Raw genomic sequence first — 72,089 nt, 5'->3', positions numbered from 1 at the left:
ACCTCATCCTCTAGAAATCCAGAGTGGTGCTCAACAACACCCTAAGTGAACTAGCGATTCCTTGGGGAGACTATTTGGTCAGCCGCAAAGAATCCAGTGGCAAAGGATAGAATTGCAGGGATTATGACTTTATTTTTTTCACTCTGGTAAAGGTGGTGGTAGAGTCTGCTGTTGGAAACAGCAGAGGCACATATTAGAAGAGAGCCCCCAGTACCAATTGGACAGAGAGGCCTACAGTCCACAGGACACAGCACTTTGGTAGGGCCTTGGAAATTCACCACAGGCCACCCAATCATGGTGACTGGGGAGAAGTTAGGCCAAATGCTATCCCTGTCTGTGTTCTCCTACATACACAGTGGTTCTGATACTAGCAGCACCTGCCATCTATGTAGGTGAGAAAAGATATGGATTCAGGGTTTGTTGGAAACATAGAGTCTTATGTTTATAGTGGATCTGGCTCCAGTAATATCTGGCACCTGCATAGACAGAGAGAAATTCAGGGACAGGCTCTGTGAAAGCTCAGAGACCCAGGCTTGCAGCAGAAGACACAACAATGGCACTTGGTGCCTGCACAGAGAAAGAAACCAGATTAGGGCCCCAATTATTGAAGATGATCAAAAAATGAGTCTACTACTGGGTGTGGTAGTGCACGCTTGTAATCCCCACGCTTGGGAGGTGGGGACAGGAATATCATGCAGGCTCGAAGCCAGCCGCGCTGGCTTAAGAGACCCTCTTTCCACATTAAAAAAAAAAAAGTAAAGTATAAAATAGGTCTGGGAGTATAGCCCAGAAGTAGAAGGGCTTCCAGGAACCCCAGTACCAAAAAAAAAAAAGAAAGAAAGAAACAGAGTGAATCTACAAACTGATATCATTGCTACAGTTTACAGAGCAAATAAGAACACTTAGAGCACTGCAAGTGCCAAGTCTGATATGAACTCATGTATTTTAGAGGTTTTATTATTTAATTATTGTTGTTTTGTTTTTGTGTGTGTGCTTGTATGCTTGTTCTCTTCCCTACCCTTTTTACAAGCTTCTTTCTTATCTACTTTCTTTTTTCCAGTTTTTTTCTTTTCTTTGTCTTGTATTATATCTACTTTGTATTACTTTAGCTAAATTCTCTACACTGGTTACTAGAATCTTTCTACATATTTACTATTTATAATCTCTACCATATATTCCCTTACTACACTCGAACTCCCATTCTACTTGATCTTATCTGACATTTTATATTACATTGCTTCCACTGGTCCAGTTCCTTCCTCCTTATTCAATCTGCACCTTTTATACAACACAATTTGCCCTTGTATGTAGCAGTTGACACCTACAGAATGAGAGGAAACTATCAAAATCAACAAACATATAAATGTAAGAAGTGTAAAATCATAAGAATAAAGAATAGAAGAAAGCAATGATCATCCACAACCCCACAATAACTGAATTCTCCAACACAAAATTACAGATAGCCAGAAAGACAATTCAGAATAATAGCAGAAATAACGTACATTTTTCAAAATAAAATTAGAGATCCTGAAAGAAATAAAGGAAGAAATAAATAATCAGATCCTGAACAGTAACCATAAAGAAATTCTGAAAGAAGTGAAGGATGCAATAATTGAAGTAAAGGCATCAATATAAACTATAAACAGTAGGCTAGACCACAAGGAAAATAGAATCTTACTCTTAGAAGATGACTTCTCCAAAAATAAGCATAGATTATATAATCTAGAAAAGCATCCTAACAGCATGAATTGGACATTGAAGAGATATGGGCCAACTTTAAAAAAGCTAGTCTAAGAAGAATAGACATAGAAAGAGGAATAAAAGATGAAGCTAAAATAATAATATTTTCAGAAAAATAATATCAGAAAATTTTCCAAAAATGGAAAAAGTGGTTGACACACAGGTAGAATAAACATATAGAACCCAAAATAGGCAAGATAATAAAAAGGTTCATTATGCTGCATAATCAAATTGACATAGAGGCCAAGGAGAGAATCTTAAAGTTAATAAAAGTAAAAGATCAAATGAAATTAAGAGGCAAATCAATAAGAATCACTCGAGACTTACCAAATCAAGTCAAGAAAGCCAGGATTGCTTAGAGTGGCATATTTCAAACTCTGAAAGAAAGTACCTCCAGCAAAGACCATAACACCCAACATAAAAGATGATAAATTAAGAAATTTCTAGAAACAAAGACACAACATATCAAAATTTCTGAGAAACCTTGAAGAAAATTTGTAGTATTGAGTTCTTCCATAAGAATAGAAAATCATCAAATAAATAACTAAATGACATATCTCAAAGTTCTTAAAAAACAGAAACAGTTTAACCCTGAAGCCAGTAGGAGACAGAAAACAATTAAAATCAAAGCAAAAATCAATGAAGTAGAGAATAAAAGATACAAATATTTAACAAATTTTTTAAAAAAAATAAACAAGATAGATAAACCACTAGCCAACCTAACCAAAGAAGTAGAGAATAAACCCAAATTACTAAAATAAGCATTTCTACCAATAAAGTTATTATCACCAACATCAAACAAATCCAGATGATTATAAAAAATGAAAAGTTTAGAAAATATTGACATAATTTTAAATACATATTGGCTTTATAAATTTGAACCAAGAAGATATAGAAATATTAAATTGACCAATATTAATCAAAGAGATTGAAGTAGCAATAAAGACCCTACCATTAAAGAATATCCCAGGACCAGATGATTTCCCAGGTCAATTTTATAAAACCTCAATAGAAGAACTAATATCAATAATCCACAATTTATCCATAAAAAGAGAGAAGTGGCACTCTTCCAAATACATTTTTTTGAAATAAACATCACATTAATATCAAAACCAAATAAAGACAGCTCAATAAAACTATACCATTAATGAACTTAGATGTAAGATTGTTTTTTGTTTTTTGTTCTTTTTTTTTTTTTTGACAGGTCTGGGGATGGAACCCAGGAGCATTTGACCTCTGAACTATACCCCCTGCCCTAGTTTTTATTCTTTATTTTAAAACTGGGTCTCACTGTGTTGCAGAGGGCCTCACTAAGTAGCTGAGGCTGTCCGTGAACCACGATCCTTCGGTCTCAGCCTCCCAAATGCTGGAATTACAAGCGTGTGCCACCATGCCTGGCTAAAGATGTAAAATTGTTAAACAAAATAGTAGTAATGTATATTCAAAAAACACATCTAGAAATTATACACTATGACCAAATTGTGTTCATCTAAGGGATGCAAAATTTGTTCAACACACAACAAACAATCCATGTAATTCATCATATAAACAGAATTGAAGACAAAAATCACATGATCATTTCAGTAGACACTGAAGAAACATTTAATAAAATTCAACATCTATTTATTTTTATTGCATTGCAGAGAATCAGAGGAGTAGAAACATATGTTAACATCATAGAGGCAATATATAATAGGTCCATAGCCAACATCATAGCAAATGAGAAAAAACTGTATTTCCTCTATAAATAGGAACAAGACAAAGATGTACACTATTGCCACTTTTTCTTAATATAGTACTTAACACTACAGCCAGAGTAATAAGGTAAGAGAAGAAAATAGAGTACAAATAGGAAAAGAACAACTAAAACTAGGTATATTTGCAGATGACATATTATATTTAGAAAAACCAATAAACTCAACAAAAAGTGCCATAAAACTGATGAACAAAGTCATGGACACTAATAATTTTAGGCTATGTGTCTCTCATTGTTCTACTTTATTTGATATATTAATACATTTGACTTTATTACAAAAAACTTAAAGAAAAATATTTTTATATTATACATATCTAGGCTGTCTATAAAGTAGAAGTCATATGAACATTTCAAATGCAAAAGACATCGAAGCATACTTCATTATTAGAAAGAAATGAGACACTTAGTAAAATGAGTGTATAAAAAGATTATATGGGTTATATATGCAAGGGCAAACTATGTAAAAGTTAAGCTTAACAATTTCTAGAATGATGTTAAAGAGTGTTAGGATTATAAGAATTCTACACCAAACTGAAGAAGCAGCTATCTATTTATCTCAAAGTTTCCAGAAATGTCTTAAAGATGATAAAACTGGCCATTTTTGATGATTTTGAATGTGCCTTATACATACACTGAACTCCTGGGATGTAATTTGTAATTATTTGTGCAAGTAAAGAAATATTCAACTGCAACAGATGCCTCTTAAGTGAACAGTCATATATAGATTCAGAAAGAAAGCAAATCTTCTGAGTTGTCCTAAATGTAATAAAAATGATGGTAAGGTAGGAATAGTGGAGTAATAGTTGCAAGAAAAGCCAAAAACAAACAAACAAACAAAAAAAATGCTTATTATGATGTAAAATTAACTCCCATCACAGCCCAGAGTCAGAGGCAGAGCCATCTTGCCCTGTTTTTATATAAATCTTTCACACTGGTCAATCCCATCAAATCCAGAAACAGTGGTTGCTTCTCCTTAAGGACTAATCTCTCCCAGCTTTCTCAGCTCCACCTCATCTTGCTTCTCATGTGTTTAGACAACATAGGTTTCAGTGATTTTATTTCACAAATCTGATAAAAACAAATTTCCCTAGCTCTGGTCCAGTAAATATTTTCTAACTGCTACACAGTCCTCCCGCTAACAGTCTCAGAAACTTTTTCCAGGAGTTAGTCCTTTCATTTTCTGGCTAGCATCTGTTATAACAGAATAAAGTTTTGTATTTCATAGATATATTGTCCTCTAAATTTTGACTGAATGCAGAGAATATTTTTGTGGTCACAATTTATAAGTACTTTTGTGGAAATAAATGAGAAGAAACTCATTTTGCAATGATCACTTTAAAACAGGAGTGGTAAGAAACTCATCATCTCCTAAAGTATAAAATGAAGGAAAATGATAATCATATGACCCTAAAATAAATAGCAAAAGAAAAAATTTTAAAATTATTCCAAGTTGCCTCTAGAGAACAGAGAATTATGGGAGATTTCTGTTACTCATATCTTTGTGGAATTTCTTTGATTCTTTAAATCTTGTGCATTTATAGACTACTGTAAATTTTTAAAGAAAATTTTGAGTAAAGAAAACAGGACACAGAGATCCTCGAAGGAACTTGAGAAGCCTACTGTGGCTTGGTAGACACAGGGCTTACTAGTAGAATCATGAAAGAAAAACCTAAGAAAACAATTAGGGCCTCTTTGTGAAATATGTGTGGATGCTAGCAAATTTTGTTTAAAATTCCACAGGCAGTAGGTAATGCAGAGTCCATTCATACAGAAAGTAATTTAACTTCCCAAGCCTCCTTTTCTGTGCTCCATGAAGAAAAGCACACTGATCTCTGAATATGACAACTATTTACTGAGCAAGCTTAATTTTTCATTTGTGTCAAGATTTTCTTTATGTTTGCTAATAATATTGTGAGATGAGGGACAGAGGAAGTAAAAATAAAATTATAAATGAATAGTACAAGGACCAGCTAATTAAAGATTTTAAAAATTATCTTGGGAAGACCCCACATGGTGCCTTGATTCAATTCTCTAGTCTTTGATTATGCAAGTGCTTAAAGTACTGTAAGTACAGAATCAATTATACATCTTTCTTAACTCAAATGTGCTCTGCAAATTACAGCTGACTGCTTAAGTTAAACCCCCACTCTGTAGCTAAAAAAAAAAAAATGGTTGAATGATATCCCTGAATATTCTCTTTAACTAGAGGTTCTCAAATATTAAAGTGCATAAGAATCAATTGAGAATCTTATTTAAAATGTAAATTGCAGAATTGCAGAACCCAATCTCCTGAGGTTCTGATTCACTAATTCTACTCTGATACTCTAGAATCAATGAGTCTCCCCTCCTTCCTCTTTCTCTCTCTTTAGCTCTGCAAGCCACTAAGCTTTTCAAATGAACTGAGAAAATTATTTTGGAAATTAAAAAATATTCAGATCTTTGTTATGTGTTTATAATACCTATGGCAGGAAAAATCTGTCAAATTCTTGCTCTTCAATGTCATCAGCATTATTTTATAAATAGACTATATAAAATTTTAAAGACAACTAGATACCCTATTGGGCACAATCACTGACAAAATAATCTTCACTTGGTATTTAATTTAACAAGATCCTGAAAAAAAGCAGTAATAAGTAAATCATATAGATTAAATCCTCTTTTCTCAATATTTTCTAGGTAATAACATATCATTATCATACTTTTGTATATGTATTTTAAAAATGAATGCAGAATATTTTAAGGAGACATAGATTATGTGGTACTTTACAAGTGTATTCCTATATTTAAAATATTTGCAGTCTTATTCAATTAGAAAAATAATATTTAATAAGTTACTCATATAGTTTTAAAATATCAATAATCCTACAGCTCTCAAAATTAGCATAAGCATATTAATCCTTAAGCAAAATTACTAATGACTGTAAAGAAAAGACTATAATATTTTTTAATATTTTAGTATAAAATTAAACTTGAGAAAAAATTAAGAGAATCTAAAGAAATAAATCCACAGGTAGATGACAGCTGAGGAAAGCAGCACCCTTTAGTCCTCCTGACACTCAATATATATCACCATAAAAAGATCTTCTGGACAGGAGATAAAATAGCATAAAACTGAACAGAGCATCAATAATTAAAAGGCAGTAGAAACAGAGCTAAAAGGCAGAACAGAAGGCAAAAAAGTATGCTGCTAGTCTCCAACAGTTGCATCTGTCATGACTGTTGTGGCACTCTCTTGCCTCACTGCGACAGGACTGCTGATACTACAGCCTTCAGACACCCCAACAAAAAAGCCAATGACTTGAAGCAAAGCAGCTGCAGCTCATTGGAATGGTCACCAGTCAGCTCCTTGCCTCACACTCCACAGAAATACTACTGTCAGGACCCCAGATAGATCTGCAGCTGCAGCAGCAGCCAAGCTCATGCATCCTTCAGAGATCCAGTGTGGAACTTAACAATATAAGTGAACCAGCTGTCCCCACAGGAGACTGCCCAGTGGAGTCACAGTGACATGTTCAGCAAACAATAGACTCACATAGTCTGAGACTTTGCTGTTTATCTTGGTGAGCATACCATTGGAGTCTGCTGACAAACACAGAGAGGCATCAGTTGGCAGACATCCTCCAGGGCCAACTGGACAAACAGATCTATATTTCATAGGGCGCAGAGCCTTCGTAGGGAATCTGGAGATGGACAGGAACCACCCAATCATGCTTTTCTTGGAGAAATAAGACCAACCTAGCCCTATCAGTGGAAGATTTGAACTCCTATTTATATACTAGGTCTGGTCTCAGTGGCATACGCTGACTAGGTATGAAGATGCACAAGCTTAAGGTCTGTGGATAGCACTGAGACCTTTGCTTACACTACATCAAGCCCCAGTGTTACTGGTTACCTGTGTAGACTGAGACAGGCCCTTTTTGAGAACTCAGAGACCCAGGCTTGCAGCAGGAGAGGCATGGCTGGTATTCAGCACCTGCAAAGACAGAGAACCACAGGGCAGGTTTCCAAACACTGAAGAAAACAAAAAAAGTGGGGTTACAAACTGACATCATTACTAAGATTTTAGAGCAAATGAGAGTGTCTGAAACATGCTGAAGAATCTAATATAGAAAGTAAATTTTAAATGGCTTAATGAATTCACACAAACTTAACAGGACTGCATCGGCTAATTCTTCTAATTTTTCATATATTAGTAGGATTGTTTTATTTTGTTGTTTTTGTTTTGTTTTTGTATTTGTACTTGTTTGTTTACTCTCTTCATCACCTCTTTTTAAAATATAATTTTCTCTTTTCTTTTTTTTTCTTGTATTAAATCCACTTTCTATTACTATACCTAAATACTCTACATTGGTTATTAGACTCCTCTATATATAGATTATCTATTATCTCAACTATATATTACCTGACCATAGCCAAACTCTCATTTTACTTGATTCTATCTGCTGTGCAACATTATTGCATTTACTACTTCAATACCTTCTTTTTCAATATTCACCATAGAATGCAATACAACTTTCCCTAGCAGCTGGCACATATAGACTGAGAGGAAGCTATCAAAACAAAAGAGATAAAAACTCAAGAAAAGTGAAACCAAGAGAAGGAGTTACAAAAAAAAACAACAACAACAAAAAAAAACAATGAGGTTCCACAACTCAACAATAACAAAACTCACCAACACAGAATTTCAGAGATCACCAAAAGAAAAAAATCAAAAATTTAATAGTAGAAATAATACAGGATCTTTGAAAATAACTTAGAGAGCATCTGAATGAAATAAAAGAACAAATAAAGAATTTGACACTCTGAACAGGAGTCAGGAAGAAGCTCTGAAGGAGCTGAGACAGGAAGATCAGAGTATATGGGCAGCCTCAGCTACTTAGTGAGACCTTTGGCAAATTACTGAGACCTTGTGTCAAAATAAAGAATGAAAAGTAGGGCTGAATTGTAGCTTGGAGGTATAATGCCCCTGGGTTTCATCCCCAGTCCTGCCACCAAAAAAAAAAAAAAAAAAAAGAAAAGAAAAAAAAGAAAAACAATTTTTTTTTGCCAAAAATTCTCTACTCAGCAAAATCATATCTCAAATTGGGCAGGGAGCTGAGTGTGGTGATGCACCCTTGTAATTCCTGCATTCCGGAGACTGAGACAGGAGAATCATGGTTCAAGGCCAGCCTCAGCTACTTAGTGAGGCCCTTTGCAACTAAGGGAGATCCTGTTTCAAAATAAAGAATAAAATTTGGCTGGGGGTGCAGCTCAAAGGTGGAATGTCCTTGGGTTCCATCTTCAGTACTACAAAAAAAATTGGACAGGGAAGCAAAATATTTTTATTATAGAGATTTTAAGAAAATCAGCACTAAGAAAACAAATTAATCAAAAAATGGGCAAGTGAACTAAATAGACACCTCACAAAACAAGAAATTCAAATGGCAAATAAATCTATGAAAAATGCTTAACATCATTATCAACTCAAAAATACCCTGAAATTTCACCTAACTCCATCTAGAATGGCAATAATTCAAAACACAAAAAACTCCAAATGATTGTGAGTATGTGAAGAAGTAGGAATTTTAATACATTTTTTGTGGGATTGCAAATTAATCCAACCATTTTGGAAAAACAGTATGGAGAATCTTTGGGTAGATACCCAGAAGAGGCATTGCTGGGTCATATGGTAAGTTTGTTCCCATTCTTTTTATTATCCTACCTATAGTTTTTCAGAGTAGTTTCACTAATTTGCAATTCCACCAGCAATACATTAGAGTTACTATTTCTCCACAATTCCACCTGCATTTATAAAGAGATACATAGCAAATGAATTATTTCCAAATAATTAACATATACCTCACCTCACACAGTTTTCATTCATTCATTGATACATTTATTTGTGCCAAGGATACTTAATACCTACCCTTTTAGAGACCTTCAAATACATAATATTGTTAACTGCAGTCAACGAGGCTGTGCATATTTGAAAACTTATAGTAGTGGGTTCATGTCAGAAATGGGCCAACTTTGCATTATAATCTGAAATGTTATGAACAACACCTTTAGTCATTTCTCTTCATTCTTTTTATCCTATCAGCCCTGACAGAGAGGTTTTAAAATCCAGCAGCTGCCATTAAAAAATGTAGGCAGCAGTAGAAGTCTTTCCATGGCTCTGCCCTCCCTCCACCGGTGCAGGGTTCCTGTTCTTCTCTCCTTCTCCTTTGAGGGAGGACTTCATCTTTGTTTGTGCCTTTGGAGGTGATGGCTCTGCCTCGGCTGCTGATCTCAGAGTGATTCTTTGTTCCAGATGTTCTGCAGCAAGTTCTTATAGTATTCTCAACTAGAGAAATTGGATTAACTTTGTTATTTTCATGTTAACTCAAATAAAAAGACAAAAAATATGAACTATTCTTAATCATAATTGGAACAAGTTGATATTAAGTTTCCATATCCCTATGTGTCAAATCTATGAGTTTATTGGGCTTAACTTAATTGACAGAAAATCTGAAATTCCTAGCAGCGAGGATAAGAAACATGAAAGACTGAAATATTTTTCCCCCTTGGAAAATAAAGGTTTTCAAAGTATATTAATAATGTAAAAGTTTTTCAGAGATAATTACAAGCCTTTTTCACTTGATCATTAAAGCAGTTTCCCTCTGGTAGGAAATATTTGGTTAACCTAGTTTAATCATAGCATGCAGTAATAAAACTGAGTTTTTAAAAAAATACGGCCCATAATTCTGTCACCATGTTTCTGCTCACAATGAACTTAGTTAGAATTACAAAAAAAAAAAAATAAGTCCTTTAAAAATTGCTTTAGCTTTTGCAAGGTATTATTTCTTTTAAATGAATTCTTTAAAAATAATTCAGAATAAAATTACAGATAGTAAGTTTTATTGAATATTTAAGCAAAATTTGAGTATCTTGACCCAGTCATATATAAAAATTAGAAAAATCATGACTTAAGATATATGGCCTGAATAATTAATATTTTAAAATATTTTACCATTATAGATGACATACATTTAATTTGGGCTATCATGCATTTAGTGTATTTTTTTCTGGTGTAATACACACCAATATGTAATCTAAACCACATACATAAAATATGAAATCACATTTAAATACAGACAATATTTTTCTGTTATTATAATTGCAAATCCTAGAATAATTTTGGCACCACAAAGAGAGTCTCTGCAATCTCCACAAACTACTCTGAATATAGGGGTAGGATAATGGAAACTCACAGAGAAGATTGCTGGCATGTCTTAAGGTGGGCTGGTCATTTAGCAGTGAATTCTGGCCCAGAGCTGAAGAAAATGATAAATCAGGTGGCATATGAAAGGGAACCTGCCACTGGGCTTGTCCCAATGTCTGGTGTATGGTGTTATTGGAACCATGAAATCCTGTAGAAATAATATTGTGAAACCTGATAGCAAGAGGTGCAAGTTCTCTTTGTGGTGGCAGTGTGGTTCTGGGGCTCAGAGCCTTTAGAGTTTCAAATGTCTCCATTACCAAGCTAGAGAGCCCATCAACAGTTAATTTCAAGACCTAGCCAGCTACAGAGAGAAATATTTATTGGACCCCACTCTAATTATGTTGTCTGCTGACCACAACCTACTTACTTAATTTTCCCTTAAAGCTCCTACTATCCTTGTTTATCCTTCCCTGTAGTAGACTGAATTCACATCTTACCAACATCTGTAGTTGTCCATATTTGATGGTTTCAGTGATGGATCTGCCTCATCTTCCCTCTGTCCCATGCTTTTCTTGTATCCCTTGACTTTTGTTATATTCGATAGCTGATAGTTTAGATTTTGATGACTTGTCAAAAGTCCATAAAATAAAATCATTAAATTTAATAAAATTAATTTAATAAATTAACAAAGCATGGTCATCAACTGTGGTACTATTGGGAAATGGTGGAACTTTTAGAGGTCTGGCCTCCAGGGAAGAAGGTAGGTCACTGGAGACATATCCTTGAAAGAGATATTGGAACCACTGACCTCTCTTCTCTCTCTGTTCACATTCTGGCTGCCATGAGGTGAAAAGACCTGCTCTACTGTGCACTCCTGCTATGATGCACTGCACATGACAGATCCATAAAGCAATGTGGTCAAGTGGCCATGGCTTGCCACTTCTGAAACTATGAGTCAACATCCATCTTTCATGTTTTTAAGTTATTATCTCAGATATTTTGTCACTGTAATAAATAGCTTGTCAACACAACAGGTATCTGTCAAATCAAGAAATCAGATTCTTACTTTGAAGTCTGACTTGTAATCACACATTCTTTTTGTATATTGTGTGTGTTTGTGTGTGTGCATGACGCACATGCGTGTGTGTGTGTGTGTGTGTGTGTGTGTGTGTTTTACTGGGAATAGAACCCAGGAACATTTTACCTCTGAGCTATACCCCCAGTCCTATTCTATTCATTTTTTAAATTTTAAAACAGTCTCACTAAGTTGAGAGAGGCCTTACTTAGTTCCTGAGGCTGGCTGCAAGTCTGTGACCTTCCTGTCTCAGGCTCTCAGGTACTAAGATTATAAGCATGTGCCACCATGCCTGGCATTATTGCTCATGTGATTAGAAGATATTTTCAACTATTTTTGTACAAAAGCATATTTATGCCTATGTAAGGTTATTCTCACATTAAATATAAATTAAGATTTCCATGTCTCTTCCTTCCTAGCATTCCTAAGGTCCTAGTTGATGTCTGCTCATCAGAACATATTCAGAACATATTATGTTGTAGTTTCTCATTAGGATTTGCTTAATACATTACAAAATAAATGAAGTAATGAATAGCCCAGATCCTTCATTCACCAGGAACTCACATGCTTCATTAACCAATGCACAGCACAAATTATATAAAGGGAACTGGTGCCTCAATGACAAAAGAATGTTCCTAATCTAGTTCACAGTTTATGGAGCTAGAGCAGCAACACTGTTTTAAAATAGATCCTGTAATGTGATTCAGCTGATGACATTAAATGGTCACTGCCTCGGTTAAGTGTAATGGCTTAGAGACTCAGCAGAGTTTCAATTCTGCAGGCCAGGCTGGTGACAGCAAATGAGCAAGTAAAAGGAAGCACAGACACAGAAAGTGATTTATGCTTCCTTTAATAAGGTGTTTAACATTGCATTTCATGATCTCTTCACAAACGTGATTGCCATTTTGTCTATTACGAATCCATACTTGTTTCTTTAAATTTCCTGTTTTTGTCTTTGTAGTTTTCTATCTACTTCAGAATATTTCAAAAACTTCTAAAAAGTTCAGGCTTTTCTAGATAGAATGCTCAGATTGTGCCTTTTTTCTTCTTTGTAAATTAGCAAAGATCTAGTATTTGTTAAGAAGCATTTTCTTTGTTGAATAAAAACGTATAGAGCTTAATGAACTTCACCTCCAAAGACACTGCTATTATTATAATATCAAAATAATTCAGATTGCAAAGCTGGATAGTGATAAGATTAGTAACAGGTTTTGGATGAGTTCTTTAAGCTAATTAAAGTGGAGCACCTGTTTTTTGAAGTTCATTTTACTTTAATATGCATTTCATTCTACTTAGTTAGATAACAATTGGCTAGTTTAATTAATTATACCAGTTTCTATATCTGAAATGGACAAATAGGATATGCCTTCAGAAAGACAAAGTTCTCAAAATGTTTGTTTATTCCACTTAATGTTCAGTATTATTGAAGATAATATATGGGATGTATTAGTATAATTATCATTGAAAGCTTTCTTAGATATATGGTCATTATTATAGTTAATGAACTGTCCTATATCATAATGAAAGTCACATTAAAATATTATAATAAAATACAAACTGGAGATCAATGATGAGAGTCTAAAATAGAGTGATTTTATGATAGATTTTTGAATATTGAGTTATAGGTTAAATTGTTTAAAGCATTATTTATTTCAAGATTTTTTTGCTGTCATGTTTTATTGTTATTGTTACTGTTCCCATGGGACAGAAAAATCTTGCAATGTAGTGATTGTTATAGTTTACTGTTTTTTTTAAAGAATATGACATAGATCTACTATAGTTTATCATGGTATAAACACTTGTTATTGGGACCATTAGCTTTTGTTCTCCTCTCTTACCATAGAAGATTTTATTTTAAAAAGTTGTAAAAGATTCCCACATAGCATTTGCTTTCTTCTTTTAAACATACTTTCAGGTCTAAAATAGTGTATGAGTGTAGCAGGTAAATAAATGTAAGCAATTGTGCCCAATTTGCACCTTACTTTGTGTCTGTCTGTCAATCAAAGCAAGTATTTCAGCTTGGTCCTGGGCAATGTAAGAGAGAGTGTTAAGGGAAAGTCTTAAGGGAAAGAATAGAGATACTGCTAAGAAAAGGTCAGGAGTACTTAGCATGCTTGTCACTCTTTTGCTCTTTACTCTACAAGAACAAAACTGAACAATTATTTAATCTATATATTTTATTCATGTACTTAAACAGTAAGCTTTGATTGCCAATTAAGATAAAGTATTGGTCTATGCACTGGGACACTATCAAAGGAATTTTTTTAAGTAAAAAAAATAATTCATGCCTTCATGAAGATTGAATATTTTTCTGTATGGAGGAGGCAGCACAACTGGCAATTGCTAATAGCGCTTCCCCTGGTCCAGCTCTGAAGTTTTCCTCTGAAGAGGAATGAAGGTGCCAGGCATGGCGGCACGCTTATAATCACAGAATTTGGGAAGCTGAGACAAGAGGATGGCAGTTTGTGGACAGCCTCAGCTACTTAGCAAGGCCTTTTGCAACTCAGTGAGACCCTCTTTCAAAATAAAGAATAAAAATAGGGCTAGGAGTGTAACTCAGAGGTAAAATGTTCCTGTGTATCCCTAGTACTGCTAGAAAAAAAAAAGGAAGGATGATTACATAGCTTCACATCAAGTACCTTTATAAGTTTGCCTTATGGCTGTGTATTATAAATGAAGTTAACCCATTGTCTGTTATCATATTTCATTTATATTTAACACAATATGAACATTTAGGCTATGTATTCTCTTAATAATCCCAAATTATAAATCCTAAAATGATATGATTTTTAGTTCTACTTCTGATAGTTATTTATACAGTACTTGACTTAATTGCCCTTTAGCTTCTGTATCTTCAAAATGAAATAAGAATACAGCAAAATTGATTTTTTACACAGTACGTCAGGATGAATTTTATTCTATAAAAATGGATTGTCTCTGAAGGTAGAAATACATATGGGACTTTTCACTGAAGAACTATACAGAGTGTGTGGCGAGGCTGGTTCTTTAATAATGAAGAGAATAATATATACCTATATTTCAAATTTTATTTTGCATTTTAAAATATTTTTTTCAAAACAACTCAATTAAAACAAGCAAATTATCCAAGCATGATGGCACATGCTTGTAATCCCAGTACTTGGGAGGCAGAGACAGGTAGATTGTGGTCTGATAATAGCCTCAGCTACTTAGTGAGACCTTGTTTCAAAATAAAAAAGCTAAAAAAAAAAATAAGATTGGAGATGTAGCTTGTAGGTAGAATGCCCCTGGGTTCAATCCCCTGTACTAAAAAAAAAAAAAAAAAAAAAAAAAACCGCAAATTAAAGGTTCAAAATATTTATTTATTCATTTATTTATTTACTTATTTATTTATTTATTTGTGTGGTACTGGGTGTCAACCCAGGGGCTTTCTACCTCTGGGCTATACTCCCAGACCTATTTTATACTTTATTTGTAAACATGATCTCACTAAGTTGCTGAGAGCCTCACTAGGTAGCTGAGGCTGGCTTAGAATCTGTGTGATCCTTCTGTCTCAGCCTTTACCACGCATGGCTCAAAAATTTTTAAAGCATTTAATGTAAAGGTCAAAAATAGAAGGATAAATAGACTAGATTGCCACAAAGGATTATATTTTGGAATATAAGAAACAGTAACACACACACACACACACACACACACACACACACACACACACAGAATGCCAGTGGAAATTAAGTGGATGGTAAAAATGGGGCATCATATTCTAAACATGTTGGTGAATCATCATACTCGTGATTGTCCAGAGTAAAGAAAAAATATGATAAAATAACTGGAAATTCAGAAAAAATGCAAGTATGGTATTTTTTTCTGTATGGTATTTTTTTCTGTAATTGCTATGCAAAAAACTAGAAAATTAGGAAGGTGTAAGGAAATATTTACCTTAACACTTATTCTAAGAAAGCCAAGAGTCACTGAACATACCAAAGGTTAGAAACACAATATCTTTATTATTTCTTGTGATGATAAAGTTGGCTTAATAAATATTTTTATATAGATAAGTGACATGGAAATTGAGAGATTTTCATTATTTGTCCGAGTTGTTTTCTCAAATATACTATCTAAATATGGACCTGGATTATACTAAGCAAGATTAGCCTGTCTCAGGAAAATGAAGTTTCATACATTATTTTTCACATGTAGAAGCTACAGGAAAAAGTGGGAAACGAAAGATGCTTCAGATAAATTAGAAAATATACCAAGAAAATAGTGAAAAGTGATATAGGAAGGGAGTTGGTGTTGGGAGAGAAGAGGCTTAAAGAATCATCTCAAATAATCCTGAAACTTTCAATATCAATTTCAATACTATGAATTGGGAAAGGAAGGAAGAAGGACGGAATCATTAGAAAATGTGACAAGTGCTATGTATATGTATGTTTTTACCACACTAAACCTTAATATGTATGGCTAAAATGTACCAATAAAAATATATTATAATTAAATGTTAAGTATATTAAGTATATTACCAATATTAATATTAAGTGTATTAAATATTAAGTATATTATAAATAAATATGGGATATGTAGACACAATAAAATGTAATTAGAAGATTCTGTTGACATGATGGCCTTGAAAAGGTAAAACATTACAACTTGTAATATCAAAATTAATTTGATTGCATATGTGAGTAAAATTAGTGTTAAATAAGAACCCTGTTAGACAGGCATGTTGGCACAGGCTTGTAATCCCAGTACTTGGAAGGCTGAGACAGGAAGATCACAAGTTCACAGCCAGCTGCAGCAGAATGAGGCCTTGTTTCAAAATAAAAAATAAAAAATAGGGCTGAGGGTGTAGCTCAGAGATAAAATGTCCCTAGGTTCAATACCCAGTACATTAAAAGAAAAAAACCAAAAACTTTATTCATCACTGATAATATTCTAGATGCTGTTTCTAATGATATATTGGGTATTTTTTCATAAAGTATAAAGCAATAAATATTATTATATAGTTATAATATAAAAATTTTACTATTTAATATCCTACTGCCTTAACTGTTGTTCTCAGTAATGAAATACTTCACACAAATGTATATGTGAATGTGTGGATATGCATAAGTACACAGATATAATACACATAATGTTACTGTTTGTCATGGTTCCTTCACTAAACGGAAAGAATCTAAAGGAATGTACTCCAACATACTCCTTTTTAAAACTTCATTGAAATTCTAGTGTTTCCTATTACTCTCATTTCTCTCTGCCAAAGAACATTTTTAATTAAGGTTATATGCATCCAGGGTCATTAATAATCTGCAGATTAATTGCTTCCACATGATTGTAAGATGACTACTTTGGAAAGGTTATAAATTATGTTTAAGCTCTAAATGTTAGCCATTCTTATTAAATTAAAAAAACAGTAGGGGCTGATTAAATGTAAAAATGGAGGAAAATTGAAGACAAGAAATTAAGTAGTTAAAAATAATGCCACTGAAAGCATATGAGGCCATTTTATTTTATTTTATTTTACCTGTTGTAGTAAACTTATGCTACTGAGAAAATTAGTCAGTACAAAATAATGAGTCAACTAATATAATTTAAAAAATATATATGTGTGTATATAGAGGCACTATTTTGTATTTAATTCTATATTTTTATAAAGTTGATAGACATTTATATTTTCTCTTTGCTATTATGAATAAATTATCTCATACAAACATATAATTTTATGTAGATATAGGTTTTCTTTTTTTGTATATAAATATTAGTTGACTGTCTAGATCATATGGTAACTAGCTCCGTGTTAAGCATTTTGAGGATCTATCAAACTATTTCCAAGGTTAATGTACCATCCTAAATTTTCCTAACAGTTCAGGGGGGCTCGAGGTTTCCAAAACTTGTTATTTTCTGAACTTTTTCTTATAGCTTTACTTGTGGTTAATTTTATTTGCAGTCACCTAGTGATAAATAAAGTTAACATCTATTAAGGTGCTTATTGGTCATTTTACATATAAGATATTTGAGAAAAAATCTAATTAAATACTTTTCTTATTTTCAAATTGGTTGACCTTTCTTGTTGAGTTGTAAGAGTTATTTATAAATTATCAATAAAAACCCTTTGCCAAATAAAATATTTGCAAGTATTTTCTCCCATTCTAAGGGTTGTCGTTATTTTTTTTCTTACTGGTGTTATTTGATGCCCCAAATTGGTTTTTTCACTTTTAAGAAGTCTATATCATTTTTTGTTTGTCTTTTTGATATTACAGCTGAGAAATCATTATTTAATTCTAGAACATAAAGATATATTTTTATGTTCTTTCAACAAGCTTCACAGTTGTTGTACATACACTTAAATATATGATCAATTTTGTGTTCATTTTTGCACATCATTTATGAACAGGTCCAGATTCATTCTTTTGCATGTATATATTCAGTCTTCCCAGCACTGATCATTGAAGAGGCTCTTCTTTCTCTCTTTGAATTGCCTTTGAATTCCTATTAAGAATGATCATGCCATCATTATGATTTCAGATTTTCAAATTCCCAATTCTATTTTCCTCACTGATATGCCAAACTTTAGGCAAGCATATTGTCTCCTCATTTATTATAGGTTTGTGATATTTTTCAGTTGGGAAGTTGTATTCTCAATTTTAATCGTTTCAAGAATATTTTGGCTATTGTGGATTCAGAATAACATTTTCATTTTTTTCCCTGCAGGTCTGGGGATGGAACCCAGGGGCATTCGACCTCCAAGCTACACCCCCTGCCCCATTTTTTATTCTTTATTTTGAGACGGGGTCTCACTAAGTTGCAGAAGGCCTCACTAAGTAGTATCTGAGCCTGTTCATGAACTGAGATCCTCTGGTCTTAGCCTCTCAAATGCTGAGATTACAAATGTGTGCCACCACGCCTGGCTACATTTTCATCTTAATTATGCAAAAGCAGCTGTATATTCTTCATTAACAGATGGTTTGTCTATTTGTTTGTTTGTTTGTTTACACTCATAACCATGAGTAGATGCAACTTTGGACCAAAAGATGGTACTTGTGGATCAGTTTAGCTTGTGATCACACTTTTGTGTCTAATGATATTTGGCTTCTCAGAATGTGGGGTTTGTGATTCTTTTAGTTCTCTTAAGTCCTTTGCAGATTTTCTACAATCATAATATTATTTCTATGATTTAAAATACCTCTTAAAATGCTACTCATAAAACTTTGCTTCCCTGATTAATATACACCATTCTTAGGATTAACTGTCAATCAGTACATTAATGTGGTAATCTCTACCCTTGTCTTGTTAAACGCTAAACTATACTGCATTTTCTTTTTCTTTTTAACCTCCTTAGCATCAGTCCATTTTATTTATTTATTTATTTTTTAACAATTTTTTTATTGAACATAAATAGTATACATTTAAACTATATTTGGTGTCCTCTCCCCCCCATCCCCGTTTTCCCTTCCCCCCTCCCACCAATGGTTGTCCAGGTTAACCATGTCTTATTCATAATTTTACATATGTTCAGATGTAGACCCTCATTAATCAAGATCGGCCTTCCTCCTCTCCTATCTTTCCATTCAAACTTAGCTAGTATTTCCCCTCTAATATCTGGAGTCCCACTGGTATCCTTTGTGTTTCCTAGTTTGGGCATATTAGAGGAAACATATGGATCTTCTCCTTCTGTGCTTGGCTGATCTCACTTAACATAATGTTCTCCAGGGCTTTCCATCTGCTTGCAAATGATATAATTTTGTTCTTTTTTATGGCTGAATAGAATTCCATTGTGTGTATTTCCCACAGTTTTGCTATCCATTCATCTATTGATGGTGATCTGGGCTGGTTCCATATTTTTGCTATTACAAATTGTGCTGCTATGAACATAGGTATGCATATGTTGCTGTATTTCTCTGAATTCAACCCCTTTGGAAAGATACCTAGGAGTGGTATAGCTGGATCATATGGTGGATCTATTCCCACCTTTCTTAGGAATCTCCACACAGATCTCCATAGAGGTTGAACTAGTTTGCATTCCCACCAACAGTGTAAAAGAGTTCCACTTTCCCCACATCCTCGCCAGCATTTGTTGTTGTTTGATTTCTTTATGCTTGCCACTCTGACTGGGGTTAGATGGAATCTCAGTGTAGTTTTGATTTGCATCTCCCTGATGGCCAGTGATGAAGAACATCTTTTCATGTATCCATTGGCCCTTTGTATCTCTTCTTTAGTGAAGTGTCTATTTAGTTCATTAGCCCATTTCTTGATTGGGTTGTTTGTTTTGCTAATGTAGAGTCTTTTGAGCTCTTTGTATATTCTGGATATTAGCCCCCTATCAGAATGGCGGATGGTAAAGATTCTTTCCCATTCTGTAGGCTTCCTCTTTAGGTTATTGATAGTTTCCTTTGATGAGAAGAAACTTTTTAGTTTGATGCTATCCCACTTGTTTATTCTTGTTTTAATTTCCTGAGCTTTGGAGGTTTTGTTGAGAAACTTACTGCCTGTGCCAATATGTTGTAGTATTGAACCTATGCTCTCCTCTACTAACTTCACAGTCTCAGGTCTAATTTCTAAGTCTTTGATCCATCTTGAGTTGATTCCTGTGTTTGGTGAGATATAGGGTTTAGATTCATCTTTTTACAAATGGATAGCCAGTTCTCCCAGCACCACTTGTTGAAAAGGCTGTCTTTTCTCCAGCGTATGTGTTTTGGCCCTTTGTCAAAAATTAATTGACTAAAGGTGTGTGGATTTGTTTCTGTATCTTCTATTCTAATCCACTGATCAGTATATCTGTTATTGTTCCAGTACCATGCTGTTTTTACTACTATTGCTCTATAGTATAGTTTGAAGTCTGGGATTGTAATGCCTCCTGCATGTTTCTTATTATTGAGGATTGCTTTGGCTATTCTAGGTCTTTTCTTTCTCCATATGAAGTTCATGATTGATTTTTCTAGGTCTCTGAAGAATGTCACTGGTATTTTAATGGGAATTGCATTAAACCTATAGATCAGTTTTGGCAGAATGGCCATTTTGATGATATTTATTCTGCCTATCCATGAGCACGGGAGATCTTTCCATCTTTCAAGGTCTTCTTCAATTTCTTTCTTTAATGTTTTATAGTTTTTGTTGTAGAGATCTTTTACATCTTGGGTTAGGTTTATTCCTAGGTATTTTATTGGTTTTGAGGTTATAGTGAATGGAATTGTTTTCTTTGTTTCTTTCATTGTGGATCCGTTGTTGGCATAAAGTAAAGCCACAGATTTCTTTAGGTTGATTTTGTAGCCTGCGACTTTGCTGAATTTGTCAATCAGCTCCAGAAGTCTTTTGGTTGAGTTCTTTGGGTCTTCCAGATAAAGGATCATGTCATCTGCGAAAAAGGATAATTTTAATTCCTCTCTTCCTATGTGAATTCCTTTGATTTCCTTCTCTTGTCTTATTGCCGCAGCAAGAGTCTCAAGGACTATATTGAAAAGGAGTGGTGATAGTGGGCATCCTTGTCTTGTTCCTGACTGTAGCGGAAATTCTTGCAGTTTTTCCCCATTCAATATAATGTTGGCTTTGGGTTTGCAGTATATTGCCTTAATGATGTTGAAGTACTTTCCTTCTATCCCAATTTTTTGCAATGTTTTTTTAACATAAATGGGTGTTGGATTTTGTCGAATGCTTTTCAGCATCTATTACTATGATGATGTGGTTTTTGTTCTTGGCTCTATTTATGTGGTGAATAACATGTATTGATTTGCGTATGTTGAACCAGCCTTGTTTTTCTGGGATGAAACCGACTTGGTCATGATGTATTATTTTCTTGATATAGTTTTGAATACGTATAGCTAATATTTTGTTTAAAATTTCTGCATCTATGTTCATTAAGGATATTGGTCTGTAGTTTTCCTTTCTTGAGGTGTCTTTATTTGGTTTGGGGATTAATGTGATACTGGCCTCATAGAAGGAATTTGGGAGAGTTCCATCTCTTTCAACTTCCCGGAACATATTGTGTAGTATTGGTATTAGTTGTTCACTGAAGGTTTTGTAGAATTCTGCTGGAAAGCCATCTGGGCCTGGGCTTTTCTTTGGTGGAAGAATTTTTATCGCCGTTTCTATTTCTTTGATTGTTATTGGTTGGTTTAGGCTTGCTATGTCCTCTTGTTTGAGTGTAGTAAGGTTAACTGTGCTTAGAAATCTATTAATTTCTTCCAGGTTTTCAAGTCTATTGGAGTATAAATTTTTAAAGTAGTTTCTGATAATCTTTTGAATTTCTTCATTATCTGTGGTGATATCTCCTTTTTCATTTCTACTTTTCATAATTTGAGTTGATTCTCTTTTTCTTTTGATTAGGTTGGCCAGGGGTTTATCAATTCTATTAATCTTTTCAAAGAACCAACTTTTTGTTTTATTGATTCTTTGAATTGTTTTTTTGTTCTCTATTTCATTTATTTCTGCTCTAATTTTGATGATTTCTTGTCTTCTGCTGGCTTTGTGAATAGACTGTTGCAGAATTTCTAGATCCTTGAGTTGTGTCATTAGGTTCTTTACTTGGTGATTCTCTGTCCTTCTTATGTGGGCACTCAATGCAATAAACTTTCCTCTTAGTACTGCCTTCATGGTGTCCCATAGGTTTTGGTAGGTTGTGTCTCTGTTTTCGTTTGTTTCCATAAATTTCTTTATTTCTTCCCTAATTTCTGCTCTTACCCATTCATCATTCAATAGTGTATCATTCATTCTCCATGAATTTGAGTACTTTCTTTCGAGTTTCCTGTTGTTGATTTCTACTTTTATTCCATTGTTGTCTGAAAAGATGCAAGGAATTATATAACACTTTTTGAATTTGCTGGTATTTTCTTTGTGTCCCAGGATGTGATCTATTTTGGAGAAGGTTCCATGGGCTGCTGAGAAGAAAGTGTATTCTGTAGTTTCTGTTTGAAATAATCTGAAAATGTCTATTAGGTCCATTTGGTTTATGGTTTCCTTTAGTTCTATAGTGTCTTTACTCATCTTTTGCCTTGAAGATCGATCCAGTGGTGTGAGAGGCGTATTAAAGTCTCCCAGAATTATTGTATTTGGGTCTACTTGGGACCTTATGTCCAGAAGGGTTTGTTTTACAAATGTGGTTGCACCCACATTTGGGGAATAAATATTAACTATCCTTATATCTTCTTGGTGTATTGTTCCTTTTAATAAAAGGAAGTTTCCTGATTTGTCTCTTTTGATGTGTTTTAGTTTAAAGTCTGTTTTGTTGGATATCAGGGTTGCTACCCCTGCTCTTTTTTGGTCACTGGTGGCATTGTATATCTTTTTCCATCCTTTCACGTTCAGCCTGTGAATGTCTTTGGCTGTGAGGTGAGTTTCTTGCAGACAGCATATATTTGGATTATGTTTCCTAATCCACATTGCCAGTCTATGTCTTTTGATTGGTGAGTTAAGTCCTTTGACATTAAGAGATATTATTGAAATATGATTTTTGTTTTCTGCCATTTTGTGTTCTGTCCACTCTTGGGTGGTGTGATCTTTCTTCTTTACTTAAATGGCCCACTTATTAACTTCCTCTCTTCTCTGGTTCTGAAGTCTGCTTCTTTTTTCTTCCTTATGGTTTATTTCTTTTAGAATTTTCTCTAGTGTTGACTTTGAATTCATGAATTTTTTGAGATTCTGTTTATCTTGAAAGACTTTGGTTTCACCATTGATCTTGAATAGTAGTTTTGCTGGATAGATTAGTTTGGGTTGGAAGTTATTTTCTTCCAGGGTCTGAATCACATTGTACCAGTCTCTCCTAGCATTCCTGACCTGGGTTGTATAGTCTGGGGTAATTCTTATTGTTTTGCCCCTATATGTTACCCGTCCTTTTGTTCTCACTGCTTTTAAGATTCCTTCCTTAGTGTCTATATTGGTCATTTTGGTTATTATGTGGCATTGAGTGGTTTTTCTTTGGTCCTGTCTCAGTCGAGTTCTGTATGCCTCCTGGACTTGAAGGTCCAAGTCTCTTTCCACATTTGGCTAATTCTCTGAGATTATTTCCTTGAAGATATTACAGATGCCCTTGGTCTGTACCTCTATCCCTTCCTCAATGCCAATTATCTGTAAATTAGGACGCTTCATATTATCCCATAATTGCTGGATGTTTAGGTTTTGTTGCTGTAAAGATTTCTGTATATCGCTAACTGTTTTCATTTTGAGATGTACTGTCTTCTAATACTGATATTCTGTTTTCCATTTCATCTAATCTTCCAGAATTTCTTTCTATTGCTGTCTTCATTTCACTTATTGCCTCTTTCATTTCATTCCAGACCTCTTTCTGATTCTTTTTTAGTGTTTCTAATTCACCTTTAACCTCCTCTATACTTGTTTTAAATCCTTTCATCATATTGAACATCAAGATTCTGAACTCCCCTTCTTGTATTTCTAGTAGTTCAGTATTTGTGATTTCTGCTGTCTCTTCATAATTCCTGGTTTTCATATTTATAGCATTCTCTGTCCTGTTTTTCTGATTTCTACCCATCATTCATGAGTATTATGCTGAGTCTAATCTTAATATTAGGAAATTAGGGGTATTGGCAAGTCAACAGAGCCTTTCCAGTGTTGAGGGTGGGTGATGTGGGAGGAGCTGGGGTGATTGATAAAGGAGTTGCATTAGGTAGAGGATATGTTTAGGTTGAGAAACACTAAGTATGATAAGGTTATATCTTGCTAGGAATGAGAGAGAGTTAACTAGTAGGACTCTTGTTGTTAGTAGAGTAATTATGGATATAAGAAATACTTTGAGTATTAAACCAGGAGGTATATTATGGGGAAAAGTTTTTGGGGAAAAACGTATGTAGGTTAGTGTGGGAAGGTTTGTAAATAGGGGTGATGTAAGGAGCAGAAAAACATAAAAAAAAAAAATCCACACAACACACCAAGACTATTGTGTAATTCAAGAAAAAGAAAGGAAAACCCAATCAAAGGAGGCAAACGAAAAAAAGGAGGGAAAGAGGAAGAAAGAGGAAAAAAGAACAAGAGTAAAATAAAAGGAACTATCCACTGTGTGATATCAGAAAATAAGGTAAACTATCCAATATATATATATAAAACAAATTAAAGTAAAAGAAGTGTGGGTTAAGAAAAAAAATATAAAACAGCAATATCCATACCAAAACAAAAGCACTGTAAAAGCAAAATAAAACAGAACATCCACATTAAAAGTAAAACAAACAGTCCTACTTATTTACGCATATAGGGTCAGGTCCATATATTATGTGCGTATCTGATTGCTTTGGTAGCTTTCAGAATATAATCCAATGTCTCTTAGTTTTCTTTGTACTCTATTTTTATCTTCTTAGGTCACTCTGGGTGTTTGGATACCTTTCTCTCCTATAACTGCTTTAGGTTTATGTGTCCGGATGTCTGGGTTCAATGTTATTTGATTCTGTACAATTCACAGGTTCTTCAAAATTCCAACCTGTAGTCAGCCCCTCTGCACTCACCACCCTAGACTCCTGCCTGTGCTTCCCTACAGCAGGGGTGGAGAATGACCAAAGTGTTATTGGAACCTCCCCCTGAGGTCCTGTGCAGATATTGTGGCCCAATGGATTTTCCTGAGTCTCTGGAAATTCCAGCTGGGCTAGCCGGTGTGGTCCCAAGGTGTACCCTGGGCAAAGGGATGCTGGTTCCTGGATGCCCACACATACTTCCAGAGCTCTGCCTATTCCAAGAGTGCAGGCTGGGTGTGATGCTATTACTGAACCCAGGTGTGAGTGGACGCAGCTGTCTATTGCTGCTGGTATGTTCTTCCAAGGTGTATTGAGTTGTGTTCTCGCTTAGAACTAAGCATATGGCTACCGCATGGGTGGGAACACCCAGCGGTGGGCCAGGGGTGCAGGATAGGTGCTCACAGGTCCAGGTGCACAGGCAGTGCGCAGTGGCCAGCAATGGTCTCTGCCTCCTGCGGGATGTAGAAGGTGGGGGTGCCCCAAGGGGATTTCCAGGGCACACAGGGCTTTCGCAGCCTGGAAGGCAGGCTCTGGCAAGGTGGCGGGGACTAGACACACAGGCAGGCTCCGATTTAGGGGTGGCAGTGGCGCAGGCACTGACTGCTAGCAGGGGACCAGCGTGCAGACAAGGTGCACGAGGAGAGTGCTGTGTTCTGAGGCTTGGGCCAGTGCTGGGGTTTGGAACTGCTGCGCACACTAGGACCCACACTTTCCCTGGGTGCGCTCAGGTACCTGACTTCCTTGGTTCAGGCTTCTGTTGGAGACTTTGTGTTGTGATCCAGTCACTAGTGAGCACACAGAATTATGATGTGTATGCTGCTCGCTACTTAAGATGAGTTCCTAGGTGCGTTTTCAGTCCCGAATTATCTTGCCACGGTAATTTCAGGCAGGCAGCCACGCAAGCAGTCGCGCAAGCAGCCCGACACCACTCACAAGCAGCCCGCCGCCGCCGCCACCGGGCGTTCCGATAGTATCTGCAGCAGGTTCGGTGTCCGATCTTTGTTCTTCTTCTTCTTCAAGTTCAGGGTTCTGCCGAGGTACCTGGATCTGTTTTGGTTCCTGGTATGTATTTGTTTTGTTGATTAAGACACTGCTTTCTAAGTATTTGAACTTTATTTGCTTCAGCTACTGAGAAGTGCTGTGTCCCTCAGTCGCCATTTTGAAAAGAAAAAAAAAAGTCCATTTTAAATTATCTTATTTTTTCTCTTTTCTAATCTAGTCACCTTTCAAAGGACATTTTTCTTTAGCAGTGTTCTTGTCTATGAGACTAATAGACAACACAAAGGTAAGCAGGAGGTTCAATATGACTACAATGCACCAATTAAAAATAATTAATTAATTAATTAAAAATAAATAAATACGGCGGGCGGGGCACGCCTAATGGGGCCCGGGTCGCAGGACTCTGGGCCCCGGCCGAACTGCGCGTAGCACGCCAGACCCCTGGAGAAACCAGACCCAGTAAGACGCTGGGTTCTGGGCGGGGGTCGCGGGCTGGGCACGCCAGATGGGGCCCGGGTCGCGGGACTCTGGGCCCCAGACAGAACTGCGAGTAGCACGCCAGATCCTTGGAGAATCCAGGCCCAGTAAGACGCTGGGTTCTGGGCAGGGGTCGCCCGCGGCGCACAAAAGCCGGGGCCTGGGTCGCGGGACTCTGGGTCCCGGCCGAACTGCGAGTAGCACGCCAGACCCCTGGAGAAACCGGGCCCAGAACAGAAAAAGATAAAGAAAAATATCGGAGAGGTGGTAAGAAAGCCATTATGGATGCCAGGACACTGGAGATGCAGACAAAACTTACCTAAATGCACTGGAACTTATGGAAAAATTCGCCGTGAAAGAGGACTGCTATTTCTCTATATTGTTAAGAATCTCAGATATCACATATAAGGAGAGAGTTTAGCGGAGACCAAGGAGAAATGCGGTGTTGAAAGAGTTCTTCGCGATGGTGGTAGAGACTTGTATTCAGGAGAAGCAGAAACCGGATCTTACCAACTTTATTTTTTTGGAGAAATTACACCAAATGTCGAATGCTACCATCACGCATGCTTAGGAACACTGGACAACATTCAGAGTGGAAAAAGAGCCTGGGAAGGATTTGAAACGGTGGAGGCAGTGGCAATGCCAGTGGCCAATATTCGGGGGAGGCAGAGATCTGATACATTACAACTGGAACCTTTGAAATACTAACCACAGAGACAGTGATCGGAACCTGCTGAGGGGTTAGGCGGGCGCCGGGGCCAGTGGCCGACATCGGACCTTGCTGTGAGGCAAGGCCACTACTGAGGCCTCCGTGGCCGGGATTGGAACCTGCAGAGGGGTTAGACCGATGCTGGGGCCAGCGAGGCCGGCATTGGAGCCTGCCATGATGCAAGGCTTGTGCTAAGGCCTCCGAGGTCGGGTCCGGAACTTGCTGAGGGGTTAGGCCGGTGCTGGGGTCAGCGAGGCCGGCATCGGAGCCTGCCGTGAGGCAAGGCCGGTACTGGGGCCTCCGAGGCCAGGATAAGAGCTTGCCGAGGGGTTAGGCCGGTGTTGGGGCCAACGAGGCCGGCAGCAGAGCCTGCCGTGAGGCATGACCAGTACTGGGGCCTCCGAGGCCGGGATCGAAGCATGCCGAGGGGTTAGGCTGGTGCTGGGGCCAGAGAGGCCGGCATCGGAGCCTGCCTTGAGGCAAGGCCGGTACTTGGGCCTCCGAGGCCAGGATAAGAGCCTGCCGAGGGGTTAGGCCGGTGCTGGGGCCTCCGAGGCCAGGATAAGAGCCTGCTGAGGGGTTAGGCCGGTGCTGGGGACAGCGAGGCTGGCATCGGAGCCTGCCTTGAGGCATGACCAGTGCTGGGGCCTCCGAGGCCAGGATCGGAGCCTGCCGAGGGGTTAGGCCAGTGCTGGGGCCAGCGAGGCCGGCATCGGAGCCTGCCTTGAGGCAAGGCCGGTACTGGGGCCTCCGAGACCAAGACAAGAGCCTGCCGAGGGGTTAGGCCGGTGCTGGGGCCAGCGAGGCCGGCATTGGAGCCTGCCTTGAGGCATGACCAGTGCTGGGGCCTCCGAGGCCGGGATCGGAGCCTGCCGAGGGGTTAGGCCGCTGCTGGGGCCAGCGAGGCCGGCATCGGAGCCTGCCTTGAGGCAAGGCCGGTACTGGGGCCTCTGAGGCCGGGATCGGAGCTTGCCGAGGGGTTAGGCCGCTGCTGGGGCCAGTGAGGCCGGCATCGGAGCCTGCCGTGAGGCAAGGCCGGTACTGGGGCCTCTGAGGCCAGGATAAGAGCCTGCTGAGGGGTTAGGCCGGTGCTGGGGCCAGCGAGGCCGGCATCGGAGCCTGCCTTGAGGCATGACCAGTGCTGGGGCCTCCGAGTCCGGGATCGGAGCCTGCCGAGGGGTTAGGCCGCTGCTGGAGCCAGCGAGGCCGGCATCGGAGCCTGCCGTGAGGCAAGGCCGGTACTGGGGCCTCCGAGGCCAGGATAAGAGCTTCCGAGGGTTTAGGCCGGTGCTGGGGCCAACGAGGCCGGCAGCGGAGCCTGCCGTGAGGCATGACCAGTGCTGGGGCCTCTGAGGCCGGGATCGGAGCATGCCGAGGGGTTAGGCCGGTGCTGGGGCCAGCGAGGCCGGCATCGGAGCCTGCCGTGAGGCAAGGCCGGTACTGGGGCCAGCGAGGCCGGCATCGGAGCCTGCCGTGAGGCAAGGCCGGTACTGGGGCCTCCGAGGCCAGGATAAGAGCCTGCCGAGGGGTTAGGCCAGTGCTGGGGCCAGTGAGGCCGGCATCGGAGCCTGCCTTGAGACAAGGTCGGTACTGGGGCCTCTAGGCCAGGATAAGAGCCTGCCGAGGGGTTAGGCCGGTGCTGGGGCCAGCGAGGCCGGCATCGGAGCCTGCCTTGAGGCAAGGCCGGTACTGGGGCCTCGAGGCCAGGTTAAGAGCCTGCCGAGGGGTTAGGCCGGTGCTGGGGCCAGCGAGGCCGGCATCGGAGCCTACCGTGAGGCAAGACCGGTACTGGGGCCTCCGAGGCCAGGATAAAAGCTTGCCGAGAGGTTAGGCCGGTGCTGGGGCCAACGAGGCCGGCAGCGGAGCCTGCCGTGAGGCATGACCAGTGCTGGGGCCTCCGAGGCCGGGATCGGAGCATGCCGAGGGGTTAGGCCGGTGCTGGGGCCAGCGAGGCCAGCATCGGAGCCTGCCGTGAGGCAAGGCCGGTACTGGGGCCTTCGAGGCCAGGATAAGAGCCTGCCGAGGGGTTAGGCCGGTGCTGGGGCCAGCGAGGCCGGCATCGGAGCTTGCCGTGAGGCAAGGCCGGTACTGGGGCCTCCGAGGCCAGGATAAGAGCCTGCCAAGGGGTTAGGCCGGTGCTGGGGCCAGCGAGGCCGGCATCGGAGCCTGCCTTGAGGCATGACCAGTGCTGGGGCCTCCGAGGCCGGGATCGGAGCCTGCCGAGGGGTTAGGCCGCTGCTGGGGCCAGCGAGGCCGGCATCGGAGCCTGCCGTGAGGCAAGGCCGGTACTGGGGCCTCCGAGGCCAGGATAAGAGCCTGCCGAGGGGTTAGGCCAGTGCTGGGGCCAGTGAGGCCGGCATCGGAGCCTGCCTTGAGGCAAGGTCGGTACTGGGGCCTCTGAGGCCAGGATAAGAGCCTGCTGAGGGGTTAGGCCGGTGCTGGGGCCAGCGAGGCCAGCATCGGAGCCTGACTTGAGGCAAGGCCTTTACTGGGGCCTCGAGGCCAGGATAAGAGCCTGCCGAGGGGTTAGGCCGGTGCTGGGGCCAGCGAGGCCGGCATCGGAGCCTACCGTGAGGCAAGGCCGGTACTGGGGCCTCCAAGGCCAGGATAAGAGCTTGCCGAGGGGTTAGGCCGCTGCTGGGGCCAGTGAGGCCGGCATCGGAGCCTGCCGTGAGGCAAGGCCGGTACTGGGGCCTCTGAGGCCAGGATAAGAGCCTGCTGAGGGGTTAGGCCGGTGCTGGGGCCAGCGAGGCCGGCATCGGAGCCTGCCTTGAGGCAAGGCCGGTACTGGGGCCTCGAGGCCAGGATAAGAGCCTGCTGAGGGGTTAGGCCGGTGCTGGGGCGAGCGAGGCCGGCATCGGAGCCTACCGTGAGGCAAGGCCGGTACTGGGGCCTCCGAGGCCAGGATAAGAGCTTGCCGAGAGGTTAGGCCGGTGCTGGGGCCAACGAGGCCGGCAGCGGAGCCTGCCGTGAGGCATGACCAGTGCTGGGGCCTCCGAGGCCGGGATCGGAGCATGCCGAGGGGTTAGGCCGGTGCTGGGGCCAGCGAGGCCAGCATCGGAGCCTGCCGTGAGGCAAGGCCGGTACTGGGGCCTTCGAGGCCAGGATAAGAGCCTGCCGAGGGGTTAGGCCGGTGCTGGGGCCAGCGAGGCAGGCATCGGAGCCTGCCGCGAGGCAAGGCCGGTACTGGGGCCTCTGAGGCCAGGATAAAAGCCTGTCAAGGGGTTAGGCCGGTGCTGGGGCCAGTGAGGCCGGCATCGGAGCCTGCCGTAGGCATTACCAGTGTTGGGGCCTCCGAGGCCGGGATTGGAATCCTGCCAAGGGGTTAGACCGGTGCAGGGGCCAATGGCCAGCATCGGAGCCTGGCGTGAGGCAAGTTCACTCCTGCGGCCTCCAAGGTCGGGACCAAAGCCAGCTTAGGGGTTTGACCGGTTCAGGAGCCAGCGAGACCAGAACTGGGTCCTCCCATGAGGCAAGGCCGCTGCGTGAGCCAGCGAGGTCTGGTTCAATCCACTGAGTAGCCAGGCCACTACTGGGACCATCAAGAGTGGGATTGGTACTTGCAACGCAGCATGCACAGAGAAATATCGCAGAAAATATAAATCAGACGCTTCTCTTAATCAGCAATAACTAGGAGGAAAAGGGCAACAGGAAGAGGTTGAGCTATAGAAAGGGCCCTATAGTGAAGCAACTAATGTGACCAATCAGAGGGTATGTAATACTGGAGGACGGAGCCTCTTTAAAATGCAGGAGGTACATAAACAAATGTATCAAAGTAAATCACCAAGGAAGTGTGGGATGGAGGGAGGGGGAGGGAATGGGACGGGGGCTGGAGGAGGGCTAATTGGATGATGTGTGCTTGTATATCCTCTCAAGTCTTGTACTCCAATGTGATTGATATATGACTACAATGCACCAATTTAAAAAATAAACTAATAAAAAAAAATAAATAAAATAAAAATAAATAAATACAATGGAAGGAAAAAAAGGCAGGTCACCCCTTCAGGCAATGAGAACCCTAGTATCTGGCAGCTGACTTCAGAACATTACTTTTGGAGATAGCCAAGCCATGTGTCATCAGTTGCAAACTGTATTTTCCCAAGAACTACAAGTTCAATCAAAGAGTATTACAGTTCACCCCTTTGGGTTTGAACAGCTTTGATGCCCAACTGATGTCATCTGGTCATGGGAGTTGCCCAGGCACAGTGCCCTGACAAAATTATGCATAGCTTTATCTTAAAGACAATATGACCTATGAGAGAGAAAAAGAAGCTCCCTGATAGAGGGGTTTCTGAGTGGATAACTGTTTAGAGTGCCTTTTCTAGGAGCTTATAGGCTTCTCTGGATTGCTTCCCCAGATGAGGTCCCAGAGGTATTTTCCTGGGAGTTAGACAATGTCCTTTACGTCTACTTCTCTTGGTGGGGGGTTGTCTCTCCTGGGATACTCATAGGGAGAAACAACTGAAGTTTTATAAACAGTCATTCTCAGAAGGCTCTTGATCTTGTTAGCACTTAAAATTTAAAAGGTCTGGTCCTAGGGATGTTCCTAGTTAGCATATGTTGTATCAAAAAATTACGTCTTTCAACCTTAGCCACATGCCCTATCTGCCCATTTTTTTCCTATTGTTTCACTCTCAGCATAGAAATGAATATATTACACCTAACAGTTTCTTTTATTCTATTCATTCCTAATCTCTTTTCTTTCCTTCTTCCTCTCTCCCCTTTTTCCATTTTTCTTTTTTTAAGAAACAGGGCCAGCCAGGCATGGTGGTGCATGCTTGTAATCCCCGCACTTGGGAGGCGGAGACAGGAGGATCGCGCTGGTTCAGAGCCAGCCTTGCTGGCTTAAGAGATCCTGTTTCCAAATTTAAAAAAATATATTGTAGCCTGGAGGTAGAAGTACCACCAAAAACAACAACAACAACAACAACAACAACAACAACAAAAAACCGAAAGAAAGAAAGAAAGAAGAAAGAAAGAAAGAAAGAAAGAAAGAATGAAAGAAAGAAAGAAACAAGGCTCTTTTCTTTTTGTAGACTACTAGACTGACCTCTTCTAACTTATAGGCAGTCTTTCTTGCCTCAGTCTCCCTGCTAACTGGAATTACAGGCATGCATCATCAAACATGGTGTTATTTCTTTCTTTTCCACTCAACCATGCCTAAACTTGTCAGACTCTGTTGAGATGAATTAAATATTATTTTCCATTCTTGCTCAGAAATCCCATTTGATATATATATATATATATATATATATATATATATATTTTTTTTTTTTTTTTTAACATACTCTTTTGCCTTTGTTGCAATTTAAAGAAAAAATGAAAGGTATTATATTCTAGAGTTTTTTTCCAATTTGACAATGTCCATATTTTAATTTAAGTAATAGGCTAAAGATTAATTTTTTGTATTGTTTTGTCTTTGAAACTTTATTGGAGTTCTGTCATTTTAACTGGACTCCTTCCATGAAATCTAAAGACAACTTGTTTATGCCTATTTCTATCTTTCTTTACTTACTTATTGATCGTCATAATTATTATTTTAAGCTTTTATACATTTACTCTACTTACTTAGATGTCTTTCAAACTGACCTTTATTATGGTTAAAAATTGGACCATCACATGTTTAGATGTTTAGCACTATTTTTAAATTATCTGATAGCACAATAAAGACTCTTTAATGTCAGCTACAGCTACTTTTAAAATTTATATAGGTTTTTATTTCTGAGTGATTTTCTGCTCATTTTTAAGTCTTTACTTCAAAGACACTGACTAGACTTCCAATGATTTGCCTTTACTTACCTATATGTAAATTTGAGTTCTTTCTATTCATCTTTTTTTTTTTTCCATTTTTTCCTTTAGCTTTCATTCATACATGTGTCTATTGTCTCATCTACCTTATGCTTTTTTTTGGTCACAATTTTAATTGTGAACTCTTTTAATCTCATTTATTAAATTATTTATTTAATTATTGAATTCATTTTCTTACTGTGCTATTGTAAAACATAAAATATCTGTAAAACAGAGATTCAAAATGGTGACTGCAGGACGCAGCACATCTCAGTAGCCAAAACAAATAAAGTTCAACTACTGGAAGGCAGCGTCTTAATAAACAAAATAAGTATAGCTCAATATGCAAAACAGATCCAGGGAACAAGCATACCAGAGAGACTCCAGATAATGAAGGGGAAATCTCAGCAACGCTAGAATGGAACAATAGGAGAGGAAGAATGGTGAGGTTGATTACTGGAGGAGCAACATCTAAATATGTGTAAAAGTATGAATATAGCATGGATAACCTGGATATCCATTGTTGGGGGGGGCAAGGGGGTGGAGTGAGGGCACCAAGCACAGTCTAAATGTGTACCATTATCAATATGTTCCCCATATAAATAAAATTTAAAAACTGTAAAAAATTTTTCTGTTCCTTAGATTATGTTTTTTCTTAAATGTTCCTCTCTTGCTTATGCTATTTTTCACTCATGCTTTATTATTTACTTTGCTTTGTTCTCTATGTTTTATTGTAATGGTTACTGCATTTTTGTGTTCAGTTTTTATTCTGCTTATGATCAGAGAATCTTGCTTCTGGTTTTTAATTGCTTTGGTATACAGTAGATGGGTACATTTGTTTTGTGTCTATAATATTAAAATGCATATGCCTCACCTTGGGGTTATTGTCCAGCAGATTTTAATGAATGAAGTGCAACGCATTGTGAAGGATATTGAAATATCAGAGTTAATTTTAAGTTAGAATAAAAATAAAGGACAAAGCACCTTCCTTCAAAAAAAGATGGTCCACAGAAAAAAATTGACCTTGATGTCCTTGGAGAGTGGGCTGTTAAACCTTTTTGAAGTTTTTCATCTGTTCTATTATGATTGATTAGAATTGAGTTTGGGAATCAATGACTTTTTCACAGTTTTGATTTTCTAGTTGACTTATTATCTGTGGGCCGGTCAAGGACTAGATTCCCTGGCACACACCAGTCTCTCACATCCATGTTAACCTACCCCTATCTCACAAAATTGAGATGAAGTTAGCAGCTTTATTTCTTCCTGTTCCCAGATCTTCAGCCCTGCCTCAATATCTGCCAGAAGAAAAAGTAACTCTTATGTTTAATTTCTCCCACATTTTCTCTGATAATTTTTTTTAAATTAAATTCATTGTTATAATGTATATATCCATCATCCTTACATGGAAGGGTGTTGATTTGTCTTTCCCCTGCGAAGGCTGCAACTTGTATTAAGACCTCATTGTCCAAAGAGAGAGAGAGAGAGAGAGAGAGAGAGAGAGAGAGAGGGAGATGGCTATATTTACTTCAAATATGTAAATGCATGTAATATGTACTATATATGTACTGAGACTATTAAATATCATGTATGTGACATAAGTAAACCATAAAATATATTTGTAGCCAAGAATCATGGCACTCAACTATAATCCCAATAGGTGGGTTGCTGGGACAGAAGAATTGGTTGCAGGTTTAAGGATAGTCTCTGAAATCTCTCAGAACCTGTTTCAAAACAATAAAAGGGCTGAAGGTATACCTCAGAGATTAGATGCTACCAGGTTCAATCTCCAGTGCTGTAAAGTTTTTTTAAAAAGATGTTTTGCATTATCTTTAATTTAAAATCGGGGCAACAAATAAATTTAATAAAATTATGTAATATAAATCTTTTATACATACTTATGAAAAAATGAAACAATGCAAAAAACTTGTAATAAATTGTATTTATATGCATAGATGTTTAACGTATTAACTGTTTTTTACTTCTCTTTAAAAAGACAATGCTTTTATAAAATAAATAAAAACTGAACTGCAGATGTTACCTTTACAAACAAACAAACAAACAAACAAACAAACAAACAAAGCTCACTGCTAGTAATGGTTCTATTAATTAGTTGTTTTTAAATTTGGATTATTTAGTATAATAAAGAAGAGTGGTTCTAAAGATATTATTTTTTTCAGAGTAGCCTTTTTTAGATGATAATCATGGAGAAAATAAAAATGTGACAAAATGTGTTCAAATTATATGTGAATTGAAACAAAAATAAATATAAACTTTATTGAAAGCATTTTATATTTAAATTTTCTAGGTATATGTACAGATGTGTTATTTGTGCTTATGACATGGTGCTCAAATCTGAACTGATTATGCACAACAACATGAATGAGAATAGAAATAAAAAAGATATGAAGAAGAAAAAGAAGAAAAAAAAGAAGCAGGAAGAGACAAGCAGATAATCTCTAGAGTTGTAAGGTAGACCAGATGTCATTTTCAGTGTCACGTTTAAACAAGGTTATCTTTTTACTCTTCTTTGTCTTAGAAAGTGCCATGTTCCATGAGCTCCAGTTTTGCTCTAGTTTTACTGCCTGTCATCGTTACAGTTGACAAAGCCAGTCTTTTTGCCATCAGTCTGAGTCACTGTACTACAGACTTCCTCACAGTGTAAAAAATTTATTGCTAAGCAAGGTGCACTTTATGCTTACAGCTATTGCAGCAATGCTGGTAATAATATACTGACATAACCCCAAGGAACTGCTATATGTGACAGAGGAGAGTAAATTCCTAAAGCATAATGTATTTCATATTGTATGTGAGAGTATAGTCTAGTAAGCCCATTGTTATTATAAAATACTCCATTAGAAACTATAGTTTACAATGCTTATATTATTACAATGTTTACTTTAACAATGTAATAAAAATTTTATGAATATATAATTTAGAATGAATATTTAGATTTTCTATACATAATTTGAGGAAAAATCTTGGTATAGGGCTGAGAGTGCAATGAAATGTGTACTTCAGGTTTTTATTTTAGGAAGAAAATAAATAATTGAGAAGAGTGATGTTTTTTGCTTTCTTTCTTTAGTTTATATTCACAAAGATAAAGGTAGTTTAAAGTTCATTTCACATAAATCAGGGAACAGTATTTAAAAATAGGTTTTTAGTCAGAATGTTTGTATTTTTATCTCACATCTAAAATTTACTACCTGTATTACCATTGATACCTGCTCATCAGCTTTATACTAAATTTCCTAATCAATAAAATTAAAAAGAATAATAGTATCAATTCAGTAAAGTTGTAGAAAGTAATAAGAAAATTGATATTCCTTTATTTAGTTAAAGAGATACTTGTCATATAGTAAATGCCAAATAAATTTACCTATTTTTATTATGTGTGTTTGACTATCTCTTTTTTTAGTGCTTTCACTTAACTTGTTTTTCCTACTCAAATGTAGTTGAGTTAAAGTCCATCCTGGCATTTAGTATCATCTGTTACTTGAACATTATTAGTTCTTGATTATTAAATAATTGCACTAATCAGCATATTTAGGGTCAGGTTTATTCACCCTTGTATATTGACCATTGATGCTCACACCTATTTCTTTTCTCTATTTTCTGTGGGGCCCTCATGGTATTGTCTATAAAATAATCTACATATTTAGATGGTTTTCTTTACTTTATGGAGGTAATTGGAAGTCACCTGAAAATAAACTATTCAGGTATTTTCTATATTAACTCCCCAAACTTTGTTATTACTTAATTTGAAACATAAATGCCTCAAAACTAATAATCCTAACCTTCTACTTGTTGAGTCTATAAGATAAAAAAAGGACAGGCCATGTTGACCTGTACACACTTCATTTATGGTTTAAACACACTTCAGACAAGACTGACCAAAAAAGGCATAATATTGTCATTATTTTGGTTAAACATTAGATAGGTCTTTCTAATTTCATTTTTTCTAACCCCAGTGGAAAAGTTACATATTATCACAATGATATGACGTTAACTTTCCTGTGGGTATCATCACTTAACTCATTTATTCATACATCCATGTAAGTCTACATTTATCACACAGAAAAACTGCTTTTTTTTAACCATGTATAAAGGCAGATTCTTAGATAAGGCTCACTGTTTCCAAGTTGCATCATTTCAAATTGAAATTCTTTTGCTCATACTTGCTTCTGTCTCCTAGGAAATATTATATCCTTTAAAATTTAGTTGAAATAGTAGCAAAATAGAAGTTTTTATTTTTGTTTCTACTCTCAATAAAATACAGATATCTTTATTCTGTATGGAAAGACTATATATATACATATATATATATATGTATATATATATATTCTATATGCAAATACCATGTTCATAGGCTTGTATATATATATATATATATATATATATATATATGTGTGTGTGTGTGTGTGTGTGTGTGTGTGTGTGTGTGTGTGTGTAAAATAGCTATCCTTTTAATAAAGTATAAAGGATAAAGTTGAATATATTATGAGTAAACAAATGATTAACTATGGGGACAGAGTAAAGAGAAGTTTTTCAATAACATGGGCCCAAAATGTGGACATAGTCTAAATAGTATAGAAATAGAAATAGTTCCTTAATTAAGTATATAATTAGAGAATTATTAATATTTGTTAATCACCCTAACCTTCTACTGGTCTAGTCTGTAAGAGAAGAAAGGAGAGGGAATTTTGGCATATACACACTTAGTTTATGGTTTAAACATACTTCAAACAGGACTGACCAAGAAAAATATAATATTGTCATTTGTTTGGACAAACATTAGAGAGTTATGACTAGGTTTCTCTATTCTCTCAAAAAATATTTAATTTAGAAAATTTGCAATTACAATTTCCTCTGAATAATCTCACTTAGAATAATGTTCTTCGGTTTCACCCATTTCCCTGAAAACAATGTAATTTTGTTTTTATTTATGACTGAGTAAAATTTTATTCTGTACATATCTCATAGTTTTATAATCCATTCATTTGTTGATGGACATTCTTGGCTGGTTCCATAGTTTGGCAATTTTGAATTTAGATACGCAAGCATTAGTTTGGTAGTTTGGTTTACATTCTTTTGGGTAGATACTCAAAAGTGGTATTGCTGGATCCTATGGTAGGTTCATTCTAATTCTTCTGAGAATCCTCCATACTGTTTTCCCACATGGCTGCACTAATTTGCAATCCCCCAACAACAGATTAGAGTTCCCACTTCTCCACATCCTTGCCAACATTTGATGTTGTTTGTGTTTTTAAGGATTGCCTCTACTATTTTGTTCTCCACTAAGATGTATGACTACAATGCACTAATAAAAATAAAAATAAATAAATAAGATTCTTTCCCTGCTACCTGAAGAAATAAATCTGTTATAACCCAGAAATGTCTTTTGCAAGAACTTGGAAGTCAACCTTTTGACATGTAGTCACCAAAAAGATAAGGCAAGATTTTTCTTGTTCTATTTAAAGGTACAGGGGCCTATCTTTAATAACAGACAATTAGTAAGCACAGATGACCTAAGCACTTCACCTAGATTTCTTCTTCATAGAGTCTAGGAATTTTTCAATACCTCACCCAGTTCTTAAAAATTATCCTGGTGTTTGTTTCAGTGGATTTGAATGCAATCTATCTCCCCAATTACAGTAGTTCTGAATAATAAGCACCTTGACTGTTTAACTACTGTGATCTATTTATTTTTTCTAGAGGTCTTAGAAGATACAAGGGTGATACTTTAAGAAATATACAAAATTCTGTCACTGCCTTTCCTCTTTGTCTAATTTGTGCTATTTTATATTATATTGTCCTAATTTGGAATGATTAGTATTCAGATTGTCTAATTTCTATTTCAAGTAAAATATATGGAGCAGCATTCTTTATTATTTTTATAATTCATCATTATTTTAGACAAGTTCTTTAAAAAATTTTTGATCTTTAAATAAGGCTACAGAAAATGTAAGTTTATCAGGAAATACATATGAGTACATGCCTGAAGGCAGTTTAAATGAGGAAAGCAATTTGAGCTCCTCAGACCTGACCTAAAATGTGTTGTGTAAAATACAAATTGGTTAACCCACTTAGAAAAAAATTGCATTCAAATGCTGAGTCTGTAAGTAGAAGTCTAAAAGTGTACTTTCAGGAGAAGTCTAACTTCACAGACAAATCTTGGTGAGTGAGCTACCAGCCAAAGACAAGAGTTTGTTCTGAGCTCCATTGTGAAGTGGTAGAAGAATGATTTCAGATTTCTGGTTTCAAGATTATTGTTTTACCTTCTCCATATCTGAATTCCTGACTGTATCCTTTATTTTAAGATCTCTCACATAAACACTTTAACTGAATTTATCATGTCCTTATTTTTAAAAAAATAAGGCTTACCTGTTCTATATTCAATTTCTTCCAGGCTCTGCTAACCAACAATTCTATATGATGGCTTGAGTGGACAAGTGAGCTAATTAAATTAACCCTCCCCATAGGCACTGTATTGATGTTTTAATAAGAACATCTAGAAACAGAGACTTAATCCCAGGGTGACGTCTCATCATAAAAGCATGACAGCTGATAATCATGGTTGTGATACTATAATATTCACAATGTACCTTTATACTAACTAAAGTGTTTCAGTGTGAAGAAAAATTAAGTGATTACCCTATGTATTCCAAATGGCTGTAGTCATAGAAGTATCAGATACAAAGGCAAGATGTTGTGAAAGAGAAGAAACTTTCCAAATTCTATTGTTTTTGAAATTACAATTTATGTAGAGTTACGTAGGGCTACTCAAAGAAACATAATTTGTGGTCCTGAGGAGTCCATTATTTTGAGCATCAATTTTTTTAGGTTATCAAACCTTAGATTAATTGCTACCTAAGATAACTGTGTAAGCAAGGTATTTGAGAACACTTCTAATAAATACTTTGCAATCATAAGCATGCAAAGAATGATAAAAAATTAATAACTGAGCAAGCAAATGAAAAACCAACATAAAATAATTATCATAACTATAATATTTATACTTATAATGCTTATTATAGTCAGGTATTGTTTTAAATATTTCACTCATATGAAATCACTTCATGAGCAACAACTTCAGGAGTGAGTAGTATCAGTTAACTCATTTTATGGATAAGAAACTGAGGTAAATGGAGATTATATGTTAACCAAATGACTAAAAAATGACACAGGAGCCAGGTATGGTGATTCATGCTTGTAATTCCAGTACTTGAGAGGCTCAGACAGGAGAATTGAAGGTTAGAGGATAGCATCAGAAAGTGGTGAGAATTTCATCAACCTAGATAGACTCTGTTTTAAAATAAAAATGAAAAATAGAGCTGAGATATAGCTCATAGGTAGAATGCCTCTGCATTCAATCCCTGCAATGAGAGAGAGAGAGAGAGAGAGAGAGAGAGAGAGAGAGAGAGAGAGAGAGAGAGAGAGATTGAAGTATAAATTGAAATACATTTTTTCTGAAGTTGTATGATGCAAATCACAATGCTATATTTTCACTCCAGAGAAAAGGCAATGGAAAAAAAAAGTGGGAAAAAAAGAGGGAGATGAATTTGCTCTCATCATATTAAATAGACTTTTTGACTTGTATTACTCTTTGGATCTCTGATTCCCACCCTAATGATGCTGCCTCTCTTTTCCCCACAGTAAGATCCTCTGGAATATTCTTCTCTTGAAGTACTATAACTCTATCTGCCCATTTTCCACCTAGCTCTAGTTTCCATCTTTTGTACCTCAGTGACTATCAGCTGCTTCATATTCCACTACTTGATGGGCATATTGATTCAGATGCCCCCTCCAAGGAAGAAGAGTGTAGACAGGAAGTCACTAAAAGAATATGGCTTCATAGTAAAATAGCAGTTTATGAAAGTGATCATCACTTATACAAATTATTTTAATAAGATATTCTTCATGCTCTCTGCTATGGGTTTCATTTTTAAAATCTATTCTTCGTATTTGTTGTGAGAATCTAGAGTTGTGGAGGAAGTGATATGAGCATGGGGAAGAGGAAGTGGTGTGCACCAATACATGTGTTGAGAAGCAAAGATGCTCAGATTATGCAACATATATGCAAATTATGGAAAGCCACCTTACAGACTCCAGTGGTTTCTACTGGGTCAGAATATAATAATCTGTATTCTCCCATAGAATGAGTGAAAATGTCTTAGCATGGCCATTCTTCTTTGAGTTTTCTGTTATATTTTCAGTGTATATTAATGGTTCATGCACATAATGAATTCTATATACTATCGGGTTATGCTTGCCTATACAAAATAATATAAATACTATGTTCTATGAGCAAACTAATATCAAGGGGAATTCCAGTTAAAATATTCCTAAGAACTTATTTCTTTTAATCACACGCTGAAAGTCTATATTATTCTAATTTGACAAAATATAAAAATAGATGTGTCACATCATTTATTGACCTTCTTGCTCTTCAGTTAATATACCAACACAGAAATTATAAAGGCAGAGAATTTTTGCTCTTTTGTACCTAATCACATCTGACACCAGAATTTCCGGCCAAATGAATCATGACTGGCATGCCACATAACTGCTTATAAAGTTGTCAAGTTCTTCAAGATGCCAGGGGATGCCAGGAAAGTTTCAGGGCAATGCCCATCAGAAGGAAGGTCACCTACTGAATGTTGTCAGTGTTTTGAAGGGTCTATAAATCTTATAAAAAAGAAAAATGATAAAACCACAGTAAAAGTAAAAGAACAAAGCAAAAGCATAAGTTCATAAGGAACCAATCCACAAGGAAAAAATGTTAAATATATAGACCAAAAATAAACAAAAAATCTGTTGACTAGATAAGGATTTTGACCATTTTTTATATTTTCTAAATATAACAAAAAGTTAAGACTATGAAAATATAACCTGATAAAATAGAATTTTATTCATTGTTAAATTGAAGAAAGAAGTTAGAACTTAGCTTTTTTAGTTTTCAAATTTTAAGTTCATTGTAAAGACTAAAATAAATTATGTCCATGGTATTATAAGACAGAAAAATGAAAGTTAGAAATTTGGGCTCTAAGTACATGACAATTTAAATTTAAATTCTAGTTCAACCATTTACTGGTTCATTATATATTAATTCTGTGCTTTTAGAATGGAGTTAATATGTACTCTTACAGTGGGTCTGTGGATTGTTTTTAATAGAAGAAAAAGTTATAAATTTAAAATAATTTCAAAGTATTGATATGGTAATAATATTGCTGTTACCTTCAAAAATTTTATTTTTAAAGAATATTTTCTTGGCCAGGTGTGGTGGCACACGCTTGTAATCCCCGCGCTTGGGAGGCAGAGACAGGAGGATCGCACAGGTGTGAAGCCAGCCTTGCTGGCTTAAGAAACCCTGTTTCCAAATTTAAAAAGCATAAAAATAGGTCTGGGAGTGTAACCCGGAGGTAGAAGTGCTTCCAGGAACCCCAGTACCACCTAAAAAAATAAAATAAAATAAAATAAGAACATTTTCTTCATTGATTTTCAGGGACCAAGTTTCCAGAGCCCTGAAGACAAGGGCTAACACACCAAAATATGGGCTCCTTTTCCACAGCACCTTCATTGGCCAAGCAGCTGTTAAGAACAAAAGCAGCATCTGCCATTGCCTGCCAAACAAATGCAGTATTGCCTCACTAATCAATTGCTTCTCTGAGGTTCCAATTAGTATATTTAGGGAGAAGCTTGGAGAAAAAGTTAAGGAGCACCTGTCATTTAATGAGACTGTACAGATTTCAGGAAAGAATCTAGATGTCATGAAGTAAGCAATGGTTCAGATAGAGGAAGCTGTTTTTGAGATCACCAGAAAGCTAGAGAAACAGGAGAAGAACCCCTTAACGAAGGGAAAAAACAAACAAACAACCAAAAAAATGGTTGGCTGGGCTTACCCTGTAATCTTCTGGAAACAGTAGTATTATTTCAGAGGAGTGTGAGGAAATGCAGGAAAAAAAATAAAAAGAAGAAAAAGCAAAAGGTCCATGTGGTTCCTCAACAGAATAGAATGAAAGACCCACCTGTCTCCCCAAACCCCCAAAAAATTCCAAGGAGGAATTGGTTAGTAGTGATCTTGAGGAGACAGCTGGTGGCAGCACAAGTCTTCCCAAAAGGAAGAAATCTTTGCCCAAGGAAGAGACACCAACCAATCTGGATCCTGATGATGCAGGCAATGGGAGGGTCACCAAGAAAAATAAATTTTATTCCAAGAAGGATCCAGTTAACAGTGGAACTGAAGAGGCTACTAGCAGCAAAAGCTGCACCAATAAAAGAAAAAGTTCCAGAAAACTTGACAATAATATTAGAATGGACATTCCCTAGAGGAAAGGGGATGCCTTAACAAGACACCTCCCATCCTACGTCCTACACGCCAGTAAAAAGCTCATAAAAGAAGTTGAAAACAAAAGAAGATTGTCATTAACTGGCCTAAAACAAGTATTATTTCTCTTTCTGTTCCCATCAATTCTTCCCACACATCTCTAATACATTATATTTTTCTAGAGTATATTGTTATATTTATTTTAAGTTATTACTCACCAAAATTTATCAATAGCTTCTAAATTTGTCAACATCCTCTACCACCATATTTAATCACTAAGGATTTCTCATGCATTTTTCTAAAATAATTGTGTTGCTTTTAACTAGAAGCATTCTTTAATGTATAACTGGGTAAATTGAGCTAACATTACACAAGTGTTAGTGATATGTACCAACATTCTGGTATAAATTAAAACGATCATCTGTTTCATTCTCAGAACAATACAGTGAGTTTCATAATATTTTCAATTACAGATCATAACACTCAAAATGCAACTAATGCCATGGCAAATGAGGTCTTCCAACTTTGTTCTAACTACTGATATTTTAATATTTCTTTTCCTTTGTCTCCAAAGCAAGATTTAGCTTTAGCTAGGTGAAATATCTTTCATCTCTTAATATCTCTCATTGGCTTCCACATTTTTATATAATTTTATTGATGCATTTTGATTATATATTATAATATATGCAGAATGACAGAAATATACATGCACATTGCACTTTGATGTGCTTTCATCCATATCCCAACCAGATCCCTTCCCATCCCTGAACATATTATTCAGATCAGAATTGATAACACCATATATGATGATACCATTATATGAATTATTTTTCAGCAATTTTTCTTTTACCCTTTTCATCCCCCTCCCCAAATCCTTTTTCTTTATTGTATTTGTATCTCTCTTTTATCTGGATTTTATTTTATTTCACAATTTATCTCTAGCTTCAGGTATTAGAGAAAACATGACCACACTTCACTTTCTGAGACTGAGATTAATCTCACTTACCATAATATTCTCTAGTTCTATCAGTTTTCCTGCAGATGATATAATTATTTTAGTTATTTTATTTTATTATTTTCTTTTTTGGCTGAGTAAAATTTCATCTTGTGCTTATACCACAATTTCATAATCAATTCATCTGTTCAAGGACACATTGACTAGTTCCATAATTTGGCTATTGTGAATTTTCCTGCTATAAAATTGCTTCTACAATATTATACATGTGCTCAAAATCTTTATTCTATCTTTTTGGAAGATTTAGCCTATGTGAGAAGAATCAAAACAGTTCTTAGTTCATTGCATATGTTGAATACCATGAGTATACCATCTGTGAAATGTGTGTGTTTGTGTGTGTGTGTGTGTAGGTGTGTCTGTATTTAGCTTGCTTTTTCTATTTTTCTGGATAACTATCATCCTATGGTTAAATTCCAATTAATGTCTACTTTTTGTTGCTATTTTTCTTCAATGTTTCTGTCATAATTACAGAATATATATATGTATATATATATATATATATATATATATATACTCATATATATGTATATATATATAGCCAGTTTAAATGAATTAGAAACACTTTATGATGTTGATATTTAGCATTGTGAAGTTACTAATAAACTAAACAGACAAATTCAAATATGTATTTTCTGAAATGATATTTTTAAATTTGAATTTAATAACAAAAATAGTAGCAAATAATAAAAATCTTTCTTAAAAATTCTGAATTTCTCTCATAGCATTAAGTATTTGACAGCTGATCCTTATGGAATAAAAATGACATGAATCTAATAATAAAATGTTAGCTAGCCAATTCTATTTCCTACAGAATACTGTATAAAATAAATTATAATAAACTAAACTCTTCTAGACAGTAATGATGGATAATTCCAATTTATCTTATTTCATGAATAAAAATATACCTATCATAAATCCTTTCTTTTAACATAAATGACTACTATTAAATTTCTGATGATGCTACCTCCCACAAATTATCACCTGAGATTCCTTAAAAAAGAAGCTGAAATATATTATAGATGATTTTGTTCTCAGCATTCATATTGATCTATAGACTGCATCTGACATGTTGAAACCATTTGTCCTTCTAAAACATATTTTATTTAATAATCTTAATACTTTATATTACTTCATCATCATTTTTGCAAATGATAAGTATATTTAAATAAAAAAGAGCTGTATGACCACTTTTGCTTTTTTCCTTCCCTTGGCCGTGTACTCTAGTAGGCACCCTGCTCAAAACACTGTCTTCTGTGGTTTGAATGTGTTTGCTCAAAGTTCCTGAATATAAAAATTAATTCCCAAGTTGATATATAAATGATACTTGGATGTGTGAACTGGGTAATAATCAAAATCAAATAACATCACAAGAGTGAGATATCTCCCTTTAGGATGGCATTTTTGCCTTAGTAAGAAGAGAAAGAAAGCCTGGAGATAGGACACTTGCTCTCTCTTGCCATGCTGTGACTTCTGCCATGTTATGGTGAAGTGAAAAGATTCTCACTAGATGCTAGGAAAATGATGGCACCATGTTTTTAAATATCCCAGACTCTATAGGTATGAGCCAATACATTTATATTCTTCTTAAATTACCTATTCTGAAACATTCTATTGAAAATGTACACAGTGTCAGAGTCTCTAAGTACCTTATTTGACATCAGATAAACCATTTATGTCATCAGAAGCATGAACAACCCGTAAAATAGCTATCCTATGGAAAATATGATTTCTAATTTTTGGAAAATGTCAGTGCTTTGTTTAATATTTCTAAATCAAAATTTTATTGATGTAATTTTTTGCTTACACCTATTTAAGAATTGAAAATCCTTCTTTTAAGAATTGAGATCCCTCCTAATTACTGCCTGCTGACACTGCTTATAAGATAAAACTTGTGCATCAGGTTACTGCTTTTACTGCTATCTGACATCAACGAACCAACAAACCATGACTGAATTACCCAATGAGTCTTGATATAGTTGTATTTTATAAGAAGGAATGAAAGTAAGCCAGTTTATGTAAATGTTCTCTAAAAAGCCCTTTCATATCTAAAGGTCAACATTCTACAATTTTGTTACTTTAGGGCATCATGTGAAAGAAATGTATCTGTGTTTAAAAGACATCAATTCCTCTTCAAAATTGTAGTGTAAGACCACTAGAGGAGTCAGACATAAATGACACACAATTCATGCTTTTTTTTGGTAAAAGGTGGAAAGTGAGTATCTCCTTGCTTAATCATAAAAGTCTGTGATCAGAAAATATTTCAAAGTTTATTACCATCATGAAAGAAAGAGGACACTGATGATGTGTGTGAACAAATGAACTAAAAATATAAAGTTAAATCCTGAAGTCCTCTATCTATCAGTATATATCACATTTCACATCAGCATCAGTAATGATGGATCAAGTAATGTTTATCGCAGACAAGTGTAGGATGGATGTCTTAAAATTTTTGAGTGAATTTTTTCAAGGGCCGAAATGTGCGTGCAACATTTTAAAATAATGAGCCAATTTAGTCATTTCTAGTGTTAGACATGATAAAGGCATTTCAATTTATATGCATCTGTAAAACTAATATTTTGCCTTATTCTTTCTAGGGTATTCTCTATTCAATATAGGTCTGAAACACTTCCACTTTTATTGCAGCTTGCAAAGAGTGATTATGCCTTCAAAAAATTAAATGAAGTTGAGGTTATTTAAAGACACTTTTATGGGAAATTTAGAAGCTTAAGATACTATGTGTGCCCTGAAGAAATCTCATCATTAGATGCCTTTGAAAGCCCTTATTTGTGTTTCGCTCTGTCTTGATATGTCTTCAGTTTCTTTAATCAATGAACACAACTGCTCCACACAGCCCTGAGGCAAAAGTTGCTATAAACAGTCAGTTTTCAGTGTAAAAAAAAAAAGTAAACTGAAAAGGGTTTTCCAGAATATGTTTACCAGTTTCTCTGACAGAAGTTTTCAATCACCCTACAGCCACCACACGTTGTGAATGGCAAATGTATCTTGTCAGCAGAACTTGTGTGTCCTCCATATTCTTCTAATTACATTTCATGTCAATTTAAAAAACATGAATGATTGAATTATTTTTAAAATATTTAATTGGTCAGGGAAACATGACAAAATACCTAATGAACAAAAGGCCTTCAAAATTATTCTGGTTTACATTTATTTTACAGGTTAAGTTTAAAATAAGTAATGAAATCAATGTCCATTTTCTTTAACCTATCAAACAAAATCTACTAAGGATAAAAAAGATTCCTTGTAGTATTCAAGGAATATTCACAAACTGAGAAGTAATTCTTTATGTGGCAATAGTCTAAGAATATAGGGTTTTAGATTAGGCATCTCTGGATAATGTCTGAATTCTATCATTCCTTAATTGTATAATTTTATTAATTACTACCTCCACCAACTTTCTTGATCTTTTTTATAGAGTGGGCATATTAATAGCACTTACTTTCAAGGATTTTTTAAATTACAAAAAAGAAAATGCACATACAGGAGTTGGCATGGTTTTATTTAATGTATTTTAGTCTTCTTTTTCATAGCATTGTTGTCGTCATCACCATATTCATTAATATCTAGGTCATTTTTATGGTGGAAATAAGAAGCTGCAATTGTAGCATAATTTTTGCTTTAATCTCCTTTAGCTTGTTCTAATCACTCAAATATCCCTTCTCCAGAGTAGCCATTCTGTACTATTGTCTAAGTTAGGTTCAATAAGCAATTCTATCTCATTATTCTATTTTAGTTTTTCATAGAACTTGTAATAGTATTTTACATTTATCTATTTACTATTTTATAATCATTTTTCTATTCCAAGATCAATCCAGGAGAGCACAGAATTATCTTAACACTCCTTGTGTACCTAGAGATCTAGTGGCCATTTTGTAAATACTTGCTTAATAAATGAATGTCCTTCATAAGTCAGTTGTTATTTTCACAGCAAGATCATCTGAAAAACCTAGTGATGAGATGCAGGGAACTCACTGAAGAAGAAAAAAAGAGTAAGAGTACCTTGACAAAAGCATCTATAGTAATACCATGAAGTGAAAATTGAAGCATGATATTTTAAGGGCTTTAGAAATTGAATTGAGAGTTTTTCAAATAAGTATTAAAGGGTTAACAAATAATTAAATTACTATTACAAAAATTGATTTGAATGATAAGCTCAGAAAGATCCTGTTTATTTTTTATTTTTATTTTTTAATTAGCCTGTTTAGTTGTTGCTGTGGTTTGAATAATTATCCCCTGAAGGCCCATGTGTTGATGACTGGTTCTCTAGCCTGTGGCACAATTGGTAGATGCTTCAACCTGTAGGAAGCAGGTGTTAGTGGAAGGAAGACAGACCTTTTGGAACATGCTTTTGAAGGAGATATTGGTATTTACACCCTTTATTTTCTTATTGTTTCTCAGAAACCATGAGATGAATAGCTATGCAGCCTTGCCAAAGAGTGGGGCAAAGAAGTAGGTTGTAGGTCCTACCAACAATGTAATAAAATCTCAGAAATCATGAGCCAAAATAATAAAATTTTCCTCTTTTAAGTGGATTATCTCAGATATTTTGTTATAGTAATGGAAAGATGACCAAAGAGTTAGGGTATCTCATGTAGGAAGAGATATTCCTTGTCGTAAGCATTTGAGTTTTTTTGTTGTTCACTCAGCATTTCTAAGCAAAGAATGTAAAATTATGCTTCATTTACTGTTTAACAAAAGGATCAGAGAACCATAAATTGTTCTGTTATTCAAAATATGAACAATTTTTTCAGATTCTTAATATTTTTTTGCTTTGGCACACAATGACTTCCTAAGTTTGTATTATCATCGCTTGTGTATATTACAGTTTAATTCTTCTTTTCACTTATGGTTTTGCACATCTAATAGAATTGAAAATTATACTAGGGCCCCATTATGTGCCTATTTTGTTTCCTTTGTGGGATAAATATACATAGTTTTCACCCATTCAATGTAGATGCATATAAAAATTCATTCCTAGAACTTTTTACAATTTTTAGTCTTCCCTTATTCATTATGATATACCTTTTTTCTTTAACACATAATCTCCCTTCTTAAAGTATTTATCCACTCAGTCTTGTACATCTTTCAATTTACACTTTAGATTCTTCCATGTAACATTCCAGAAGTTGTATAATCCACAGGGTTGACCAAATCTTAGAACATATAGATTAAACACTAATGTGTACTGACTGCAAATTCACTGATTTTTTGTTTTCTTTTTCTCCCCATATTAAGTGTGCAAAATTTTATTATGAGTTTATCACATTCCTTGCTCTGGAGGTTTTTTTGTACATAAAACAAATATCTTGGATATCCATTGGAACTGTTATAGCGATTTAAAACTTAGTAAGTGAAATGGACTTAATGTCTCCTCTACTGTATATGCTGAAGCCCTAAACCTCACAAAAATGTTATTTGGAAGTGGAAAGTTTAGAAGATTATTAGAACCTAATGATGGAGTCTCATGAAGAGATTATTATATTAAGAGATTATTGCCCTTATTACAGACATCTCAGCAAACATTCTTGTATTCTTTCCCATGTGAGGATACAATGGCATGATGGTGATCTGTAATTCAAAGGAAAGCCCCCATTAAAACTTATCCATGTTCCTGATATCAGGTTTCCACAGCTTAAAACTGTAGGAAATGCTACAAAGAATTGTGAGATGTAAACTACCCTCTAGCCCTTTAGGCAGGCTCAATTCTTGCTTACATATGTATTGTCTTTATTTTTATGCAACTAAGTATGTAAATATATATTGAAGTGAATTATTTTCTAGTCCCTTCATGAAAAAATATGTGTAGTTTATCATCTTCTAGGGTTCCTCAAAGTTGTAAAAGATAAAGAAAAGTACATTTCTATATACACTGCACATAAAACTACCTCAATGCAAAACCTAGCATAGTTTGCATTAGCAATTGGGTTTTCCATAGGGAAGAGATAAGGGTGATTATTGCCTCAACTCTTGATCTAGGGAGAGATGCTGCTTCAAAGCAAAAAATAGTGCATAGTCAGTCCTCAACAGTTCATTGAATTTAAAGGCAGAGGTTAATTAAGCTCATCCTTTTCTGTTTTATTTTTCCCTTTAAATAACTTATTTATTGTTTAGTTAACTGAATAGAATTTTTTCTTTCCTAATGTCTAGTTTGTTTCTTCTCTAGAAAATTAAGGATGTAGAGAATTTCTGGAAAATGATTACTGTCCATGTCTATTTATTAACTAAAATGGCATATTCTATGATTTTACTAATTATTTTTGAAAACATAATTCCCATGTGTTCTGAGCAAATCTAGTTCCATGAGTTCATAAGGCAATGTGTAAGAAAAAACCATCTGTGCTCAAATACATTTGGGAACACTACTCAACTTCATCTGGAAATTCACACTGTGCATTTTAATTTTAAAGACTCTGAGGAGTCATGCAGAAAAGAAATTTGTTTCTTCTTACTTATCTTGGAGTTTCTCCACCATTTTACATAGCAATATTTAGAGAAATTTTATTTAAAATATCCTCATTTTTTATTATTTGTCTCATGGCATCAAACCCCAAATCTCATGAATGTTAGACATGCTACCACTTTTCTACAACTCCAGCCAAAACAACTCTTTGAAAGATCCATGTTTCCTCTAAGCCATCATGAAAATATTTTGTAAGACATAATAATGCTTGCCATTAGAAATTTAAGTTACAATGTAAATATAAGCTTTTTTTATCTAGAATCAATAGACAAAATAATTGTTTTATATTTCAACAAAATGCTACATATTCAGAAACCATTGCTGCATCTGGTTTAGAGAATACAATCCAATTAGTATAGTGATAGAAAATTTATATTGCCAGAGTCCTAATATGTTAGTAAAAGAATAACTGATTTTAACAAAACATAGAATTAATGAGCTTAAATGTTCTTAATAGATCCACTCACATGGGATATATTATCATTTTCCACATTAAGAGAAAAATGAACACTGACCTAACTGGTTTCATATCCCTTTATCTCCTTTAATTTTATTTATGTTAGTTTATTGTGCAGAGTAATAGAACATATCCTTTCTGTGGTTGTTGTTCCTCTGGTACTTACAGATTGACCTTCTTATGTGCCACAGTTTATTAAACTTCTTTTGGTCTAATTCATTATTGGAAGGTTGATTGGCTTTGGCCATGAAGGATTAAGGATCAGCCCAGAGAACCAAAGATCAGATCAGGTAAGGTGAAGAACTAAAGAACAGAGATTATAATAATTCCTTAAGCATCTTTTAAAAGAATTTCTCATGTTCTTTTAATGATTTTTTCACATACTATTAGAAGACTGATGAAATCCTAAAGGTGAGTTAACTTAGTGTTAGAATTTCAAATGTCTTATGGGAATTTGATTTGGATATAGGAAATATCGACTTTCATTAATAAACCCTTAGCCTTGGGTACTTCCTTTTTCACGACTCAGAGTTGGGTGGGCTGCTACACTGAATGGTTCCTACTTCTGAGTTGTGTCATGTACCTTGGCTAGCTTCACTGGCAAATATTTGGAAAATGTAAGTAACATTTTGGCCTTACACCAAGACATCTTAATTCAGAAGTAAGGCTTAGAATTTTGTGTCACTATAAATTTCAAATGTCATTCTGATGTGCAGTCAGTTTTGGAAACTAATTCATTGTAGCATAATCCTTTTGACAGGGGTATTATATGGTACAGGGGACCTTCTTTTAAAGTCTAGCTCTCAAACTCTTTAAGGGGTTGGGGCATAGGGGAACAGTAGAGGTGACAAGGCCTTGGGAATCACAGAGAGAAATACTAGCAAAAGTGACATTTTAGTCACTACAAGAGTAAATGCTTCTTAATAAATAAATAATGCCTTATGGTTTGGGCACCTGTATGTATGAGTATAGTCCATAGAATTTTCATAATGACAGATATTTTAGCAATAGCTATTATAATTTAAACCTGCAAATCACCAATGATTTATGCCTAGTTTTTAATGGTTTTGTATATTATTTCCAGGTCTTCTATTTCCACATTTATTTATCTAAACTTTATCTACTCCCTCTGAGCTCTTTTTTATCATCTTAGTTATGAATGACTCTAATTTGCTAAGCTACTAGTGCCTTTCTTAATCAAAACTGAACTCTGGAGATTATATCATCAGCTTTTCTTGCAAGCTATCCTTTGGCCTGCCTTCATTCACTAATGTGTTCTCAAGGTTTCTATAAATGTGTGGTACCTTTCCTAAAAGCTTGCTGAACTTTTAAGTAAAAAGGGATTCTTTAAGAAAAAAATGTTACTTCCATACTATGAAGACTATGATGAAGAGCTTCACAGTCCCCTCACCTTGATAAACTTCTGAGAGGCTTCTATCTCTGGCACCTGATCACTTTCTCCTTTGAATGCTTACTTTAGACTACTTGCAACAGTAAAACCTGTCTTTGTTCCTTTTAGACATAAATCATTCTAAAAGCCTTTTGCCAGTTTTACAACCAAGGACTATTTTTATCAAGGACCTGAGATCCATTTCTTTGAAATGTTCAAAAAGATGGCACCATTCTTTTGAGTAGATACCCAGAACTGGTATTACTGGATCATATGGTAGGTCCATTCTCATTATTCTGAGGATCCTCCCTACTGTTTTCCAAAGTGGTTGAACTAATTTGCAATCACATCAACAATGTATTAGAGTTTCCACCAAACTTCCAAACTAATGCATGCTTGTCTGTGTTCATAGCCACACAATTCACAATTGCCAAACTATGGAACCAGCCAAGATGGCCATCAGATGAATGGATTACAATACTACTGTATATGTACACAAAGTAATTTTACACAGCCATAAAGAAGAACAAAATTATGTCATTTGTGGGGAAATGAATGGAACTGTAGAATATTATGCTAAGTGAGATTAGTCAGTCACAAAAGTAAAAAAAAAAATAAGATGTTTTCCCTAATATGTGGAGAAAAAAGAATCATAGGAGGAACTCTACATTAAGAAGGAGAGAACACAGAGGAGCAAATAAGGTGATCTAATTGACAGGAATGGAAAGGGGAAAGAAGAAAAATTCTGAATGTACATGATGTTCACTCACAAACATACCAAAGTCAATAACTAAGCTAAACAAGAGAGGAAAAGGAAGGAGACAATGGCGTAGAAATTAGGGAAGAGTTAAATGAGTGATATGTGCAAATATGCATATACTATCTTATACTCCAATAACATTTATTACTACAATGCACCAATTAAAAAAAAAGAAAGAAAGATGGCACCACCACTTCCTAGTATCTGTGAGAGAAGGAGGAGCCTAACTTCAGTAGGTACATTCTTCTGGTTTGTAAAACTACCTGCAGTTATGAAGATACAAGAATGCTTACTTTTCCTCTTGCTAAGGCCAATACCAAATACAAATGTCCTGGAATCCACCTCTCTCATGCTTTGTAATAATACTGAATACAATCTTTCATGCCTGTCTGACTTTGTCCTGTAAAATTTTTTCTTCTTTTTTTTGGTTAATAGAGTTGTTTATTTTTACATATGATAATTGTATTTATTTATTCTTATATTTATTTTTATTTGGATCACGTAGAAAATGACATACATTCAGACTGTGCTTGGTTCCCTCTCCACCTCTACTTTCCCTTCTCTCCCCCCTAACAATGAGTTTCCAGGTTAACCATGCTACATCCATACTGTTACACATATTCAGATGTAGCTCCTCCATTAATCAACCTCAGACTTCTTCCTCTCCTATCCTTCCATTTCAGCTTTTATGAGGTTTCCCTTCCATTATCTGAAGTCCCTCCAGTATTCCTAATACTCCCTAGTTTGGGAATATTTGAGAAAACATATGTTTCTTCTCCTTCTGAGCTTGGCTGATCTTACTTAACATAATATTCTCCAGGTCTTTCCATCTTCTTGCGATTGACATGATTTTGTTCTTCTTTGTAGCTGAGTAGAATTTCATTGTGTGTATTTCCCAGAATTTTACAATCCATTCATCTGTTGATAGAGATCTAGGTTGGTTCCATATTTTGGCTATTACAAATTGTGCTGCTATGAGCATGGGTTACTCTAGTTCTCTGATTTCAACCCCTTTGGAAAGATACCCAGGAGCAGTAGAGCTGGATTATATGGTGGATCTATTCCCAGGTTTCTAAGGAATCTCCACACTGATCTCCATAGTGGCTGAACTGGTTTTCACTCCCACCAGCAATGTATAAGAGTTCCTTTTTCCCCACGTCCTCACAAGAGTTGTTATTTGATTTATTTTTGTGTGCCACTCTGATTAGGGTTAAATGTAGTCTCAGTGTAGTTTTGATTTGTATCTCCCTGATGGCTAATGATGTTGAGTATTTTCATGTATCTATTGGCCATTTGTATCTCTTCTTTTGTGAAGTGTCTATTTAGTTCAGTTGCTCAATTGTTTACTAGTTATTTGTTTTGCTAGTGTAGAGTCTTTTGAACTCTTTGTATATTCTGGATATTAACCCTCTATCAGAGTGTTGGCTAAGCTCTTCACCCATTCTGTAGGCTTTCTCTTTAGGTTCTTAATGGTTTTCTTTGATGAGAAGAAAATTTCTATTTTGATGCTATCCCACTTGTTAATGCTTGCTTTAATTTCCTGCACTTTGGAGGTCTTGTTGAGAAAGTTACTACCTGTGCCTCTATGTTAGAGCGCTAAGCCTATGCCCTCCTCTAATAACTTCACTGTCCTGGTCTAATTTCTAAGTCTTTGATCCATCTCAAGTTGATTCCTGTCCATAGTGAGAGATAAGGATTTACTTCCATCTTCCTACAAATGGATATCCAGTTCTCCCAGAACCATTTGTGAAAAAGGCTGTCTTTTCTCCAGCATATGAGTTTGGTGCCTTTGTCAAAGATCAGTTGACTGTAGGTGTGTGGGTTTGTTTCTGTGTCTTCTATTCTGTTCCGCTGGTTAGTCTGCCTATTGTTGTGCCAATTTTTTCTACTATTGTTCCATAGTATAATTTGAAGTCCGGGATTGTGCTGCCTCCTGCTTGGTTCTTATTGCTGAGAATTACTTTGGCTATTTTGTCTTTTCTTTCTCCATATAAAATACATAACTAATTTTTCTAGGCCTATGAACAATTTTATTGGTATTTTGATAGGAATTGCACTGAATTTTTATATCAATTCTGTCAGAACGGCCATTTTGATTATATTTATTCTGCCTTTCCATGAGCAAGAGAGATCTTTCCATCTTCCAAGGTCTTCAATTTCTTTCTTTAATGTTTTATAATTTTTATTGTAAAGGTCTTTCATGTCTTTGGTTTGAGAGGACCGATGGTTTTTTATATGCCAGTATAAATGTAATTACTATTAAGATACTCAACCACTAATTTAAGAATCATATTTGAATTCATTTTGTAAATGATTAAGTAAATATAAAAATAGTATTTTTAAGAAATATTTATTTTAGTGCTGTTACATTATTTTATATTAGGTAAAATCAGGTCACATTGCATCAGGTAAATATGCACATGTTTTTCATAATAATTGATGTAAATTATAGAATACCATTTTATAACCATTTTATAAATATGACAAAATATAATGATGTTTGCATGCCAATTAAGCAACACACCAGCTACTTTTCAATTCAGTCTGTTCTTCCTCTCAAATCTTCAAATGACTAGTTTAATAGAGTATGTCCTCAGTTTTCCCATTTTATATTTGTTCTATTATATTGTATTAAGTTTTTCAACATGATTAATCTAAAATGATGTTTATCATTCTCTTATATGCTATAATTTTATAAATATATCTGGCTACTTTAATTTTTAATGGTTCCAGTTCAATTTATAAAATATATGCCTTATTTCTCTAAGTGTCCATATATGGCACTAACTTACTTTCATGTTATATTGAGAATTGAAGAAAACAATTTGTCACACATTTTGCACAGCTCTCATTGGTATTTACTTTTATGAAAGTTTGTGATTCATATTGATCTTACTTCTCAAAGAAAGTGCTCATTGTGAGATAAGATAGAATAATGTAATGATTTCTGGACTCATTAATCTAGTGAACGATAGGAGCTTTTTATAACTTTCAAAAGAAATTATAATTGTATCAGTCATCTTGGCATATCTTAATGATTTGCCACCAGGATACTTTAAAGGTTCTTTTACTTTTAATTCAAAATAGTAAGATTTAAATGTTACATTTGTAAAGTCTTAAGGATAAAGATAAAAGATAGTTCAAATGAATTTAGTTTTTAGGTTAAAGAAATAGAAGGATAACTTGATTAAATTACCCAAAGTTACATTATTAGAAGGGGGAATAAAAGTTGCCTGACTCAGTGTTGTTTTATACCAAGCTCTAAGCTTTTTATCCACTAGGCTAAATATCATATTAATAAACTACTAGGGGATAGCTGGGCAAGGTGGCAAATGCTTGTAATCTCAGCACTGTGAGGCTGCGACCAGAAGTTCATGATTTGTGGACATCCTCAGCTACTTAGTGAGGCCCTCTGTAACTTAATGAGACACTGTTCTAAAATATAAAGAATAAAAAGAGAGCAGGGGCTGTATCTCGGCCAAATGCCCCTGGTTCCACCCCCAGACCCCAGAGAAATAAAAAATAAATAAAAACTAAACTACTAGGGGATAAAAGTAAATTTTGCTTCCCTGTTGCCTAGAGAAATATATGGCATACCCTTATAATCCCAAGTCCAAGTTGCTCTATCCACTTGAAAATGTTTCACTACTAAAATTCATTTATCTTAGAAAATTCTTCATGTGTGATAAATATCACTATAACTAAAGGTGAAATTTCACCATTAATTTGCAATCAAAACCATATATTTAGTTTTAAAATTTTAAATATGTATATTTCAGAGGGAGATTGCCTAGAGTTTTGGAGCAATTGACTTTATATATTTGAAAATTGTTATTATATTTTTCCAGTTTCCGTGCAATTTTACATTGTTTGATTTTTTTTTTCCTGCAGCTTCCCACCCTGTCTCCACATAAGAGTAGAAGGTAAATGTCCCCTAGAGCTGGTATATTCCCCTTCTCTAAATAAGCTGATAAGGAGTTGAGGTAGGTGTCATTCTCTCTGAAGTGTGGAACTTCTCTTTCTAAAATGACCAGTCTCTATAGACCAATTAAGCAAAAGAATGCTGAGGCGGCTTCCGGCAGGTAGAGCTCTCAAAACACATAGCAACTGTCAGCCTATGTACCTCTAAGCAATTTCTGTGAGAGAATTTTCTGAAAGGTTGAGCTAATGGATTTGAGTACAGCTGTGTGGAGTGTTTTGCAAAGCCAGCAAAACGAAGGAAATGCAAGTTTTTGCTAGTTTCCTAAAACAGCGATCTCTGCTTTCATAAAGAAGAGCTGAGAGAAGTGCAAAGGATTCCTTCATTCTAAAAACTGCTTTTCATTTGGGGTAAGCAGTAGTTTTGTACTCAGACCACCCTGTGGCTCTCAGCTGCTTTAATATAAAAGAAAAAATCAAATTTTATTTAGTAAAATTGACTAAGCTTGTCCTCGCATTCCTTTCCTTGAGCTTGTATCTTCTTTCCAGGGGAATTTCTCATCAGCCTTTTCTGTACAATGGTATCTGAAATGCTGTCACCACCAATCCATCTCTCCTTGTTTGATGGAGTACCCTTCATTACTTGGGAATCACACTGCATACATTTTATTTATTTTACATAAAATTTATTACAATATGGTTAACTGGAAAGAACCCAGACTTTGGAATTGAACAGTTACTTGGATTAGAACCCAGGGGCCCACCAACTAATAGTTGTGTGTTCCTGAATAAATCAGTTGTTTTCAGTACCTTTTCTGCTTCTATAACAGAATGTCACAGGCTAGAAATTTATAAAGAAAAAAATACTCCTTGAATTTCTAGAAGCTAGAAACTTTAATGTCAAAGGGCCTTATCTGATGAGGGACTTCTTGGTATTTCCTAACATACTGGAGGGCATTATACGAGAGAAGACAGAGAGAGGAAAAAGAAACTCAGGCAGGAGAGGTCAATTTTATAACAAACCCACCTTTTGCATAACTAAACTCCTGAGATAATAACATTAATTCTTTAATGAGAGTGGTTTCTTGTGGCTTAATCTCTTCAATATAATCCCTCTAGTCATGAACTTTTTAAAAAGCTGCAAATTGTATTCAGTTGACCATAGGTAGCTTTAGGAAGTGATAGAAAACATAGCAAATCATTTTCTTGACATTGTGGCCTTTCGCCTAAAACAAAGTTCAAAAGCATATCATTTTCTTTGTCCATTAGAGTTTTCTAACATATTCTAAATATTTCTAAAACTACTGTACTTTAATATTAGTGTGCTTCATTAAAATAAGAATGAGAGTGGTGTTATCACATAGAGGGATGGTACACATTATCATGTATTTTCCTGTGTCCTTACAAACATTTCATTTTTCTGTTTATTTTTCTAATTTATTTTTGATTTTTGATTTTCTTTTTTGGTTTTCTTTTTATTTATTTTATTTTATTATCCATACATCTAAATATTTTAATAATAAACAATGCACATTAAAATAATAAAATCAGAGAGGTGTTATCACAGAGGGATGGTACACATTATTATGTATTTTTCAGTGTCCTTGCAAACATTTTCATTTTTCTTTTTATTTTTCTAATTTATTTTTTATTTTTTATTTTATTTTTTAAATTTATTATCCATGCACGTATATCTTGAAATAAAAGGTGGATGAGGGACAAAATGATATGAATCCAAAGAAACAATACAGTAAAATAAGCTTTTAAAAATTAGGGAAGCATGAAGACAGAAAATAATTAGGGCAGTGCACTTCATAGACAGGGAGAAGTAGTGGCCACGGCATCATATAATGACAGGTGAAGAATGAGCCCAGTCTTTACATTATAAAAGAAGACGATGGAGCACTTGAATAGGAGGGAAAATTAAATGAACATCCACTGACTCAAAACAAAGTGTCAACACCCCAAAGGTGAGTTATGAAACTAAACTGGAAAAGCAGTAGTTAAAAGGATCCAGATTGTTTGAGTAATTAAAGAGAGCTTATGAATATGAAAGAGCCTTATCTGTTCCTGAAAGAAAAGACAATTTTGTCATTGAGTGTTTTGTTCCTCAACATGTATCCAAGGTATTAAATATCATACATAAAAGAAATCATCCTATATTCAAAATAAAGTTCATGAAGCTTTTTGTATGTCTGATTACAATATTAATGTATTGATATACTGACAATTAGATGTTTAAATATGCATAATATAAGGCACAAGTTTTTTCATATATTAAAGTTAAATTTAAGGACCATAGCTAATATTGGTATTGTTTCAATTTCACTTCTAATTCACTTTACTAAAATTTATTATTAAAATCATATAAAAAATTAAACCAAAAATTACAATCTCTAAGATATATGAACAAGAATAAAAGTTACAATTACTGTTATACCAAGAAGGTCTTAATACACTAGGCAATGTAGATTCTTTAATATTAAGTTTCATATAAATTCATAAACACTACATGTTGAACAGCAGCCTAAAAGACTATATACTTTTTTCAGAATGATACAAACATTATTTACCAAATTCTAACTAACTTCATAGCTCTCAAGATGAAAATGAACATGTGGCCTCTCATTGGTATGCACTGTGTAAGTATTGTATGCCTTGAAACTTTTTACTTACAAAATACTAAGCCAGGCGTGGTGGTACATGCTTGTAATCATAATACTTGGGAGGCTGAGGCAGGAGGATCTCATGTTCCAAGCCAGCCTCATCAGCTTAGTGAGACTTTCAGCAACTTAGTGATACCCTGTTTCCAAATAAAATATAAAAGAAGTCTGGAAGTATAACTTGGAGGTAGAATGCCCTGGGTTCAATCCCTAGCAACACAAAGAAGAAAAGAAAAGAAGAGAAAGAAAAGAGAAAAAAAGAAGAGAAAAGACTTCTGCCTGCATTCCAGCACACTAGCTCCTAAAAACAGGAACAGATTTAATCACTGGAGGCTTATACATGAATAAATATGCAACCTGACTCCAAAAATTTGGACTCAAGTTTCCATGTTTGGAGAAGGCACTTATTAAAAAGAAACTGATGACAATCATAAAATTATTATGCAACTGAGATCAATGAACAAGCTACTGTTATATGAAGAGTAGAAATCTAACAAGGAGATTTTATACTGTCTCTCATGGAAATGTAAATTTATTCCTTTTTTGTTGCTCAATGATAAGTACAAAAAGAAATTCACTAGTTTTGTATTCTTAGGTGAATCTATCAAATATTTTCTGTATGTAGAAAAAATTGGCTTGCTTTTAAAATTTCTTAAGCTACCATTTGTAGCTGATATTTAATATAAGCCTTCTTTCTCAGTCCTGTCATGAATCGTCTTTTTATCTTAGTTAGGATCATTTTTCTATCCCCACTTTTTTGATAAATTTTATTTTTAAAATGCAATCTTAATTGCTTGTCAGAGTCCTGAATCCCAAGACAGCACCAACATCTCCTAACAATTTATAACCACTAGAGAATTAGAATTTTATTGAAAACTATTACTGTTACTGAAAACTCCCTGTAGAATTGGAAGTTAAACTTTTTGGATAAAAATGCAGGCAACTTTATTATGTATCACTAAACACATACATCATTACAATGAACACTGGAAGATTATGAAAAAAATATGTTTTTATCTAGAACTCGAAATAGCTGCATTTTAAACCATTTATTCTGTTTAGTATTTATGACCAAGCCATATTTAGATTACAGACACCAAAAGACAATGCATACTTTTATGTTAAAATGGCCATAATCTGTCAAAATGATGAATAAGTACCTAAATTAGGTTGGTGGCTATATTTCATGCAGTGTCTCCTAAGGGCATTCATATCTTTCCATCTCAGGAGCCCAAATGTATTCTAAACTAAGTACCAAAACCACCTACACAAACCACCTGCTCATTACTAGTCCCTAGGCTAAGCTCTCTTCTTTGCCAATCAGCTAATTCTCTCTCTTGCTGTGATCAGGATTTTATATTTATTGTCATTATGAAGAGCACACATTCTATGTGATGAACTAGGTATCAAAGAACAGAGTAAGCAAAAGTGTGATATCCTTACTCTGTTCTTAGCTCAGAATGACCACCACAGTGAACAAATAAAGAGTTTTTCTTGTGATTCCAGTATCACGGATAGACTAACAGATTTCCAGAAACTGTCTCAGTTTAGAGTCTGCCCCCCCAAGGATTATTATGCTGGGGGATTGGTTATCTGTGTGGGTTGGGTTGAGGTGGTAGAGCCTTTAAAAGTAGGGCCTAGTGGAAATTAGTTAGGTTAGTGAGGATGCCTTAGAAAGAATCAAGTTCTTGTGGGATCTTGATTAGTTCCTGTGAGATAAAGTCATAAAAGAGAACCAACCTGTCCTCTAATCATTCCTAGATTCCTGTCTCACCTTGTGACTGACCTCTGTCTATTCCATGTGTTTCTGCCATAATGTCATCTGCCATTTTGTGACATATCCAATGGGCTATTACCAAAGGCCACACAGATTTGGTCAATTTGGCCTTGAAAATTTACACAACCATGCTAGATATAAGATAAATTTATAGCCCATGTCTTTCTGAGGATGGCTGGTTTCTCTAGCTCCATTCATTTTTTCTGCTAATTACAAAATTGTATTTCTTTTTGTGGCTGAGTAAAACTCCATTTATTACATACCAGATTTTATTCATCCATCTGCACAAGATGTTGTAATAAAATACACAAGTCATTTTAACACATGGAGAGAGAAAGAAAATATTTTGAGATTCATCACTCAAATTCATTACAATGTTGCTTCCAGTGTCTTCAAGTCAATTGTTATATAAGATTAAAAAATAAAACAGGTTCATTTTGTCCATTAATTTATATGTCTTCACCATGATATTTGTCTTTCACACAATCCATTTATAGTCATGGTGGGCAAGTCTTGCTCTCCATTAAATCTCTATTCATTTTTTATAAAAGAGAAGTCTCATGTCATTGACTTGTAGTATTTTTTAAATTATTTCTTCCAACTTTACTTGAATTGAAAATAATTATGAAACCAAGACATACAATCTAGTAAATTCATGGCATAATTTCTATTAATTTACAACATGTTCTATATCCCCAGTCTATATTTTTTAAAATCTCTCTCGACCCTATATCTTTCTTCAGGCATTGCCCTAATTTTTGTCACTTTTCACATAAAACTAATGGTTGACTACAATCCAGTTCAACTTTCTGAATTTCTTTTCTTTGCTGAAGTTATGCCCCCAACTCTCCACTGAAACTGTTCATGTATACATCACCACTAACCTTCTATTATAAAGAACAATACTTCTTTTTCTCTCTTCCTCTTACATGTTCTCTCAGAAGCACTAAAGAAAAAAAAAGTGAACAGGTCCTTCTTCTCAAAACACTAAACACTCTTGACTTTTGTTATTTTTATGACTCCTATTTTCTTCTTGCTTTTTGATTTTTTGTTTAATTGTTTGTTTTGTGTTTTACATGGTGTGGAAATGATGCAAATTTTTCATATCTCACCACTTTTATCATATTGTAAGTACAGTCTGTTCCAGGGAAGAACAGCTCTTCATCTTCTTTTTTTTTTTTGGTAACTTAATACTTTGTGCACTCTTTTCCCTTATAATATCTTCCTGGATATAAATATATTTATTTATGTACCAAAGGCTCCCATATTTGCCCTCAGATTTGCATTTTGTTGTCAATTTCAGACTCACTTACACATCTTCTTGATTAATTGAATGATTGACTCTCCATTCATTCTTTAGCAAACATTTTTTTCTTCACAATTAGAACACCATTGTTGCACAGAATTAAACTTTTAACAAGTGAGACGTGGTCTTTACATACATGGATCATTTTTAAAATATTTTATAATAACTTAAAAGAGACAAGTATTTCTTTTGTTCTGCTAGAAATTTTCAACTTTGATATAAAACTCTAAGAATTATAGAATACTAGACTGTCTGAAGGTCACTTATAAGGCAGTGTGCAATGCTCTTTTAGGAAATGTTTTAAATAATCCAAGTCTTCTATAAAGGATTTAAGCAATTTAACTTTGAAACCATGGGGAACTGGGCATTTCTTAGATGGTAGGCTCTTTATTGCTGCTTCAATCTCTTTGATTGCTATTGGTTGGTATAAATTGTGTGTGTGTGTGTGTGTGTGTGTGTGTGTGTGTGTGTGTGTGTAGTACTTGGAATTAAACCAGGGGCATTGTTCCAACAAGCTACATCCCCACACCCATTTTTTTTTAATTTTTCACTTTGAAACAGGTCATATTAAGATGACAAAGGCCTCATTAAATAGCTTAGGTTGACTGCAAATCCTCGATCCTTCTGTCTCAGCCTACCAAATGCTGAGATTACAAGCCTGAGTCACCATGCCCAGCTGGTCTGAATTTTCTCTATCTTTTTTTAAATTTCATTTATATGTAGAACATACTGAAAATAGTATACTTTTAGACTGTCTTGGTGACTTCACCCACCACCCTTGTTCACCTTCCTCCCCTCTCAACAAGAGTGCCCAGGTTAACCATGCTATATTCATACTTTTACACATATTCAGATGTAGCTTCTCCATTAATCAACCTCAGCCTTCTTCCTTTCCTATCCTTTCATTCTAGCCTTGCTGAGATTTCCCCTCAATTATCTGGAGTCCCTCTGGTATCCCCAATGCTTCCTAGCTTGGGCATATTAGAGAAAACTTATGTCCCTTCTGTTTCTGTGCTTGGCTGATCTCACTTAACATAATGTTCTCCAGATCTTTCCATCTTCTTGCGAATGCCATAATTTTGTTCTCTTTTTTTTAGTTGAATAGAATTCTATTGTGCGTATTTCCCATAATTTTGCAATATATTCACCTGTTGATGGAGACGTAGATTGGTTCCATATTTTGACTATTTCCAATTGTGATTCTATGAACATAGGTATGCATATGTTATTTAAGTTCTCTGGTTTCAACACCTTTGGAAAAATACCCAGGAGTGATACAGCCGGATCATATGGTGGAAGCTCAACATTCCAACTTATAGGCACAGGCAGTAACTTTCTCAACAAAACCCCCAAAGTGCAGGAAATTAAAGCAAGAATTAACACGTGGGATGGCATCAAACTAAAATGTTTCTTCTTATCAAAAGAAACCACCAAGAACCTAAAGAGGAAGCTTACAGAATGGGAGAAGGTCTTTACCAGCCACCATTCTGATAGAGGGCTAAAGCTAGAATATGCAAAGAGCTGAAAAGACTCTACACTAGCAAAATAAATAACCCAATTAAAAAATGGGCAACTGAACTGAATAGACATTTCACAAAGAAAAGATACAAATAGCCAATAGATACATGAAAAGATGTTCTACATCATTAGCCATCAGGGAGATGCAAATCAAAACTACACTAAGATTCCATCTAACTCCAATCAGAGTGGCAAGTATAAATAAATCAAATAACAACAAATCCTGGTGAGAATGTGGGGAAAGAGGAATTCTTTTACACTCTTGGTGAGAGTGCAAACTAGTTCAGCCTCTATAGAGATCAGTGATTTCTTAGAAAATTGGTAATATATCTGTCATATGATCCAACTCTACCACTCCTGGGTATTTTTATATATCTTTTTATTCATTTTAGGAAGGTTGTATGTGTCTAGAAATTTGTCAATTTTTCTAGGTTTTCCATTCTATTGGAGTATAGTTTTTTCAAAGTAGTTTATGATAGTTCTTAGGATTTCTGCACTGTCTGAGGTAATATGAACTTGTTCATCTCCTATTTTAGTAATCTGATAAATTTGATCTTTCTTTTGGCTAGATTGGTTTATATATCTTGTTTTTTTTTAGACTCTTCCAAAGACATTCTATGAAGCCAGCATCACATTAATACCAAAACTCAATAAAGATAGCTGAAGAAAAAATAAACTACTGAAAAATATTCTTAGATACCAATAGCCTTAGAAACTTAGACACAAAACTTCTAAATTAAACACTAGCAACATGGATTCAAACCCTTATTAATAAAATTATACACCATGATCAAGTCGGGTTTATCCCAAGGGTGTAAAGCTGGTTCAACATATGAAAAACAATCTATGTGATTCACCACATAAACATAACTAAGAATAAAAATTACATGATCATTTTAATAGATAAAACAATCCACAAAATCCTATACCCATTCATGCTAAAAACACTACAAAGAATCACTTACTTTAACATCATAAAGGCAATATATAATAGGTCCACAGCGAAAATCACACTGAGAAGAAAAAATTATGAGAGTTTCCCTTAAAAAAACAGAAAGAAGAAAATATTTTCCACTATCCCCACTCCTTTTCTATATAGTACTTGAGACTCTAGCCAGAGCAAAAAGGCAAGAGAAGGAAAAAAGAGTACAAATAGGAAAAGAGAAAATTAAACTAACTCTATTTGTCAATGATATGATATTAGACCCCATAAACTCAACCAAAACACTTTCAGATCTTTTCAGGAAATTCAACAAGTGCAAATCATAGATACAAAAATCATTCTTAGATACAAAAAAATCAGTCTAGATACAAAATCAGTCTTAAAAATCAGAAACCTTTCTATATATAAACCATAAATCCACTGAAAAAGAAATTCAGAAAATATTTTCACTCATGAATCCTCCCAAGCCAATAAAATGCTTAAAAATAAACCTTTGCAAGAAAGTAAAAGATAAGTCTCTAGAATAAAAATGTTAATCTCTGAGTTATCAGCATTGTAATGTCTTTTACTGGTGAAAATTTTCATAAGTTTGAAAAGAAACCAAACAGCGAGTCAGACACTTGAGTTTAAATTCTAGTCCTGAGAAATAATTTTATGTGAAATAATTTGAATTAGTTTCTATAACACATATTGTAATATTATTCAAATGGAAGTATCTTTCTATATTGCCAAGACTAAAGTACTAAACTTTCTATTTCCCTCTTTATCCAGTACATTTCTGAATGTCATTTTATTTCAACCCAAATGCACTCCCATGAAACAAGGCTGGGCTGATTTCAATGGGAAGATGATTGAGTATGAGGAATATATAACTAAAGTAATAAATTGTAGTAAGAGTGGCTTAGTTCAAGAGCAAGCATTTGTGGCAGCATCCCAAGTTGGTGAGCAGGTTCTTGACAGTTTCCAGAGCAGTAGTAACTCATAACTATTTTTTAATGACTTGTAATATTCCTTAATTCTCCACCTAATGTCAGTTTCTTCAATCCCTTTAATCTCTCTGTAATCCATTTGAAGCATATAATAAGTTTAACTCAAAATGAACTAGCCCAAGAAGATTTTATTTCATGCAGCATAATTCAGTAATTGAATAGTTGCAGGCAATAGATTCCCAAAGAGACACAAAACTGATATTTATGATTTACTATGTTTATATTCAACTACTGAGAGTGTGTCAGCAGCAGAGGAAGGACTTTGGCTTCTCTTAGGTAAACAGTGGTGAGTGTGTTACATACACTGTGCTTATTTGGATGATTTGGAATAAAGCTGCTCATGAAATCAAGACTTAGGCAACCTGAGGAGCTTCTCTGAAAAAAAAAACACTGTTATTATAATGAGGTAAGGCGCTACTAATTTCTAATTGTGCTGAATAAATAAGAAAAAAATAAGAAAAGCTTGTTGTTACAAACACTCACCTATAGGTGTGCACAAAGGGGCAGGAAGTTTCTCCAGTGTAGTAGCCACATCTCTTAGTTCTAACCAGGCTGATAGAAACAAAGATCAAACCCAGAGTAATCATAAGCATAGTTGTAGCTAAAGAACATTTAGATGAGGTTCATAACTATGCCAGGGATGATATGTGAAATTGTAAACAAGGACCAGGACACAGTGAGACACTAGTAATTACACATAATTACTTAGGGTGATTTATAGATTGAAACATCTCTTCCAATCTAAAGCAGTTCTCCTTCTACTATTTGATAAGGTTAAGAAGATTTATTTTTTTGCTTAGAAAAAAACAAATGTTCTGTGCATATAGGAATGTATTAAGTTGAATCTCAGTGTATTATATAATTAGATTGCATCAATGAATTATAAAAAGTAAATATAAAATATAAAAAGAAATTATCTACACTAATTATTTTATTTGAGTTAGATACCTTGCCAGGAGTCAATTTTATCTTTGACATGACATTTCCCCTATCTCCTTTCATAGCCTCTAAAATTGGTTTAAGATAAAACCTCATAATATAAGTGTAGACACAGGGCTGAGAACCACATTTGATTCAGGTACTAAAAGCTTAATATCCAAACAATAACATAATCTGTTACTATAAATCTTCCAGAAGGTAAATTTTTTAATGCTTTCAGGAGCTATAAAATAAATAAAAAAGTGTTAGTAGGTAAAACAAAATTAAAGTGAATTAGAGGTTTCTAGAGGATTGAAGCCCACTTTCACTTGGAGAATTCTTCAAATTCCTTACTAATTGACAATCAATTTTCATATTTCTTTATTTTAGCAATAGAATACAAGTTTCAAGGTTGTAAATGTCATATTAATTCTTTTTGTCAATGGTGTATCTCAAAAATACTATGGGCCTAGCATAATGATAAATCATATGAATAATTTGTGACTCCCCTTATAACTGGATTTTATGGATTTTCATTTCTCAACGTTTAAAGACTAGACAAATGAAAAATAAATATTCTTTGAAACTAATATCCCCAGTAAGTTTATTTTTATTCTCTTTTATTTTTTGGAAACAGGGCCTCACTGAGTTGCAAAGGGCCTTGCTAAGTAGTTGAGGCTCCTGGTGAGCCATGATGCTCCTGTCTCCACCTCCCGAATGCTGGGATTGCAAGCGTGTGCCACCATGCCCAGGTCCACAATAAATTTAAATGTAGGTTTTAATGATAAATTATAATATTCTAGTCAGCTCAGAATACTATAACAAAAATATCATAGACCAAGTGATTGAGACAAAATAAATTTATTACTAATATTTCTGGAGGATAGAAATTTGAAGTCACAGTGCTAGCTTGTTTGAATCCTTACAGGGGGATGCTTTTTTATTTAAAGTTGTTCATCTTGCTCTGTCCTCACATGTCAGAGAAGAGGGAGAGAGAAAGCTAACCATACCCTGTTTCTTCTTAAAAGAGCAGTAATTCTTTCCTTAGTGCTCTATTTTGTGACCTAATTTTCTCCCACAGGCCCCTACTCCTAGTACCTTCTCACCAGGAATGTTGATTCAACATATAAATTTTGGAACATTCACAGGACAAAAATAATTACTGAGGCATCAGAAACTAAGTTTTATACAGAAGAACCTAGTCAAGAGTAGTAAACATGCTTCTAAAGAGTAACATGATGGACTAATATTTCACTTAGGTATTAAAACTCATCATAAGGTGTTATTCTTGACCACTTTATGGTCTTTTCATAAGATAAAAAATAAAATGAAATAAATATCCAAAATTATTTTCTGATTGATATAGCAATTTGAATGTGAAATAGAACCTTGCTGAATATGGAATAAAGTTTCATCTTTAGAACAAATGATTCCGGAATAAGTGGTTTATATATGCAAAAAATGAAATTGAGTCACTACTTCATACTATAATAAAATTAATTCCAGAAGGATTAAAGGCTTAAGTATAATATGCAAATTTATAAATTGTTTTTAATGTAATATAGGATCTTTTAATGATTGTGGAGTGAAAAAGAATATTAATAAGACACAAAGTGAGCAGACAAGACAAATAACTGACTAATTTATTGAAAAAGACTATGTTTATCTAAAGTCAAATTACATAACTAGAAAAAGTATATAAATATTTACACATATATTTTAAAAATTTGTTATGTAAAATAAATGAAAAATTATTTTAATAAGAATAAATAATGAGTAATATACTTGGTGTGGGGTAAAATATTGTGGTATTTTACAGAGAGAGAAAAAGAAGTGTCTCAATAATATATGAAAATTTATTCATACATTAATAGCCCTAAATCAAAAGTGAATCCACAATGAGATCAATGAGATACCATTTTATACATGTAATATAAGTATAATTTCCAAAAATATAAGAAGTTATATAGAGACTGTAGAAAAACTATGAATGAAATAGTTAATGGCTAAGAAACTAAGAAATTAAGTTTTATACAAAAGAGCCTAGTCAAGAGTAGTAGACATGCTTCTAAAGAATAACATGATGACTTTTTCAATAACTAGTAGTTATGTGTGCATGCATGACAATATCATTATAAACCACATTATGCTGTGAGACTACAATGTTCCAAATAAAGCATATAAAATAACACTTTTAGCACTTTAAATAAAAAGTAGATAATAAATCCTATAATCCATCAAACATATACCTATTTTTTTTCTTCACTGTGAAACAGGGTATAGTAATCTTGTTCAGAAAAATGTGGGAAAAAATTCTAGATGCTTAAGTACACTCAAAGAGATGAAAGAATTGTGAGATACACTTATAAATAACTGAATAAAGTACAATGATTAAATAATATATACCTATATTAATTAATAATTCATTAATATGAATTAATCTCTAACATACTGAAACATCACATGGCACTTCATTAATCTGTACAATTTCTATATTTTTATGTTTCAGCTGTATTTCAATTTATTTTTAAAGTTTAGTAAGGTCAATTTTTATGTATGTGTGTGTGTCTGTGGAGAGAGAGAATTCTACTTATATCGAATTCTTATATTTCTCTGAAGTTCATTGACACATATTGTGGGAGGAATATGGGCTTAAGGATTTACGGCTTATTGCTTGCTTTGGCAGAAGACTGCCTTTCTTAAGGGAACTGAAGACAATGGCCTCGATGCTCCTTCACTGTCTAAACTATATTCTTCTCTTTTACTACACCTCTTTCTTGCTTCTTTTAGTAATGGATAGCCATTCCAATGCATCAGCTGAAAATAGCAACCTCTGTTGCTCTTGCAAAACTGCCCCATAACAATTTATCTTCTAAAGTATTCCTAACCTAGTACATTTCTTAGACAGAGACAATCAATGATTTAGTGACCAAATCTTAATTCTGAAAACCTTTAATAAAAGAAAGAGCTGAGTTTTGCTTCCAAAGTTTGGCTTTCTTGCCTTCTCCCCTCTCACCTTTTTCAGACCAAGAATAATGTGTCAATAGCATTTTTTCATTGTGCCATCCCATACTCTGCTGGTATAGAGCAAGGCCGTATGAGAAATATTAATGTAGTTTAAGTTCATTCCATAATAAAAGTATCGATACATTTTAAGCATTTGAATGAAGACTAGTATCAAAAAATGAATAGTCTTAAAATTATGAGCCAGATGTGGTGGCACACACTTGTAATCCCAGCATTCGGGGGCTGAGACAGGAAGTCCGTGGTACACAACAGCCTCAGCTACTTAGGCGCTTTGCAACTCAGTGAGACTCTGTTTCAAAATAAAGAATAAAAAATAGAGCTGGGGGGTGTCGCTCGGAGGCAGAATGCCCCTAGGTTACATTCTTAGTAACACAAAAAAAATAAAATTATATACTTTATTGTCATTTATTTATTACTCTTGTCATAGATTTATGACAAGTGGCTGGGTGTGGTGGTGCATGCTCGTAATCCCAGTATTCAGGAGACAGCCTGGAGGACTCAGCTACTTAGTGAGGACATCTACAACTCAGTGAGATCCGGTTTCAAAATAAAGAATAAAAAAAAAAATACGGAGGGGGTGTAGCTTGGAGGTCAAATGCCTATGGGTTCCATCCCCAGACCCACAAAAAAAAAAAAAAAAAAAAAAAAGAGTGGCGCACATACATATAAACACATTGGAAGAAAAGAAATGTATATAATTCAGATACTATTTAAGGGATTAAAGATACTATTTAAGGGATTAAAGTACAACAGATAACATGCCAATATTTTTAAAAACTAAAAATATTTCAAATTCTTTTTTTTTTTTTTTTTTGGTGGTACTGGGCTTCCTGGAAGCCCTTCTACTTCTGGGCTACACTCCCAGACCTATTTTTACATTTTTATTTGGAAACAGGGTCTCCTAAGCCAGCGCGCGTGGCTGGCTTCGAACCTGCGTGATCCTCCTGTCTCAGCTCCCCAAGAGCGGGGATTACAAGCATGCGCCACCATGCCCGGCAGAAAATATTTCAAATTCTAATCTGAATGTGTGCATAACTATTAAAAACTCTAGAAACAAGAACAACAAAAATTTATTTCTAGAAGAGTAACACTATAGTTAGAAAATTTGAATTTTTTATATATTCATCTTTGTACACTCTTTTGAAAGGTTTTGTCTCAGAGTCTATTCCATCTGATTTAAGAATAGCTACTCCCACTTGATTTTTATTTTTGTTTGCATGGACTATCTTTTTTCACTCTTTTATTTTCAGTCTGTGTGTCTCATTACTATACAGTGAGTTGAGTGCCCTTGAGTGCTGTTTTTGTAAACACTACAGTAGCCACAGTACCAATACAATTTGTCATGATGAATAAATCTGAATTTGTCATGATGAATAAATCTGAATACAAATATGCAAGACTATTGTGCATAAACTCACAAAACTTTAAAGAAAACACTATTAAATAAGGCCTAAAT

This window comes from Muscardinus avellanarius, assembly GCF_963383645.1.
Source record: "Muscardinus avellanarius genome assembly, chromosome: 6".
NCBI classification, from domain to species: domain Eukaryota; kingdom Metazoa; phylum Chordata; class Mammalia; order Rodentia; family Gliridae; genus Muscardinus; species Muscardinus avellanarius.
This window is presented reverse-complemented; position numbering follows the sequence as displayed.